Below are 72,089 nucleotides of genomic sequence, written 5' to 3' on the forward strand. Positions count from 1 at the left end.
TTTGGTGATATTTAGGTGGTTAGATGTCAAGGTGGAGGGAAGTTTCTAGTGGTGTGACATGGAATCCTGTTGTATCTGGCTTGCACTACAGATTTGCAATTACTTTGCAATTTAATTACTTGACTGAAGACCTATGAAAAGGTCATGTGCAAAAGAAGTATCAACAATTAAAACTAACTGATTACAAGGCAAGAACAAAAATTTTATTTTCAGGTGAGAAGTAAGTTTAGTTAAGTTTAACATAGGAAAAAAATGGAAATTTCTGTCTTTATATTTAACAAAATGAGTTTTAAAAAAATTCAAACTTGCAGAAACAGAGAGTAGAATGGTGGTTGCCAATGACTGGAGGATGGGGAAATGGGGAGATGTTGGTCAAAGGGTATAAATTTTCATACATAAGTTCTAAGGATCTAATATACAGCATAGTGACTATAGTTAGTAGTACTTTACTGTAGTTTTGAAATTTGCTGCAAGACTAGAACTTAAGCATTCTTACCAAACAAAAAAAATAATTATAAGAGGTAATGAATGTGTTAATTAACTTGATTATGGTAATCATTTCACAATGTATACATATGTCAAATCATCACATTGTACACCTTAAATATATACAATTTTATTTGTCAGTGTACCTCAATAAAGCTGGGGAAAAATTCAGGCGGATAATTTCCGTGGCTAGCAGTTCCAGTACAGTGTTGAATGGAAGTAGCAAAAGTGTATATCCTTGTCTTCTACCAGTCTTAGGGTAAAGAGTTCAGTCTTTTACTTTTAAGTATAATGTTAGCTTAAGGTTTTTTGGTAGGTGCTCTTTATCACGTTGAGGAAGATCTCCTCTATTCCTCTATTCTATTTTTTCCAAGGGTTTTTATCATGAGTATTAAATTTCTTCAAATTCTTTTTAGGTATCGAGTGGCATGATCATGTGAATTTTCTTTTTTAGCCTGTTAATATAGTGAATTACATTGATTTACAAATATTGAGTCAGTCTTGCATCCATGGGAATAAACCTACTTGGTCATGGAATAAAAAAGATGTGTAGGAAACTTAAATGCATGTTACTACGTGAAAGAAATCAATCTGAAAAACTACATACTGTATAATTCCAACTTTAGGACATTCTGGAAAAGGCAAAACTATGAAGACAGTAAAAATATTAGTGGTTGCCAGAGGTTAGGGGAGTGGGTAGGGTAGATAGGTAGCACACAGAGGATTTTTAGGTCAGTGAAACAATTTTGTACAATAATACAATGGTGGATACATGTTATTATACATCTGTCAAAAATTATAAAATGTACAGCATCAAGAATGAACCCTAATGTAAACTATGGACTTAGGGTGATAATGATGTGTCATCATTGCAACAAATGCGCCATTCTGGTGGGGGATGTCAATAATGGGGGAGGTTGTGTGTATGTTGAGAGAGAGGGTATGTGGGAACTCTCTGTACTTTCTGCTCAATTTTACTGTGAAACTAAAATTTCTATAAAAATCAAGTTTATTAATTAAAAAAAACAAAATGAAAAAGTACAGGAGAAGAAGATATGTTTTGACTTGATAGCAGTTCATATAAAATATCCTGAGGTTTTCCGTTGATCACAAATTCAATGTAAAAAAAGTATGGTGAAGTTACTAAGGGGGAAAAAAGAAACATTCCATTCTATTTTTTATTAAATAAAAATTGAGGAAATAATAGACACATTTTAATAAGCTTTGATTTAATTACATTTAGTATTAAGTACTAGATTGTGTATTTTTAAAAGAAACTTTTTTTTTTTTAAATGAGATTGTTGCCAAATTGTGGGAGGTTCTTGAGCCTTGTCATTTTAGAAACATTTGAGGGAATTGAAAATGTATGTCTTGGAGACTGATAACTGAACAAAGGTAATATCTGGACTCTTAGATTCAAACTCTCATGCGAAGCTGTATTCACTGTAGCGTCAAATGTCAGGATTTGCTTCAATTCACGGAAGTTGGAAGATTTTTTTAAACCTCTGTTTCTGGAGGATCTTTCAGAAAGAGTTGTTTTACAAAATATTGAGAAATCAGTCATAGAAAACACACAAATAGAGCTCAAATAATCCTGGGCCAGCATGGTTGTAGTGAGCATTACTGTTTGAGTAAGTTAGACTAGGTGATCTCCAAGGTAGTGGTTCCTAACTTTTACTACATCATGGCACCTTTGCTACATCAAGACAATGGTATTAGTGTCACACAGTGTGATGAACTGATTAGATGGCTTATGGCTGGAGGCAACTTGCTGGAACTCAGTTCACCATATCCTTGTTGGTGGGGAAACCCTATCTCCACCTTCCTCTAACCTGAACAGTATGCACCGTGGTGCTGTGAATTTAAAGAAGATTGCTCAAAAATCATATTCAACTGTAAGACTGAATGATTCTCCATAAGAGTATGGAAGCATCTGTGATAGCTTTTTGTTTCCCCAGCAAGAAATGGCTTCCATATTAGAAACTAAACAACAGAAAATAGAACAAATACAGATTAAGCGCTTCTTTATGCTTCCAGTTCTTATATCACGGTGACTCTACTGTGATCCTTAAATTTGGCATTGGCAAAGTATTCTGTATTCTGGTCATTCCGGGAACTTGTTTTCAAAATCAGGGTACTTCATAATGTCAACTGGTCTTTTAAATCAATGTAAAGAAGTAAAGAGAAGCAAATCAGAATATTTGGTCTATAGGAAAGATTTCAGGGCTTCTGCAGATGAAAACATCTTGAACACAATGCTAGAATAAAAAATGATAATGTTCTTTCCAGAGGGAATAAGCTGAGCTGTAAGATCTTGGACTCTGTCCATATTTACTTCTTTATTTCAGTTCTGAATTTTTAGCTGTTTAGATCTAAGTTTTATTTCAGCTGGAAGGATTATAACTGCTTATGTCACATTCAAGATATCAAATGTGGTAAACAATTTGTGGATATACATCAAGGGGAATTATATTACACATTCAACTGTGAGCTCAATATTAATCCACTAAGGAAGTCTTCCTTGCTAAAAGACCTCTCATCTTTTCCAAAAACATGGCTTCTTGGATTTCAACTATTTTGTGATATCTTTCACAGTGAGGGAAGGAGATGAAGAATCCTGTCATAAAGAGAAAACAGCTCTTCCATAACCAATGCATTTTGGTCTTTATTAAATTAAAATCCATTCACTCATTCATTCAGTCATCAGATGTTTATTTAGAACTTATTCTGTACCCCTTTGTGTAAGATGTTGGGAAGCAGAGATGAATAAGAAATAAGTCTTGTCCTGAGAGAAGCTATGGTCTAGTCGAGGAGATAGATACACATGCTGCCGTTTTCCATATAACGTAGCAAATATTCTGAGTCTGTGTCTTTGGGATTGTGAATATGGTGTTAAGAGACCATATTAGGGGGGAGGATGATTCTGAGGAACAATGTCACACACCATGTTGAGCCTGAGCTATGTCTTGAACTATGTGCTAAATTTTATTTAACTTATTGGACTATTCTTATACATCATACTTTCTGATTATTCCCCCAAATCAGGGCAAGTCTGATCCCTGTCTTCATTGTTTTATGTGTGTTTCTGTTTAAAGACACCTTATTTTATACATGTTGTTGATTCATTTAGATTGAATTCATGGCCAGTAGTACTATAACTCAAGCCTTAGTGAAACTCATCTAACACATGTGTTTTCTCTGCAATGCAAATCACAGCATTCTAGTGCTTATGAAAACTTTACAGAACAATCACACTACACTTAGGGGCCATCTTAAGACAGTGAAATCACCAATAAAAAGCACAGAAATGAGAAAAAAATGGCACTAAATAGGAGTGGAAAAAGATACTTTTTGCGGTACGCGGGCCTCTCACCGCTGTGGCCTCTCCCGCCGCGGAGCACAGACCCCAGACGCGCAGGCCCAGCGGCCATGGCTCACGGGCCCAGCCGCTCCGCGGCACGCGGGATCCTCCCGGACCGGGGCACGAACCCGTGTCCCCTGCATCGGCAGGCGGACTCTCAACCACTGCGCCACCAGGGAAGCCCAAAAGATACTTTTTTACAGTATGAAAACTGAAACAAAAAGGCAGAGCATCACCTTGTTCAATTTCTGCTGGGAAAGTGCACTTTGGGCTACTCAAATTTTTCTTCTGTGTATGTGTCTGTGGATGACCACAAAAGCACTGTGAGTGTTGCTTTGAAATTACAAATAGGTTTTAGCCAGTTGTCAATTTCTCAAATATAAACTCCATGAATGATGAGGATTGACTTTGAAACTATTTTTATGTTCATATGGGTTTAGAATTGTTATATCTTTCTAGTGAATTTAACTTTTTATAAATAAGGGGTGACTATTTCTTAAAGTTTATTTGCATTAGGGTTTGTTATATTTGATATTAATGATTCTATATCAGCTGTCTTTAATTGATGTAGGCCAATCTTTTTTATATTCACTTTTTCTATGTCCTTGTGTTTTAAATTTGTCTTCTATAAATAACTTTTTGTTGAATTTTCTAAAATAATCTGGAAAAAAAGTCTCAGTTCTTTAATTGGAAATTTTATTCCCTATATTGTAATTGCTAAATATTTGGATTCATTTCTACCCTCTTATTTTGTACTTTGTTTTCCCCACTTTATTTTTACTTATATTTTTCCTCTATATATTTTAAATTTCATTTTGTATCTTCATTTGTACTGATGAAAGTTTTTTCTTTGTATTCTCCTCATTCTATTATTTTTCTAATTGTAGAAATAACTTCAGCTATTTAGTCAAGTCATTTAATGTTTATAAGACTAATTAGATTTTCTGTTTCATCTTGGATCAATTTAGAGACTGCATCCATTTTTTTCTTGAAGTTGTTCCCAAGATAGTATGTTTGTTCTGTTTAGGGAAGATAAGATAAGATGGGACCAGGCATCAGCATTTGAACACTATCTATATTAGAATTCTTAGCTCCAGGAAAGATCACTTTTTTATTTTTGGAGTGGAGTCTAATAACAAAATTTTAAAAAAATATTTTTCTCTTTGGGATAAATGCTGAGCTGTTTTCTATGCTCCATGACTGGGGAAGTGGGTAGTGCTGACAAGTACAATTATTCTGTGCGCAGACTTTGGAGGAATTCCTCTTGTTTTCACCTGTTCCTTCATTGTTCCTACAGACTCTGAGCTCAGAGATTTTTTTTGGCTCTAATGGGTAGAATGGCTCCCTCTTCCATTTGCAGTTGCTTCATTCCACATTCTAAATTACAATTTCTCCAACCTGTTTCAGATGTCAATATATTTCTATCTCTTGATTTCTCTCCATTTTCTTTTCTTCACTATAATAGGTTGTCTTTTTTCTTTTTTTGTAATTCTGTGTTTTAACAAAGTTAATACACTTCCTTTGTCTGCAATCTTGAATTGAAGGCTGGATATTTATTGAAAATAAACTTTATTGTTTTTATCTGATTAAAAAATCAGTAAGGTACATTAAAGTAAACTTGGAATATAGAGAAAATTTTAAAATCTACCTATAATATTGTAATCTAGAGATAATCATGGTTAATATTTGTGTATTTGTCTTATATTTCTATACCATATATTTCAAGGCATCTGGGTTAAGCCAGAGGTCAGATTCTGAGGGTAGGTTGACATGTGGATTGACTGTTTTAAACCTTAGCTTTACCAATAACTTGATGTGTGGCCTTGGGCGAGTTTCTAAATAATTCTTGTCTCTGTGTCTTTCCTGTACAATGGAAATAATAATATCCCAATTGAATTATTGGGAGCAATAAGTGAATTAACACATGTAAAATACTTAGAAGACTGCCTGGCAGAAAATAAACACTGGATAAGTTAATTGTTTTTATCCCTTCTACCCATGTGATTTCAAATGGGAGCTACTATCTTTATATGGATCATAGTAATTGGTCTGGGCATGGGCACTTGTGCTAAGTGGGCATGCTCAAGTAGTTGCTGACATCGAAGGATAAACTGACTAGAAGAGGTGAAGAGGAAGCATTCTGTGGTGCTCAAAATCCTGGTTCCAACTGTTCTTTAGATTTGTTGCATTCTCTGTGCTTCTGTGACTCACATTCTTCTTTTTGGGGCTGTGTTAGGTGAAACAAATTCTCCTTTTGCCTGTGCTACTCTAATTGAGAGCTTTTTTTCAAAGAGTCAAACCAAAGAGTCTTGAGGAATCCATTTATTTCCTGGATATTAATGTAAAAGAGCCACACATTTTGTTTTTGTTTTTAAGTTGCCTGCTTTATTGTAATATTCACTTTATTGTGGTGGTCTGGAACCTAACCTGCAATATCTCCATGGTATGCCTGTGTAAAGATGAAATATTTGTTACTTATTGTCCTTAGGGTATATATATATAAGTTTTGGTTACTTGGGAATTGAAAAAAATGGGATAATTCCAAAAGACTACTTTAGGGACATCTAACACTAGTTGAAATTATTGGAAAAGAAACCTAGGGGAATCAAAAGAACAAAGCCAGACCTTTGTTATAATAAGATAGGTAGGGAGGATGAATTCTCTAAAAAGTAAATTATTAACAACTTATCACTATCTTTTGAATGATGGATGGAAGTATGAAATTTTATCAGCTAAGAGCTGAATTACAGTCATATGATATAAGTATGAAAGGAATTTTCTAATGTATTGATGTTCTCTCTTATCAGGAGCAGACAACTGAACACTTAAGGGAGCAGAGGGACAGAGATGAACAAGAGAAGCAAGAGGAAATTGATAACTACAATAAAAATCTTAAAGATTTGAAAGAAAAAGTCAGCCTATTGCAAGGCAACCTGTCAGAGAAAGAGGTTAAGATGATCAGAATTGAATTATTTGGTCTGCCTAGTCAGTGCACTGTGTGTATTTGTTGTTGGTTTTACACAATGCATAAAAAAGTATTTGATGAAATTTTTCTTAATATTCTCATAGCAGGCTTCTTGGGAAGATCTCAAGGGATATTTCAGGAAGCTTTGCAGAGACATAGTAGACTGGATTATTTAGTTCCTAAGTCTTATCTCTTTCACTGTGCTATGAGTTGGTTTCTTACTTGTTAATGACATTTTTATAGATCCTAAAATAACTGAAGCCCAGTTACATTTGGAGATATATTGTGTTAATGGTAAGAAAGGTGATAGACAAAAGAAATAAGCAAAAAGAGGACAATTGTTCACAATAGCTCTTAAAGTGCACCTCAGCATTGGCAGAGAAATCTTAAATGATAATTGACCAATAGAACCACACATTTAGCACTTTACACAAATGTATATAGACTTTTAATCATTTCCACAAACCTACATAATAGGTATTATTATTATCCTCATTTAATATATGAGGGTTCTGTGACACAGAGAAGTTAAGTTTTATTCCAAACCAGGCCGTCTGGCTCCAGAAACTATGTTCTTAAAGGTTATGTCAGGTTGACATGCCCTAGTCACTTGGACTCTACTCCAATTTGCAGTGTTCAAAAAGAAGGTAAATTGCTTTGATAGAATTTACACACTGAAGAAATCTCCCTGTCTCTGCCTCTCTCTCTCCCCGCCCAACCTCCCGCCACACACGCTGAATATAGATGAATAACTAAACTTAGTCTAATCTAGTAAAATCACTCTTATATTTTCATTAGTGTCTTTAAGATCTCAATGTCTTTTGGCTTGCTTAAAAGCTAGTGTTTTAGATTTTTTTCCCTGGCCCAACTCCTCCTCTAGGTGGCATCAGATTGTAAATGGGAGTTTTCCCCATGTGAGATTTTGTTTCAGAAGTATGTCTAGAAAGAAAGAAACTCTGTGTGGGATTTCCTTTTCTGCCCGTGTGGGTGATGGTAGGTTAATGGGAGGTAGTAGCAACTCTCCTCTCAGACCAGTTTTGTCATGTGGTTTCAAATCTGATCAGTGACTTCTCTGACCTATTTTTAACTTTCCTCTATTTGCATGAGGAAATAGGTTTGATATGCTAGAGGTGCTAGAGGACATGATTTACAAAGGAAAAGATAACATTTTGTAAAATATTATCATCCTTACTTTAATATGATCATTCCAGTTTTCTTTGTGTTATTCTTTTGCCTGAAGTGTATTGTTCCTTTAAATTTCCCAATTTACTGTCAGTTGTTTTAATAATTTTCTCATAAAACATATAGCTTTATTTTGTTCAAAATACAGGTTTAGACTTTTGCCTTTTAATTGGTGTGTTAAATTGCAAAGGAGTGTTAAGTGTTTATGTGTTCTCCATTATTTTTACCTTTGATTTGGTGAGATCTTTTGAAATGTAGTCTTAGGAATTTTTAAGACCAGAAAAATTATTTTATTATATCTTTGATTCTTCATTCTATTTCTATTTTTCTTACTTTTTCCTTGAGAACCTCTATATTTGTTAGACAAGCTCTCTTTATTAGTTCCTATTCTTATCATTTTAATATCTTCGTCCTTTGCCTTTACTTTTTCTTTCAAATTCAAGGACTTATTTTTTTTTTTTTTTTTTTTTTTTTGCGGTACGCGGGGCTCTCACTGCTGTGGTCCCTCCCGCTGTGGAGCACAGGCTCCGGACGCCAGCGGCCATGGCTCACGGGCCCAGCCGCTCCTGCGGCATGTGGGATCTTCCCGCACCGGGGCACGAACCTGGGTCCCCTGCATCAGCAGGCGGACTCTCAACCACTGCGCCACCAGGGAAGCCCTCAAGGACTTATTTTTTATTATTAACTTGGAAGTATTTTTGATACCAGTTTTTATTTATTTTTAAATATTTATTTATTTGGTTGCACCGGGTCTTCGTTACAGCTCGCCAGCTCCTTAGTTGCGGTATTCAAACTCTTAGTTGCAGCATGCATGTGGGATCTAGTTCCCTGACCAGGGATCGAACCTCGGCCCCCTGCCTTGGGAGCGTGGAGTCTTATCCACTGTACCACCAGGGAAGTCCCTGCCCTTACTTTCTGAGAGGGTTTCCCCAAATTTTCCTCCACAGGACTCACTTGACAATCTGTGACGACTCTTCTGCTTTCTTAGCCATCTCAGTGAACTTTAATTATGTACTGTGGTTGAGATTTTTTGAGGCATTTTTCTTTTTTTTTTTTCGGTACGCGGGCCTCTCACTGTTGTGGCCTCTCCCGTTGCGGAACACAGGCTCCGGACGCGCAGGCTCAGCGGCCATGGCTCACGGACCCAGCTGCTCCGCGGCACGTGGGATCTTCCTGGACCGGGGCACGAACCCATATCCCCGGTCTCGGCAGGCGGACTCTCAACCACTGCGCCACCAGGGAAGCCCTGAGGCATTTTTCTAATGCAGCCAGATCCTTTTGTATCTCTGCTATCATAGCAAATCATTCCCCTTTGTTATATATAGACTATGCACTCTTGAGCATCTTCCAAAATCATCTTCTCTTTTGAAGAGAACTATTTTCAGCAATATGTTTCTCTTCTAAGCCTTCAAAGCAATGGCTCCTTTTCTTTGATTGTATATATCTTTTCAGAAATCTCATGACCTTTGTCCACCCCATTTTCTCATCCTTGAATAGAAATCTTTTGTTTTTCAGCAGGTGGACAGGTGAAGGATGAGGTGCCCTAACCTCTTTCAGTGTCACTTACATGTGGGCATCTAGCCCTGAATGGCACTTTTGTGTTCTCAACCCTTAGACTCTGTTTGTTGAGCACCATGGAGACTCATCCACTGAGTCTGTACTGGAGAGCTCATTTTCGCTTCAGTGGTTGGTATCTTTGTCTTGGTACGTGGGTCATATTCCATTGGCAGTCCTTCACTGTAAGTGAGGGATGTAAAAGTCGCCCCTCAAGCTCAGTGCATCCCAGCCCATCCTCTCCTTGTCCCTCCATCTGGACGTGCACTTATTCCCCCCAACACACCTGAAGCCACCTGCTCTAGCTGTGGCCTGTTTGCCTTCCTGGGAAACTCCACATTCTATCCACCTGGACTAGGCCCCGATTACGGCCTCACAGGCGTCCCCCATGGTGTTCAAAAGAGGAGAACATTTCCTCGGGCTTCCCTGGTGGCACAGTGGTTGAGAGTCTGCCTGCTGATGCAGGGGACGCGGGTTCGTGCCCCGATCCAGGAAGATCCTACATGCTGCGGAGCTGCTAGGCCCGTGAGCCATGGCCGCTGAGCCTGTTCTCTGCAGCGGGAGAGGCCACAACAGTGAGAGGCCCCCGTACCGCAAAAAAAAAAAAAAAAAAAGAGGAGAACATTTCCTGACAGAGGGACTTGGAGAAGAGGCCAGCTCCCTCATCCGCAGGTGCTGGCAGTTGGGCCGGGTCAGAAATAGAAGAGCAACTCCCTGAAGCTGTTCTTCAGGGAAAAGTTTCCAGGAAAACGGCAATGAGTTACTCTGAAGGTGAATTCTAGGCACCACTACTGCCGGAAGGAACAACTTGGTCCTGAGGATATGGAAACAGTATATTTTGGCTTGGACCGAGGCAGAGGTCAGATTGGGGCCCTAGGAGCCTGCACGAGAATTCCGCGTCACTGCCCCGGGGCCTACTGCCTCCCTCCTGGAAGGCAATAGACTTGTGTGGTCCAGGCACGCGCAGTTCACAAGTGTGGGCATGGGGCCCCTGCACAGACTGTGGACAAGAGGCAGGTCCCTGGGGCAAAGTGCCACAGTACTGTGACTCTGACTAGGGCTTTGGGGAAGAATCGTGGAGGACTGGTGGTGCAAGCCAGACACCTTTCGGATTCACGTACCTAGAGCAGCCAGGTGTTTCTCATCCCAAAACTCTCGCGCGAACTCCCGCGCGAGCTCCCGAGGAAGTCCGGAGATCCCGGGAGATTGGGCTTCTTCTGGGAAGAGGGGTCGCGGTTTGCAAAGACTTCGGCCTGGCTCCAGTGGTCTGTGCGCTGCCCCAGGCTCGGATGTGTCCCAGCTCATCCTCTCCCCGCCCCTTCATCTGAACCTGCACTTCCCACCACGTACCTGAAGCCACAAAGCGCACCCTGTGGGCTCCAACTGTGCGCTATTATCTTCCTGGGGAACCCTGAACTCAATCCAGTAGACTAGGCCGTGGCTTGCCGCGTCCTCCTTAATAAAAAGGTAAGTTACCAGTTCTTCTCCCTCTGCTTCTGATACTTTTCCTTACATTGTTTCTTATGCAGTCCACGCAACTCTGCAGCTCTCCTTACTATCACAGTGTATATTGAGAGCTCTGTTTTGTGTGGCTTTGAAAACAAAGGATCTGATGGGGTTATAGCTGAGAGGAGGACAGGGTTCTGGATTGAGTGGCACATAATTCTAACGCAGTTGAGCCAGGTCCCTTTTTTATGTAAGTGAAGTCCCTGCATCCCAGAACTAGTGGTTCGTAGCTGGAGTCAGTCAAAATATTTTCTCTAATAGTGTTCAGGCCTTCTGTATCCCAGTGGGGTTTGTGGAATATGTTCAAGGCCTTTGGTTCCTAACCAATGTCCACTGAATGTTACCATTAGTAAAAATGTGGTTTGAGCAAAATATGGCTTTTTAAAGCATTGATTTATGATGCCATTACAAGCTTTTATCTTTTCATGTACCTTTGTGGACTGTGAGTGCAATGCCTTATTTCTAACCTGATAGATACCCTGTGAAAGTGGGACACCTGGCATCGCATTTCTGTTACCAGTTAGATTCTATATATGTATATTTGGATCACTTCCTTCCTAAAGGGTATTAGACACAAAGTGTGAGAGAATGTTTGGAGAACGGTTGGATGTATGTAGTTAACAAAACTGTTGTTCCATTTATCTATCATCTGTCCAACAATCTGTCACCTAATATCAGAAGTTTCAGTGACCTTTAAGTTGAGGAGGAGAATGTCTGCAAAGGACAGGAAAACCAACCATCACATTACCTTAGGAAAATGATTAGGTGCTTGATGTTATCAATACTTTAAGTGTGGACAGTGTTGGGAGCTAAGTTTGCTAAGGCAGGATGAAACTAGACTTGCTAAGCTAGTGTTTGAACTTCACCTATTGTCAGTGTAGAAACAGTGGGGGCCATTAAGCACCAGAATGACTTGGTTCAGATTTGTGTTTTAGGGATTCAGTAACTGAGGCATCCACAGATGAGCTGGGAAATAGAGGGACCACAGAATAGATATCAGCTTGGGAACATTTTGATACCTTAAGTGAGAGTTTCTAAGAGCCCACGTTAAGACAGTCTTGTCATGGAGGTTGGAGGACAGGGAAGGTGAGAGATTTGAGAAATACTAGGTGATAGATCAGATGATGGTTTTGCTATGGTAAGGGACAGAGAAAGAGAAAGAACAGAAGATTATACTGAGGTTATTGGCTACATGTTAATTTCTCACTGCATTAAGGCATGTGGAAAGAGCAGCAAGTATTTTGGGATTTGCCTTGTGACATTTTAAATTTGAGGTTTCTGAGGGACAACCAGAGGGAAGGGAATTAACATTTATTAACTACTTACTGTGCACTGGGCACTGTGCTGGAAGCTTTACATATTGTTTAATTTTATCCTCCCAATAACATCATGAAATTTAGTAATTTCGTTTTACAGAAAATTAACCTGCCTGTAGTCCAGCTTCATGAATTAAATTGCCAAATTCTTCTTGTGAATAAAAAAATTAATGATTAAGGTAGTGGGGCACAAATTTGACTCCAGATATCAGTGTCTATAATTCACACACTTCCAGTAATGAGAGACTGAGGAGGGGGTTGTCGGTGGACACACCCTGGAACCAAGGGGCCTTGATTCATATCACACCTCTGCTCGTTTTCAGTTGTGTGTCCTGAAACAAGATCCTTAAACATTCTGTACCTCATTTTCTCTTTGATCAAAAAAAGGAGAAACAATGGCACCTACCCCATAAAGTTGGTTTTTGAAATTTAACTGAATATGTATGTGTGTATCATATGTATATGTGTGAATATATGTATATATATACAGCATTCAAAAACAGTTTTTCTATGTATCCAGCCCTAGGTAACTGTCTGCTAATAATAATATTATTATTGCTATGCCATGTGCATTTAAAGTGAAATTATTTTTAGAGACCTAGAGATACAGACACTGAGGTCAGGAAAAAACGTTGAACACTATAATGTAGGTCATAATTAGTGTCACTGAACTCAAAGATACTATATTCTTTTGGGTTTTAAAAATTATTTTGAATATATAAAAGTCTGAATTTCTAGAAGAGAGCTTTATTTTCTACAATGTCTTATATTTCTAATACAATAATAATTCTTTCAAAGTATATACTTCAGAAATTTTCATTGTGCTTTTTTAAATATGTTAAAACCCCCTTTGGTGTCTTTGATAAATTAAGTTTATCTAGGTTTTTCTAGAAACACTTTTGGGACTTTAGTTAGGAGGAGGAAAAAAAGCAGTTTTCATATGTAAGTGTAAAGCACAAAGCAATCTTCTTCGGAGTAATATAAGAGATCCACTGAAGTCCTGATGGATTTAAGCTCCGCTTCTTGCACAGTATTTCAGAAGAAAATTACAATAAAGGGAAAGCATGAGTACTATAGATAAATGAAACTGGGATCTGCTTTCAAAATCATATAGGGTTGGAACTGGTAACCTTCTTATTTGCCTATTATGGGTTTCAGTGAAATTCTAACCTCTATTCAAGCTGTTATTATGGTAATTCTATAAACTCTTCATTTTGTTCATTTATTCTTTTAGTTGTTAAATATCTCTTGATCTCCTTTTATGCTCCAGTTACTGTGTGAAGGGCTCAGAAACAGGGTTGACCAAGGGACAGTTCTCTGTGACAAGCAATTCATAGTCATATGCGAGAGACAGGTATGAAATGGATTACTGAGCATATAGTATTATGGAATACAGCATAAGACCTGAAGATGTTGGGGGGTGAGAAAGTCTTCCTGGAGGAAATGACACTTTAGTGGATCTTTATGGATACGTGGGGTTAATCTATCCATAGGTGAGGGGGAGGAGGGAATGATGTTCTTCTTAAGGGGAGGCAGCAAGAGTAGAGTCATGCAGGTGAGGGCCCCTGGTAAAGGCAGGAAACGCTTAGCCTTTCGGTGTTGCTGGAATATAAAGGGCAAGCCCTGGCCGCATTCTTAGAGGCGTGGGGTGCTCACCTAGACTGCTAGTGAAGAAGATGGAGGCAATGAAGATGGACACATTTTAGGACTATTTACTATTTTAGTAAAGACTTTCTCAGCTAGATACAAAACCCTTAAGACAAAAAAAAAAAAAAAAAAGGAGAAAGAAGCTTAACCACATTTTTCTTTAAAATTTTTATTGGAGTATAATTGATTTACAATGTTGTGTTAGTTTCAGGTGTACAGCAAAGTGAATCTTTAAAATTTTTATTGGAGTATAATTGATTTACAATGTTGTGTTAGTTTCAGGTGTACAGCAAAGTGAATCATATACATATATATGCACTCTTTTTTAGATTCTTTTCCCATATAGGTCACTACAGAGTATTGAGTAGAGTTCCCTGTGCTATACAGCAGGTCCTTATTAGTTATCTATTTTACATACAGTAGTGTTATTGGGCTACACCCCACAGGCCTACAAGCCCTGTGCTTGCCCAGCTTCAAGACTGAAAAAAGAGCCCAGAGTCAGCAATGAGAGACATCAATGGTTTAATGGATGAGGGAGCTTATACATCTGAAGCAAGTTCTTGGAGCAACATCTCGCCATGTGTGGCCTATGGCATGGCAGGACATGGTGGCACTCTTTGCTCCCGTGGGGAAGGGGGGATTACCAGTTACAGGGAAATTGATGTCGGGTGGGCTTATTAGTGTCCAGGGAAACCAGTAGAGGGACACCCTGCTTACCACCCCTTTGATAAGCTATCATTAGCTGGGGCCTGGGGCAAGTATGTAGGAAGGTCATTCATGTGCATAGGGTGTAGGTGAAACAGGCCCATCGGGCAGGGGATGTGCAGAGAGCAAGGGAACAGCCATCTGGAGTGGCCTGACCACACACTCCACCGCTACACACCCTGCATGACCCTTACCACCTTGGTCCACCCCTCTTCCTCGATATCCCTGGGGTCACGTATATAGCAGGCAGTGCAACCAGACACTACAGATACAGTACAAACAGGCCACACCTGTTTTTCATAAACCCAGAGCCACCCCCGTGGGGAGAGGTGGACCCTGGCTCTAAAAGAAACATTCTGTTGGCCTAGTCAGGAGTCAGCAGTCACAGTACAGGTCTGCCACCCCATGTTATGTTGAGTGCCATTAGGGGTGGACCCATTAGGTCTTTGCAAACAAAAAACATTTAATCCCACTAGTTGGACTTGTGTGTCCAGAAGCCAGCCTATTCCACTCCACACAGCATAGCCCAGAGGGGCTCATGAGCAGTCAGTTGTACAGTAATGTTTACTGATGGGGGTCCTTCTGATGTACTGGTATATGGGACCAGAAGATGGTGAGTCTTTTCTCCCCACATAGTCACAGTAGCCAGGTCGATTTTTCATGGAAGTCCCAGGAGGATGACAGTGGCATCTCACTGCAGACCCAGCAGTTAGACTCATTTCACAGTGAGGCCAGTGTTGGTGCTCAGTACTTAAATACATTTCCTTCCTCAGAAATGTAAGAGGCCAGTGTTGGTGAGGCCAGTGTTGGTGCTCAGTACTTAAATACATTTCCTTCCTCAGAAATGTAAGACATCTAACAGGCACAACGGGGAGGGGGAGTGTCCTGACCATTAAGCAAAATACAAGCAGTATCCGCATTCTGAGATAATACCACACCCACCGTGGTTTAGGTCCTGGTCTGCAATAGAGTTCAGAGAACTCAAGTTTTCAGTAATGTAAGCACATGTCTAAAATCATGTATATAATGACCACCTAATTTTGCCTTGGATATCTGAACCACAGCTATACCATTTTGACTTTCAAATGCATCCCCTTCCTCAGTGGCCAAAGCAGATGTACAATGTGTGTCAGAAAGGCCACAAAACAGACAGCTCTGGTCAGTAAAATTTAAATTCAACCATGTATAAGCCTTCTGACTTCCCATACCTCAATATTGTGCAGATTTTTCCATCATTTGCCCTTTTGATTGCAAATCTTTCCGTAGAAAGCATTGATGATCAAAATATCCATCCCTCGATGCTGGGGTGCTGTCTCCTACCCCAGGTTCAGATCATGTCCCTCGGTCCTAATCATTCACATTGGGGGAAAACTAGTCAGATCTCATGAACAGGCTCAGAGGTATATTAATGGGGAAACACTTTATTGTCTATATATTTTATCACTTACACCCACTTGTCACACAAGCATTGTACATGTGCTTTTAGTAGCAGACCTAAAACAAGCGGTGTCACACTTCATGAGTAGTTATACTCTGTGACAGTTTCACTAGATAATTCTCTTTCCATCCAGAGCATCAGGGCAAAAGTATAGCTAACACAGTAACTTTCATAAATATAAACCTCAATTAACAGAACTAGAATTTAGCATCCACTGAAACATAATATTGTTCTCTCTAAAATTACCCTCATCTCCACCAAATACAGCCAAATCAAGACTAATTTGTTTGTAAAACAAGTCTGGTCAATTCATCAAATAGGCTCCTCCAAACTGGCTGAAGGTGAACTCCTCAGGAGTCTCAGACTGAATTCTCAAAAGGCTTCTCAAGGCCAGGAAAGCCATGCCAGATCCCTGCCATCAGGCTCTGTCTTGGTGGATTTTTCTCTTCTAGAAGTCCCCAAAATATTGCGATTCTTGCACATGCCAGGAGACAGTCTTTTTCCATTCCCCTGGTAAGGCTTCTTGGAACCCAAGAGTCTCTGATTTCTGGGGGGACCAGGCAAAGAGAAAAATGAAAATGCTTCAATTCTACCCACAGATGTAGTTTACCAAATTGCTATAAATCATAACCAACTTGAGGGGAAGGGCTTCCCTATATCTAGAAAACATAGATCAGACAAAACCCATAAAAATTATAACCATATTCACCAGTTCACTCAGTTTTGTTAACTTTTTACGAAGCCATCAGGTCTTCCATTAGGATTCTTTAAGTTCTTACCCATTTCAGCAGTATAATCTGAAATTTATCAGAGACCTGTTACTGTCAAAAGGTCCTTCCTATGAATTTCTTGAAGATGAAGCACTTTTTCAGAAGTATCAGAGTAAAACAGTAACTCTGTATAAAAGACAAAAGACTTAAAAAGACATGATTAAGCACCTGATTACTTGGTTACAGTAACTAGAATTATGACTGATTATAATCTTAACCCTTAAAATCCTTAGTCTCTGGCAAAACCAAGAAGCAAGTGACTGTGTGTTTCCTGATTGGAAAACTCAGTGCTTTAGTCTTTCTCTGGTAAGCAGGCAAGGGTAGATAAACTAAGACCCCCTAAGCGATTAATGTTCCAAACCCATGAATTCTCTTCTTTCAACTTTAGTTTCAGTTTACCAAAATCTGGAGAGACTATTTTAGATTGACATTCCCCAAACATAATTATTTCTATAGAGTTTACCTAAACTTTCTTCTCCTTTACTCTTAGAGATTACATAAGATTAAAGTTACAGAGAGGCCAGGTAGATCATTTACATCTCAAAGGCGCAAGAGAAATACCACTTCCTTCTAGAAAGCTAGCTTAACCAATTACAAAGGCTCATTTTGATACAATAACAGAACCATTAGACTCCATTGTTCTTCAGATCTCTTGGCAGCCCCCATTAACCAAGGAGAGCCACCCCAAGGCCCCATATACTAGTAGATAGCCAACCTGAGATTTCCCACCCGCAACTTTTGGGATCACCCCTGGAACTTTTGGACCCCACGTGTTAGTGGATGGCCACCCTGGGATTACACCTGTGACTTTCAGGCCTCACACGTTAGTGGATGCCCCGGCAACTTTCCATTCCCCGTCCTGTATGTCCCGACATCGTGCTTACAGGAGTTTCCTCGGTCTCCTGGCTGCACCTCCAGTTGTTGGACTGCAGCCCCCAGGCCTAGAAGGCCTGTGCTTGCCCAGCTTCAAGACTGAAGAAAGAGCCCGGAGTCAGCAACAGAGGCATCAATGGTTTAATGGATGGGGGAGCTTACAAGTCTAAAGCAGGATCCTGGAGCAACACCCCACTGTGTGTGTGGCACACGGTGGGTAGGACATAGTGGCAGTCTTCGCTCAACTACATGTTTTTTAATAAAATCTTTTTCAGCAAAAAACATAAAGCCACATCCAAATAGCAGATAAAGATCTAAACTTCTTGGAATGTATAGTGTTTTTAAAGTACCCATGTACACGGCAGGAAGGGGTTTTGTCCTTCTGAAGACTCAGATGCTGAAGAAGGCTTCTCTGCTTGGCCTGAATCTTCTCTCTCTTAACTGCCAGCACCTACACTATGTCAGCTGTTTAAGATCATAACTTTTATAATGAGTCCCCAAACCCATAACAGAAAGCAGCAAAGAAATAATGGGAGACTATTTATCTAAGACTACTTAGCTAAGTGGTATGTGTAGGATGATGTGCAGGGTGACTATACATTTTAATAATATCAACTATGGAGTGTATGAACTAAGAAATATATATCAGGTGATAAAGAATGTAAGTACACATTAATTAGAGGAACTGTTAACTACATCTCTAACCTAGAAAGACTTCTTACACAAGAACAGTATTGTTCTTCTCATAAGACCAGAGTTTTTCTTTTTTTAGCAAATATGTCTATATTGAAACAGGAGGGAGAAAACAAACTTATGGCTGATAGAGGGGATAGCAGGGGGTGGGGGGAGATAAATTAGGAGTTTGGGATTAACATATACACACTACTATGTATAAAACAGATCAACAAGGACCTACTGTATAGCACAGGGAACTATATTCAATGCCTTATAATAACCTATAATGGAAAAGAATCTGAAAAAGAATATGTATATATACATATATATATATATGAATCACTTTACACCTGAAGCTAACACAACATTGTAAATTAACTATACTTCAATTTAAAAAATGGATTAAAAAAACCAGGAGGGTAGTGTCCTTTACAGATTCAGTACACCTTATGAACTGATATCAACTGACTTTTGAAATTTCCAAAATAAAAGTTTAAACTTTCTTTTGCAGAGGTGTTTTTGCAGAGCTATTTTTTTTTTTTTTTGCGGTACGTGGGCCTCTCACTGTTGCGGCCTCTCCCGTTGCGGAGCACAGGCTCCGTACGTGCAGGCTCAGCGGCCATGGCTCACGGGCCCAGCCGCTCTGTGGCATGTGGGATCTTCCCAGACCGGGGCACAAACCTATGTCCCCTGCATCGGCAGGCAGACTTTCAACCACTGTACCACTAGGGAAGCCCTGCAGAGCTATTTTTATTCTACCTCATCTGATGCCTAGACAAGCTCACTCATTCATATGTGTAACTCAGAAGGGAGTGAGGTGTGCACTCTCTACTTAAACCTTACACCATGGTTCAGAAGAAATGTGCAGCTCCCTCTTCCGGGTTCTCTAAAATACTGAGATTAATTTGTTCTGTATAGAAAAATGTACTGAATTTTCATGGCAAGTATAATTTGTCAGAACTTTATATCTACTTATTTACTTTGGTTTCCTTTTGTAAGATATTAGATGCACTTTAATAAAGGAGATGAATTAGAATGGGATATAAAAGGAAATGAAACGTCATTTCCTATTGTACATGTTGTATAAATTTTCAATATCTTCTTGTTCCCAATAGGGATTGAGTCCCCAGATCCTATTAGAGCAGGGGTCCCCAACCCCCGGGCCACGGACTGATACCGGTCCGAGGCCTGTTAGGAACTGGGCCACACAGCAGGACGTGAGCGGCAGGCGAGCAAGTGAAGCTTCACCTGCCGCTCCCCATTGCTTGCATTACCACCTGAACCACCCCCCACCCACACCCTGTCTGTGGAAAAATTGTCTTCCATGAAACGGGTCCCTGGTGCCAAAAAGGTTGGGGACCATTGTATTAGAGAATATATTGGGTTGGCCAAAAAATGCCTTCGGTTTTTAAGTAAAAATAAAAGGCACATTTTTCATTTTCACCAAGAACTTTCTTGAACAACATATTCACCCTTTTGTTCCACTACCTTCTGCCATTTTTCAGGCAACTTCATAATTCCATCTTCCTAAAACTTTTTATCTTTTTTGAGCAAAAAACTGTTCTAGGTGCCTTTTACAGTCTTCCAGGGAATTGAAATTTTTTCCATTAAGAGAATTTTGTAAAGACGGAAATAGATGGAAATCTGAAGGTGCGATGTCTGGTGAATATGGCAGATGAATCAGAACTTCCCAGCCCACCTGTAACAGTTTTTGCCGGGTCATCAAAGAAACATGCGGTCTTGCATTATCCTGATGGAAGATTATGCGTTTTCTGTTGACTAATTCCGGACACATTTCGTCGAGTGTTGCTTTCAGTTGGTCTAACTGGGAGCAGTACTTGTTGGAATTAATTGTTTGGTTTCCCAGAAGGAGGTCATACTAGAGGACTCCCTTCCAATCCCACCATATACACAATGTCACCTTCTTTGGATGAAGACTGGCCTTTGGTGTGGTTCATTTTGCTTGCCCCACGATCTCTTCCATTCCACATTGTTGTGCAGTATCCACTTTTCATTGCCAGTCACAATTTGTGTTTTAAAAATAGAATATTTTCATTACGTTTACGTAGAGAATCACATTTGGGAATACGGTCAAGAAGATTTTTTTCACTTAACTTATGTGGAACCCAAACACCAAAGTGATTAACATAACCAAGCTGATGCAAATGATTTTCAACACTTGATTTGGATATTTTTGAGTATGTCGGTATCTCCCACGTGGTATAATGTTGATTGGTCTAAGTTCATGTCTCAGTTTGATCACTATCAACTTCAACTGGCCTACGTGACCGTGAAGCATCATCCAGCGAGAAATCTCCAGCACGAAACTTCGCAAACCTCTTTGGACACCTTCGATCAGTCACAGCACGTTCTCTATACACTGCATAAATGGTTTTTTTTTTGCATTTCGGTTGCATTTTTACCTTTCTTAAAATATTAAAGCATAATATGCCAAAAATGTTGCTTTTTCTTCCATCTTCAATATTAAAATGGCTGCCCAGAAATTCACCAATTTTGATAAGTGTTTTTTAAATGCACTCTGATATGACAGCTGTCAAATACAATCTAACAAAATTGTTTCAAATGAAGTTAAAGACAACTAAGTGCTACTAGAGTCATCTTACAGGAAGAAACGAATGAACCTTTTGGCCAACCGAATAGATTGGGTTTTTAAACTGAAAGATCTGTGGAAGTAAGTTTGGTTGTAGTTTGTGAGTTTAAGTTAGTTATGAATTTTCTAAACTAGAATCAATTCCATTCTTATTTTTAACAAGAACAGCAACGTAAACATGTATTTGAAGTTTTATTTGCTTGCCATACTTTAGATAGGCTTGATTGAAGTGGTCAAATTCCTATATAAAAAAGTAGGGTTTGTAATTAAAAAAGAGAAAAGAAACACCAAAAAACAAAACATACATCCTTAGTAACTGTTTCTCAGCCGGATGTTGCTTGAAAATTCAGGAGACTGTCTTCAGAATAGTTTTATACATTGCTGAAGGAAAGTACTGCAACTAGTATAGCTACAAAGGAGAAACAGTTATTCTTAAATGTCATCTATTTGCTGGACCTGAACTGGGTAATGATTCAGACTTGATTCATTCAATTACTGTTCCCAGCAGTGTTCTCACCAGCATATTGCTTTTTTGGCTGCTCAAGAAAGCTGAAATGGGGACTTCCTGGTAGCACAGTGGTTAAGAATCCGCCTGCCAGTGCAGGGAACACGGGTTCAAGCCCTGGTCCGGGAAGATCCCACATGCCATGGAGCAACTAAGCCCGTGCACCACAACTACTAAGCCTGTGCTCTATAGCTTGAGAGCCACAGCTACTGAGCCCGCCTGCCACAGCTACTGAAGCTCGTGGACCTAGAACTCGTGCTGTGCAACAAAGAGGAGCCACCACAATGAGAAGCCCACACACTGCAATGAAGGGTAGCCCCTCTCGCCGCAACTAGAGGAAGCCCGTGTGCAGCAAGGAAGACCCAATGCAGCCAAAAATAAATAAATTAATTAGAAAAAAAGGAAGCTGAAATAAGATTGGGCTGTATGCACAAAAAAACTCAAAAAAAGAAAGAGAAGGTTATTGGCTATAAAAACTACTGACAGTCCATTTTATATATTGTGTTGTTTGAATGAATTGAAATATAAAGTGGCTTTTTTCAAACTCAGAAAACAAAGCTCATAGAAAGAATCATAAAATTGACATTAAATCCAAAATGAGTCTAAAATATTGTCTTTTGTGGATTTTAAAACACAGCACTAGTTTGGGCTTCCCTGGTGGCACAGTGGTTGAGAGTCCGCCTGCCGATGCAGGGGACATGGGTTCGTGCCCTGGTCCGGGAGGATCCCACATGCTGCGGAGCGGCTGGGCCCGTGAGCCATGGCCGCTGAGCCTGCGCATCCGGAGCCTGTGCTCCACAACGGGGGAGGCCACAACAGCGAGAGGCCCGCATACCGCAAAAAAAAAGCCAAAAACAAAACACTAGTTTTATGATAAGTTTCTATGTTCTATATTATGCAGTATAGAAAAATGTATCAGTTAAAAGCTAGTAGAGTTAGGTAAGTATATTTCTCATCATTATTATGCCTGTTTTCTCTTTATTAACCAAATATTTGTAAAGATGCCTCATGCATTAAAGGTATTTTACTGTATTTAAAATAGTATGCTGTGTTACTAGAAAGTACTCTCCTAAGGGCTCTTGTTTTTTAATTCTTGTAGTAAGCCTTGTCTAGTATGGTTCTAACAATGTAGTAAGTTCTCAATAATTTGTACTGAACTGGAAAAATTTGAAAGCTTTCTGACTTTAAACATATAGTCATACATTAAATTTAAAATTAGCACCACAGTAAAATTTTTTGAACATTATTTGCAAATTAAAAAAATTACCTATGACATGCAAAAGGCTCTGCTAATATTCCACATTCAAACTGAAGAGGAAAATTAAAATCTCTAATGAAGCTGCTGTGTGTATTTATGAATAGTAATGAATAAAAACTGCTTGGATAGTTTACCTTAAAAAATTATCCATTAGGAAATGATTGGCTGTGGATTTGTTTAGATCACACAAATAATTATTTGGCACATTTTTCCCTAATGCACTGAAATACTTATTTTAAAACAGTTATTTATCAGCAACCCTAGAACTGTAATTAGAATATATGTCATCAAGTGGATCTTACTGATAGTGCAGTGTTATAGCTGTTCGATTGAATCACATCGGAGTTACCGCAGTGGTCTCTTTCAAGACTGTGCCAGTGTACACAGAAAGTATATTTTGAAGGAAGCTGGATCACTATTTTTTTTAACATCTTTATTGGAGTATAATTGGTTTATAGTGTTGTGTTAGGTTCTGCTGTATAACAAAGTTAATCAGCAATTCATATACATATATCCCCATATCCCCTCCCTCTTGTGTCTCCCTCCCACCCTCCCTATCCCAGCCCTCTAGGTGGTCACAAAGCACCAAGCTGATCTCCCTGTGCCATATGGCTACTTCCCACTAGCTATCTGTTTTACATTTGGTAGTGTATATATGTCCATGCCACTCTCTCACTTTGTCCCAACTTACTCTTCCCCCTCCCCGTGTCCTCAAGTCCATTCTCTACGTCTGCGTCTTTATTCCTGTCCTGCCCCTAGGTTCATCAGAACCTTTGTTTTTCCCATATATATGTGTTAGCCTACAGTATTTGTTTTTCTCTTTCTGACTGACTTTACTCTGTATGACAGTCTCTAGGTCCATCCACCTCACTACAAATAAATCAATTTCTTTTTATGGCTGAGTAATATTTCATTGTATATATGTGCCACATCTTCTTTATCCGTTCATCTGTCGATGGACACTTAGGTTGCTGCTGTGTCCTGGCTATTGTAAATAGAGTTGCAATGAACATTGTGGTACATGACTCTTTTTGAATTATGGTTTTCTTGGGGTATATGCCCAGTAGTGGGATTGCTGGGCCATATGGTAGTTCTATTTTTAGTTTTTTTAAGGAACCTCCATACTGTTCTCTATAGTGGCTATATCAATTTACATTCCCACCAACAGTGCAAGAGGGTTCCCTTTCCTCCACACCCTCTCCAGTATTTATTGTTTGTAGATTTGTTGATGATGGCCATTCTGACGGGTGTGAGCTGATACCTCACTGTAGTTTTGATTTGCATTTCTCTGATTAGTGATGTTGAGCATCCTTTCATGTGTTTGTTGGCAATCTGTATATCTTCTTTAGAGAAATGTCTGTTTAGATCTTCTGCCCATTTTTGGATTGGGTTGTTTGTTTATTTGAAATTGAGCTTCATGAGCTGCTTGTATATTTTGGAGATTAATCCTTTGTCAGTTGCTTCATTTGCAAATATTTTCTCCCATTCTGAGGGTTGTCATTTCATCTTGTTTATGGTTTCCTTTGCTGTGCAAAAGTAAAGTCTTGATTAATTTTACAGCTTTCCAAGGACACCTAACACACTCGTAGAGTGGACATAAACCTAATATTAATAAACATAATGACTCTACATTTGTGATTTTACAAGACAAGCATGCTTGCAAATATTTGATCCTTATATTTTCTAAATGTGCTGCCAAGTAATGTTAAAAAGGATTCTGAAGTCAAATAATTTTGTTGTTGTTGGATATTTGAATATTTCATCAGGAATCTCAGAGCTTGATTATGCTTATATGCATTGTGATTTTCCAAACCTTATTTGACTATAGCCTTCTATTTTCAATTTTATTTATTTTTAAATTAAGATCATCCATTTACTTGGGAAGTTCATCTGTAAATATTCTTTTCTACTTTTTGATGTGGGCAAGAGGGTGGCTGTATACATAGCACATTTTCTCAACTACGGATTTCCAGGGCATTGAAAATGAAGAATTCATGGTCCCACATATTGACAAAAGCAAAGTTTGTGCAACTGTGGTTAAGCACTATAAACTACAGTGTTAGCAGTAGATTTTCCATATTGAAGAATGTTCTTGTAATGAATTGTGTGGTACAAAATATTGGTACAAAGCTGTCTTTGTAATTCCCTCTTACAGCTGGCTTCATTCATTTCTTAAGGCCAAATATTCAGCTTGAGTTTTGGAAAATGTCCTCATTACGCTAGGATATAACTGTTCCTTTCAGTTATACAAAGAGACAGTAAACATTGCCAAGGATCAAGATAGCTATAGTATTTTGTCAGCCCAGCAGAGATCATGTGAAGTTTATAAATATTCAGTAGCTCCTATAGGAACAGAGACCTTTGACTTAAACAATGAAAATAACTATAATTTCTCTAGAGAATTGACCGACTGAGTAAAGTTGTTTTAAAATAAAAACATATTTTTCTTGTTGGAATAACCTTTCCTACCAAATACTGCCTTAAAATTTTAAATGAGCTTAGACCAGAAACCTCACGAAACAAATGAATTTGTAATACTTTTGACCCACTGGCTTATAGTTCACCTTTGCAGAAACTGCTGAAAAAGCTCATTTGTTGCATCTGCAACAAGGGTGGGGCTGGCTCTCTGCCTACTGCAAGGGCAACTGCTTCTCTCCCACCTCCCAGAGTTCCTGTACCTTGTCCTAGATCATCCTGTTAAAACCCCAACTAATGGTAGTGTTTCAGGCACATTATAAGGCAGGGATGGAGATACTTGGGAGCTGAAGGCCTGACCAGTATTCCAAATAACACATTGCATAAGCCAGTATCTCTTCAGTCTATCAGGAGGTGGGCCTGAACAAGGGGCTGTCTAGCTCACTTTAAATGGACGGTCAGACCACTGTCTATAAGCATCATTTTAGCAGCAACTTTCACATTCAGATAATTCTAGTCCTAATGATAGCTAGTTCACTTTAGTATATTAAAGCACTAATGAAACATTTAAGGTCTTCCAAATGCATTCTGTTAGTCAAATAAGCAGGTGTGCCAGGTGAATGTGAATGGTAAAAGGAGGTAAGGAGAACCAAGGAATACAAAGATATCTTTTTTTTTTAATTGGAGTATAATTGCTTTACAATGTTTTGTTAGTTTCTGCTGTACAATGAAGTGAATCAGCTATACGTATACATATATTCCCTCCCTCTTGGACCTCCCTCCCCGTGCCATCCCACCCATCTAGGTCATGACAGAGCACTAAGCTGAGCTGCCTGTGCTATACAGCACGTTCCCGCTAGCTATTTTTTTGCACATGGGTATTTGTGTCAAACCTAATCTCCCAATTCATCCCACCCTCCCCTTCTCCCCACGTGTCCACACGTCTCTTCTCTACATCTGTGTCTCTATTCCTGCCCTGCAAATAGGTTCATCTGTACCATTTTTCTAGATACCACATATATGCATTAATATACGATATTTGTTTTTCTCTTTCTGACTTCACTCTGTATGACAGACTCTAGGTCCATCCACATCTCTATAAATGACCCAGTTACATTCCTTTTTATGGCTGAGTAACATTCCAGTATATATATGTAGCACATCTCTTTATCCATTCTTCTGTCAGTGAACATTTAGGTTGCTTCCATGACCTGGCTGTTGTAAATAGTGCTGCAGTGAACATTGGGGTTCATGTGACTTTTTGAATTATGGTTTTCTCAGGGTATATGCACAGTAGTGGGATTGCTGGGTCATATGGTAGTTCTATTTTTAGTTTTTTAAGGAACCTCCACACTGTTCTCCACAGTGGCTGTATCAATTTACATTCCCACCAACAGTGCAAGAGGGTTTCCTTTTCACCACACCCTCTCCAGCATTTACTTTTTGGAGATTTTTTGATGATGGCCATTCTGACCGGTGTGAGGTGATACCTCATTGAAGTTCTGATTTGCATTTCTCTAATAATTAGTGATGTTGAGAATCTTTTCATGTGCCTCTTGGCCATCTGTATGTCTTCTTTGAAGACATGTCTATTTAGGTCTTCCACCAATATTTTTATTAGGTTTTTTGCTTTTTGATACTGAGCTGCATGAGCTGTTTGCATATTTTGGAGATTAATCCTTTGTCCATTGCTTTGTTTGCAAATATTTTCTCCCATTCTGAGGGTTGTCTTTTTGTCTTGTTTATGGTTTCCTTTATTATGTTATATTGGCCTTTATTATATTTAGGTAGGTTTCCTTTTTGCCCACTTTCTGGAGAGTTTTTATCATAAATTGGTGTTGAATTTGTCAAAAGCTTTTCTGCATCTATTGAGAGGATCTTATGGTTTTTATTCTTCAGTTTGTTAATATGGTGTATCACATTGTTTGATTTGCATATATTGAAGAATCCTTGTGTCCCTGGGATAAATCCCACTTGATCATGGTGTATGATTCTTTTAATGTGTTGTTGGATTCTGTTTGCTAGTATTTGGGTGAGGATTTTTGCGTTTTTGATCATCAGTGGTATTGGTATGTAATTTTCTTTTTTTGTGGTATCTTTGTCTGGTTTTGGTATCAGGGTGATGGTGGCCTCATAGAACGAGTTTGGGAGTGTTCCTCCCTCTGCAGTTTTTTTGGAAGAGTTTGAGAAGGATAGGTATTAGCTTTTCTCTAAATGTTTGATAGAATTCGCCTGTGAAGCCATCTGGTCCTGGACTTTTATTTGTTGGAAGATTTTTAATTACAGTTTCAATTTCTTTACTTGTGATTGGTCTGTTTATATTTTCTAATTCTTCCTGGTTCAGTCTTGGAAAGTTGTACCTTTCCAAGAATTTGTCCATTTCTTCCAGGCTGTCCATTTTATTGGCATAGAGTTGCTTGTGGTAGTCTCTTAGGATCGTTTCTATTTCTGCAGTGTCAGTTGTAATTTCTCCTTTTTCATTTCTAATTTTATTGATTTAAGTCCTCTCCCTTTTTTTCTTGATGAGTCTGGCTAAAGGTTTATCAATTTTATCTTCTCAAAGAACCAACTTTTAGTTTTATTGATCCTTGCTATTGTTTTCTTTGTTTCTGTTTCATTTATTTCTGCTCTGCTCTTTATGATTTCTTTCCTTCTACTAACTGGGTTTTCTTTGTTCTTCTTTCTCTGGTTCCTTTAGGTGTACGTTTAGATTGTTTATTTGAGATTTTTCTTGTTTGTTGAGGTGGGATTGAATTGCTATAAACTTCCCTCTTAGAACTACTTTTTCTGCTTCCCATGAGTTTTGGGTCATTGTGTTTTCATTGTCATCTGTTTCTAGGCGATTTTTATTTCCTCTTTGATTTCTTCAGTGATCTCTTGGTTATTTAGCAGCATACTGTTTAGCCTCCATGTGTTTGTGTTTTTTGCAGTTTTTCCCCTGTAATTTATTTCTAATCTCATAGCATTGTGGTCGGAAAAGATGCTTGGTATGATTTCAATTTTCTTAAGTTTTCCAAGGTTTGATTTGTGACCCGAGATGTTATCTATCCTGGAGAACGTTCTGTGTGCACTTGAGAAGCAAATGTATTCTACTGTTTTCAGGTAGAATGTCCTATAAATATCAATTAAATCTATCTGTTCTGTTGTGTCATTTAAAGCTTGTGTTTCCTTATTTATTTTCTGTCTGGATGATCTGTCCATTAGTGTAAGTGGGGTGTTAAAGTCCCCTACTATTATTGTGTTACTGTCAAGTTCCCCTTTTATGGCTGTTAGCATTTGCCTTATGTATTGAGGTGCTTCTATGTTGGGTGCATAATTATTTATAATTTTTATATTTTCTTCTTGGATTGATCCCTTGATCATTATGTAGTATCCTTCCTTATCTCTTGTAACATTCTTTATTTTAAAGTCTATTTTATCTTATATGAGTATTGCTACTCCAGCTTTCTTGTGATTTCTATTTGCATAGAATATCTTTTTCCATCCCCTCACTTTCAGTCTGTATGTGGCCTTAGGTCTGAAGTGGGTCTCTTGTAGACAGCATATATGCAGGTCTTGTTTTTGTATCCATTCAGCCAGTCTGTGTCTTTTGGTTGGGGCATTTAATCCATTTACATTCAAGGTAATTATCGATATGTGTGTTCCTATTACCATTTTCTTAATTGTTTTTGTGGGTCTTTTTCTTCTCTTGTGTTTCCTGCCTAGAGAAGTTTCTTTAGCATTTGTTGTAAAGCTGGTTTGGTGGTGCTGAATTCTCTTAGCTTTTGCTTGTCTGTAAAGCTTTTGATTATTCTGTCAAATCTGAATAAGATCCTTGCTGGGTAGAGTAATCTTGGTTGTAGGTTTTTCCCTTTCATCACTTTAAATATATCTTGCTACTCCCTTCTGGCCTGCAGAGTTTCTGCTGAAAAATCAGCTGATAACCTTATGGGGAGTCCCTAGTATGTTATTTGTTGCTTTTCCCTTGCTGCTTTTAATATCTTTTTTTTTGAATTTAATTTTTTTTAATTTGATTAATATGTGTCCTGGTGTTTTTCTCCTAGGGTTTATCCTGTATGGGACTCTGCGTTTCCTGGACTTGGGTGGCTATTTCCTTTCCCACTTTAGGGAAGTTTTCAACTATAATCTCTTCACATATTTTCTCAGACTCTTTCTCTTTCTTTTCTTCTACTGGGATCCCTATAATTCGAATGTTGGTGCATTTAATGTTGTCCCAGAGGTGTCTGAAACTGTCCTCAATTCTTTTCATTCTTTTTTCTTCATTCTGTTCCATGGCAGTTATTTCCACCATTCTGCCTTCCAGTTCACTTATCTGTTCTTCTGCCTTAGTTATTCTGCTATTGATTCCTTCCACTGTATTTTTAATTTCATTTATTATGTTGTTCATCACTGTTTGTTTGTTCTTTAGTTCTTCTACTTCCTTGTTAAACATTTCTTGTATTTTCTCGATCCATGTCTCCATTCTGTTTCCGAGATTTTGGATCATCTTTACTATCATTACTCTGAATTCTTTTTCAGGTAGGTTGCCTATTAGCTCTTCATTTATTTGGTCTTGTAGGTTCTTTACCTCGCTTCTTCATCTGTAACATATTTTTTTGTCGCCTCTTTTTTTTTGATGTTTTGGGCTGTGTTCCTGTCTTACTGGTTGTTTGGCCTGAGGCTTCCAGCACTGGAGTTTGCAGGCAGTTGGGTAGAGCTGGGTCTTGGTGCTGAGATGAGGACCTCCAGGAGACCTCACTCCAGTTAATATTCCCTGGGGTCTGAGGTTTTCTGTTAGTCCAGCAGTTTGGACTTGGTGCTCTCACCACAGGAGCTCAGGCCCAACTCCCAACCTGGGAACCAAGATCACAGAAGCCGTGCGGTGCAGCAAAAGAAAAGAAAAACAAAAAGGGTAGTACAATAACAATAAAAAATAAAATAAAATATATATTAGGAAAAATCAAAATATAAGTGAAACAACAACAACAAGGTAAAACAGAACCATTACAGCAAAAAATAAATAAGTAAATAAAAGGGGGGGAACAGGGCTTCCCTGGTGGTGCAGTGGTTGAGGATCCACCTGCCGATGCAGGGGACACGGGTTCATGCCCTGGTCCGGGAAGATCCCACATGCAGCGGAGCGGCTGGGCCAGTGAGCCATGGCCGCTGAGCCTGCGCGTCTGGAACCTGTGCTCCGCAACAGGAGAGGCCACAGCCGTGAGAGGCCCGCGTACTGCAAAAAAAAAAAAAAAAGTGGGGGGGGGGAACAAACCAAAAGGAGCACAACAATAACAAAGAATAAAAAATAAAATAAAATTAGAAAAATACAAAATTTATTAGAAGAAATAAAAATGTAAATGAAACAATAACAAGGTAAAACAGAACCACAACTTCAAAAAAAAAAAAGGAAAAAGGGCCAGAAAAGGCCTTGGCTGTTGGGGCAGAGCTTAGTCAGCGGGCGGGGCCTAGACTCAGGATCTGCCTGACTGGAAAAGGCAACAGGGCTGGAGGGGACCTCAGAGTACAGAGTGCAGAAGTAAGGCCCTGGGTGGGAGTGCAGGGGCAGGGTTTAGGCCCAGCTCGGCCATAGCGGGTCTCAGAGGGTGAAGGATTAGGCCTGGCACATCAGCAGGCCTGAGTGGGCAGGGGAAACGTTGGCCGAGTTCCCTTCCCATCCTCTGATCCCCTGAGGGTCTCTCCCTGTCCCTGCTGATCCCCTTACTTTGGTGGGCCCCTCCCAAGCATGGGAACCTCTCCCCTCTCCCAGCCTCCCTCATGGGCACTGGTCCCATCTGGCCTGTACTTTTCCTCCTCTGCCCCCATGCCCTCAGGACCCATGTAGCTGGAGGAGGCCTCAGAGGGCAGAGGATCAGGCCCGTGACCTCAGAAGGCTCCCTGGGACCCAAGTGAGCAGGGGAAATGCTGTCCGCGATTCTCCAATCTCCCGTGGGTCTCTCCCCATCCCCTGTTGCTCCCCTCACCATGGGTGGGCCCCTCCAGGAGTGGGAACCCCTTCCCTCCCCAAGCCGCCCCTCAGGGGCACCAGTCCCATCCCGCCTCCACTCCTCCTCTCCCTTTCCTCCCCCCAACATCCTACCCGGTTGCTTGGGGATGTATTCTTCCCATCCCCTTAGGTGTTCCGTGGTCCCCCCTCCCCACCAGCCCAGTGCCTGGTAGGTGCCCTAGTTGTGAGGAGATGCAAACTCTGCATCCTCCTACTCCCTGCAAAGATATCTTTATGTCAGAAAAAGACCCAGGAGAAAAAGCAACTATAGTTCCCAATAAATCTCCCCCTCATGTCTTTGGCACCCATTTATACCGCTTGTACTTAAAGGGGCTCTTGACTTCTCTGTGCCTCTTCTCTGTACGTAAATCAACATGAATTTCAGAGAATAGCTTGCTAAGGTGACCCACTGTCTCAGTTTGTCCAGTACTGAGGAATTTCCTGGGATGCAGGAAACTTGGGTGCTAAACCAGAACAGTCTAGGCAAGCTGGGATAGTTGGCTACTCTAGTTAGTAAGCAGCTAAATTTTCTTTGGGCCCAACCCCCATTTCCTTCCAGCTTAGAGCAATGGTAGCTATCGTAGCTCAGTGGAATGGAGGGAGCATGGCTTTTAAAATCAAAAGGTCATCAATTACCATGTTTATGACTAGCCAATGTAGAAAACATTTCTGATCCTCAGTTTTTGCATTTGTAAAACAAGGATGATAAGTTTATTTCACAGGATTAAAGGAGTTGACACTTAGAAAAAGCTTGAAAAAGAGAGTACTAAATAAATGTCAGCATCTTTTCATTTTCACAGGTGTTTTGAACCTTGAAGCTGTAAGGCACTACTGTTTTACAAAAAACATATAAGTCCAAATTTCCACTGTAATGCTGACTTCTCCTAACTCTTAACATTTGGAACAAGAAATGGAGTCTTGTATTTAGGGCTTATTTTGCAGTCCTTGAATATACACTAACAGTGGCCTTTGAGATGTTACATTAGGTGAACATTTTTTATCTCCAGTGAAGTTGTATACATAGCATCAGCTAACTTTGGTTTGGTTAGCTCAGTAGGATAAGTCCACTGTTGCTTAAACTGACCTACTGCTTTCCTGATTTAACTTGAAATTTTCATCAAAGTGGTAAATCTGGTAACTCTAGGTCAAATCCCTATGACGTGTATAGAGCAGCTCTGGATTAGATATGGCACATTTCAGCCAAGCCACACCATTTTATCTCATTTCCATCCTCCTCTTATTTCCAGGAATGGACTAGACTCACTAAGTCTGAAAATATAGCACCTTTCTGGTATGGAAAACAGAAACATATCTCTGTGACTCTTTGGTATTTGGTCACATATTTATATCTCTGAGATTTGTGGATTTTCCCCCCATACTTTTATTGATCATGGGCTTTGAGGCAACTTTTGCACATAATTGAAATCTTAAGCTAAGAAAAGAAAACAGTTTGAACTAATATTACTACAATGGAGTTAGTCATTTTTTAAACATCTCTCTCTTTTTTTTTCTTTTTGCTTCTCATATACTTTAAAAATGTCAACAGAAATCTTACTATTCTTCAAAGGCCAGAGATAGGAAAAACTTTGCATAAATCTATGCAATGTGAGGAGCCATCAGTGGGGACCCCTCATGTACTCCACTGACTCCATTGCCCTGTGTTCCACGCACTCTTAAACTCAGCTACTCTCATGCTCGTCACTGCCTCTGTGCTTTTGCATGTGCTGTCCTTCCTTCCTTCCTGGAATGCCCATACTACACTCTCTTAATTACTTGACAGATGGTTTAACAGGCATCCTAAGCTTGCAGCAGTGCTTTTGGTCCATTCCACTGTCTCAAGGTTGGAGTGTTCCAAATCAGTGCTTGTCTGGGTACTGTCACAAAAGCACATGGAGCAGAGCTAGAGCCTGAATTAGAGCCATAGCTGACCTGCAACCTACGTGTATTATGAATGCTTACTAAACACTTGTTATTGTAAACCATTTGATTCACGCCTTAAGTTTTACTTTTTGCTCTATTTTTTCATAATATTACTAGGATTCACTAAAATCTCTCTACCACTACTTATTACCACTCAGGTATTTTCAATATATTTAGACAAGATGAACTTAAGACCTCTGTGAGGCAACCTCAATTCATAAAGTATGTCTTCCAGCCAGTTTGTCACTGAGCTTTTAGGATAGCCTGAGCCACCCACAAACATGTACTTGATGACCAGTAGAAACTCATCATAGATGTTCCAGCACAACTCTTGTTATGGTAGGCCGACTCTAAGTTAATCTCCAATAATCCCCACCTCCTGGTATTCATGGCCTTCTGTAATTTCCTTCCCTTCAGTAATTTGCTTCTAACCAACACTATACCTCAGTGTTGAGGGGACGCCACTTCTGTCACTAGATTTCAAAAGATTGCCACTTTTGTCTTGGTAGCAGACTCTCTCCTTTATAGCCTTTGATGAAGCAAGCTATATGGAGAGCTTCCAGTCAGCAAAGAACTGAGGCTGTCAATCCAACAACCTGTAAGGAATGGAATCTTGCCAACAACCATGTGATCATAGAAGCAGATACTTCCCAGTCAAGCTTTTAGATGAGATGGCAGCCCTGGCTGCCACCTTGATTGTAGGTATGTGAGAGAGGGAGATCTTGAAGAAGCAGATCTAGTGAAGCCATGCCTTCTTGACCAACAGAAGCTATGAGATAAGAATAGGTCTGAAGAATTAGAAATTTATCAAATGAAAGATGAGGGGAATGCTCTAGGGAAGAAGACATGTTTGATGACCCAGAGATGAGAGAGAGTTTGAGGAAAGGGTAGAAATTCTCTACCTGTGGTTCTGGGAGAGATAAGCTATTTAAACAGGTTGAGGTCAGATCATGAGGGCCTGGTAAAGTCCACTTTTGAAAATTAGGACTTTTACTCTGAAGGAAATGGGGACCTCATTGACAGCTTTAAACAGAAAAAGAATATGATCAAACCTTGTCCTTGGAAAAAACATTTCGACTGCACTGTGAGAAATGGTTTGTATATTGGTCATAGTTCAGTTGAGGAAGCAGAGCTATGATAATTTTATGGGGTTAGAGATTTACTATAGGAAATGAGCCTTACACAAATATGGGATAACCAGGGACAGAAAGATCTGGAAAGGGAGCTTAAATCTGAGAAGCTAAGCACACCCAGCCACTGGAGAGAATCTGAAGGGTTGTTCATCGAAAGGTCTATGGAAAGTGTTGGCTTCTATGTGGCTACTTCCTCTGGGGTCCATAGGTAAGGATATGATGGTGAGCCTGGAGTTGGGAAAATGAGCTGGACGTTCTCCTACTCTGTTCTACATTTTCTTTTGTCCATAGTACTCATCACCTCTAATATACTATGTGATTTCTTTCTTTATTGATTTTTATTGTCTGTCTCCCAGTTAGAAACATAAGCTCCATGAGCTTTGGGATATTTGACTGTTTTGTTCATTCATATGTTCTCAGTAGCCTAGATCTAGCTTAAAGCAGTGCCTGGCTCGTAAGAGACACATAGCAAACAGTAAATTTATATAATTTGTTATAAAAGCATATGTGGGAGTTTTGGGGTGATAGTTCTCCAAATTTATTAATTGACTCTATTTTGCTTATGTTGAGATGATTAAAAGTTATCTCAAACGTAAATACACAGTTTTAAATGTTTAGATAAAAGGGGCTTCCCTGGTGGCGCAGTGATTGAGAGTCTGCCTGCTAATGCAGGGGACGTGGGTTCGTGCCCCGGTCTGGGAAGATCCCACATGCCGCGGAGCGGCTGGGCCCGTGAGCCATGGCTGCTGAGCCTGTGCGTCTGGAGAGACCACAGAAGTAAGAGGCCCACGTACCGCTAAAAAAAAAAAAAAAAAAAAAAAAAAAAATGTTTAGATAAAGAATTTGAGGCACTTTATTTTAATTCACCCTTTACCTGTCTTATTGCAGGGTTGAATCAACCTAATTTGTCAAAATAGAAATTTTTTTTTTAACTTCACAAATTTAGATGATGTATGCTTCAGAGTTAATAGTCACATGGGAACATAGATAATTTCTCTTTTTCTTTAATACTTATCTTCAGTTCATATCTGATCAGTTTATTTTCGATGATTCACTTTCCAAAATAGGAAGTTCTCCCTATGGTTCTGCATTTCCACATTATTAGGCTGTTCTAGCAATTTTAATTTTCCTAATCTCTAATCCTTTTAAAATTCTTATGCTTGTTCTGTATATTGGGACCTTAGATCAGGAAGTAGAAGATTTCAATAACTTGTTCCCTTGAGATAAAGCCACTTTGAAGTTTCTTTTTTTTTTTTAATGTTTATTTTCTTATTAGTCATCCATTTTATACACATCAGGTGAAGTTTCTTGAATAACTTTCCATTGCATTTCTCATTATTGGTACTCAACAATTTCTTCTGCCTTGGAAGTCTTTATGCATGTTAATATTGCAAAGATATGCCTGGTTTTGATTCATAGATTCGAGTGTGGTGGTTCATTCTTTGCCCCCTGGGAAACCCAATGAAAAGATCATTTTAAACATGAGCCTGTTTTCACACATATACAGTGACTTCCTGGGGCTGCGTTTGTGAAAATTCTGCTGGAAATGAATGCAGGCATCATGAAGTGGGAGTGGGGTATCACATAAAGAATGTCGATTCTATTTATATTTCATGTCTTTTTTGTTTTGCTGTTCCTCCTTTACCTCTTACCTCCATCCTACTTCATCTAGTTCTGTACCACAACCCAGAGCACTAGACTCGTACTGTAGGAAGAGGCTTTAAGATGAGACAGAGTTTGGGTCAAGTTATAGCTCTGCTAGCTTTGCCATTTACAAACTACATTTCTTTGAGAGTTTTTCTGTTTTGTTGACCTCAGGTTTTCTTATTTGTAATAGAAATAATTTCTATATTTCAGTGTTGTATGAGAATTTAAATTATGTGTGTGTGTACCTATTGTGTCTGGTATACTGTAGGTAAACAAAAAAATGGTAGTTACTAGTATTAAAATAGGATTAAAACTTAAAACAGTAAAAACTTATAAGTACACTGAAACCAGCTTATTTAATAACTGTAGAAAACAAATCCACAAGGATGCCATTTAAAGGTGTGGGCCACACGATCTCAATCAAGAATCATTTGCCTAATTAACCCTGCTTTAGTCCTCTTTTTCTTTCTCTTTTTAGTTATAACTTTTGAGGAAGCGTCTCTTGTTGGTTTATGTGGTACCCTTGAGTAAGCCAAACCACAGCTTGTTTTATTTTTTTAAAGCTGTTATAAAGCAATATTAAATTCTCCCAATTGTGCTGTATTGCAAAGGGGGGGTGGAGGGAGAAAGATACAGTCCCGTTCCCAGCAGTCTCTTAGTTACTAAGCATTTAATTATCATTTACAGTGTCCCCAGAATTAATCATACATAAAAAGTTACTACTGACTTCTTATCAGATAGACAACTTTACATGCTGATAAACATTGAACTAAGAGAGAATTAGGAAGGCAGATGAACTCCAATGTCTAGTTTAATTAGTGATGTAGAACCTATAACATACGTATGATGTTGATACACATTCACTTTTTAAAAACATGCCTTCTTCTTCATCCCCTTTGTATCCAATTTTCCAAAAGTATTGCCTCTACAGTTGTGTTGAACTCTATGTAAATTCAAAATATTAAAATGTTAAATGGTATGGTATGACTCATGACTAATATACCTATGTGCGTAGAATTTGAAGTAATACAAATCACTATAAATGAAATATTGATCAAGAATTGCTTTAATCCAAATTTGGTGGGCAGAGCAAGTTGTAAACTCTTCTGTTGTTATGAGGGTAAATCTTAAAAGTTCTCATCACAAGAAAAAATGTAACTTATGTGAGTTTATGGATGTTAACTAGACTTAATGTGAAAGTCATTTTGCAATATATGCATTAATCATTATATTGTACACCTTAAACTAATATGTTTTATGTCAATTATATCTCAGTGAAACTGGGAAAAAACTCTCTTCCTATGCTATAGTTTCACCTTAGTACCACTTTTGCTGTATATATACATATCCACCCTATTTTGTCAGAATTTATATTGAGTTACAGCTGTCTTGAATTATGCATGTTTTTCAAGAAAGTTTTCTTCCCATGATGATCAACTGTGCTGTCCTCTTTGTCTCCACATCTTCACCACCTCTCATCACATTCTTTCCACATCACATCACTGAATGAGCTCTTCCTGTGAATTCTGTACCATTAAATCTAATGGACATTTGGCATTGTTAAATGTCTTCTCCTATTTAACACTATTTCTGGGTCTAGAGTTCTTTCTACTTCTCTGGATATTTTCTGTCTTCTTTGCAAGCTCATCCTTCTCTAGCCAACTGTGAAATATTACAGTTCTTCTAGATTACATCCTAGGTCTCTCTTCTCTTTTCACACTAAATCTTGCCCTGGGCAATCTCATTCATATATATGACTTTAGTTATTATAGGTAGGCAGAAGAATTACAAATATGAATCTCTTATTCCTCAGCTGATATGACATGTTCCTATCTTCACCAATGAATTTGTCCACTTCTTTTCAATTGCAGCCCCACCAAGTTACCATGAACTCTTACATGGCTCGTGTAGTAGGTTTTGGATTGGTCTCTCTATGCTTATTCTTGCCCTTTTTCTTATTCAAAACATGGAAGCCAGAGGAATATTTGTGGAATGCACATCTGATTTCTTTTCACTCCTGTCCCATTAAATCACTTTATTAGCTTTCCATAGCTGTGAGAATGAAGAACAAAAGAACTAACATTTTTTACACAGCCTTGCATGGTATATCATGTAAGTAACTTCTCCAGACCATTCTGTACCACACCCTCCCATTCTAATTGGAACAGCTACACTGGCCTTCAAAAATCTTTTAAATGTTTTTAAATGCAAAATTTTCCATAGGTTGTTCCTTCCAGCATACTTCCCTTTCCCTACTCTGCCTTAGCCTAGCTAACTTCTTTTCTTCAATTTTTCCTTAGAGAAGCAGTCCCTGACCTCCTTGGCCAGGTCAATTGTTCCTATTAAAAATTCTTACAGTACCATGTACATCTTTGTTGTAGCACTGATGGCTGTTGCAAACCATCATCACCGACACTTATGCAGTTTGTGTCCTTGAGTAACGATTTCTCTCTGCTAGTTTGTAAGGCCCAGAAGAACAGGAACCTTGTTTGTTTGTTCATTCACCGAACAACTTCTGCACCTAGCACAGGGTCTAGCACAAAGTAGACAGCAAAAATTATTTTTTGAATGAGTGACAGTGCATTAAATGAGCACCTTTCAGATTCTACTCTTCAGTTTCTAGAATAGTAAGTGACACCTCCAAGTCTCCATTTATGTCCAAAGCACATGAAAGAATGAAAGTGTGGGAAGAAAGTGTTAAAAGGAAAATAATGACTGGGCTAGATGTTAAGTGATACAAGTTTGGGCACTGAATCTTCAGTTTAATACTTGTGCTACTTTAAGCAAGACTCTGCCTCTGTGTCGTCTTTAAATTGGAAATAATAATAATGGCAGTAGCAAAGCTAACCTTTATAAAGAATTTATTATATGTGCCAGACACCTGACTAAATGATGTAAAGGCATTATCTGAATTCATCCTCAAAATCCCTGTGAGATTCATATCAATATAAAAATAAAACAAAACTGTTTAATGTTAGTATAGTACCATGTGCTCAGTACTCTTTTAAGCATTGTACATATATTATTTCATTTAATCTTACTTAACAATGCTTTTCTTTCATGCCCTCTTTTACAATAATCCATTGCTACTCAGTTTTCACTTGTGAGAATTTTGACATATTTGACATTGCATATTTAGTATTCAGTACTTTTTAATGCAGCATGGCCGGAGGAAAATACTGTTTTACATTCTTATAGTGTGATATAACTGCAGAGAATCAATAAATTATTTTTATACCCTTGAGACCTGTAAAATTATATTTTAAATATGTTAATAGGATTAAAAATCAGAGCTACTGGTGTATCATAAACAGGTTTCTCTTATATGTATTCTCGAGATATTAAATTAAAAATAATTATTCATATCACAAAACTTTGTGACAAAAGGGACAAATGATCTATGGTCCTTTCCAACTATTGCAGAAAGTAATTTGAATAGAAGCATCTTTTCTTAGATTACATAAAATACAGTTAAATTGAATATATTTTTCTATTGTGAACTAAATAGAATTCTGTATGAAACCATGTGGGAAATAAGAAGAATGGAGGAAGAATATTAAAATCTTAAATTATTTATTGCACAAAGACTGCTTTTCTACTTTTCGTTAAGTTAGAGGTGTATAGAGCTTTTTTCAAAACACAGGTTCTTTATTTACTGCATTTGTGTTGAGCCAATCAGTTCTTTAAAAGTTAACTCCAAGTATTTCTCCACCATTGTTAAAATTTATTGTCCTAGCAAATTTTTCATACTCCCAAATAGTCAGCAGTAGTAATAACAGTGTGTAAATTTACACTGAAGTTACTTTCCAAATAAGAACAATCTGTGAATAGAGAGACATAGGTTTTAGTTCAGCTGTACACAGTTAGGATTTTTATGTTTCATCATGTGTAAAGCAAGGAATTTGCGCTAGAATTTCATTTGTTCATCTTTTAAACAAATAATTAGTGAGTGCTACTAAGTGCCAGATACTGTTCTAGATGCTGGAGAAAGACAAAATTCCTCTTGAAGCTTACATTCTCATAGAACGATGATGATGATGGTAAGTTGTAGTGATAATAGTAATAATAATGTCTATGATAGAATAGCATTCTATTATCTCCTGACTTTTGTAGAAATATTTTCATCTTAATTTATAGTACTTTGCATTTACATTTATAATTTCACTTAATTTGTACCATAGTCACTTGTTTATAAGGAGAGTTTCTCTTTGTGACTTCCTCAAAAATTGGAATTATATTTTAGCCTTTTTTATAAATTGTACTAATTTAGTAGAATTCATGGACCATAATACCTACTTAATGAAAGTTTGTTAATTGGATGAATACGTGGATGAATAAATTGATTAATAGAAGAAGGAGTGAATGAGTAAAATTTTCTTGAATAATCTCTGTTTGGGTCATAATCTCTGAGTCTGGAGTCTTCCCTGGTTTCTGAAATCAAAAATACATTCCCTCACCTTATTCTGTTAAGTGGAATAGTGCATCCCAAAGATATTATCCTCCACCTAATATGTTACTGACATACTCAAAGAGGTTAAAGTATTTTGGTAAGCAATGAAGATTTTTATATACATATATGTATATATATATGTATGTGTGTATATATATATTATATATAATTATAAATATATAAAATTTAGACAGTTTCCAAAAAAATTTGAAAGAGGATCTCAAAGTCCTTATCCATCAAATTTCTTAATTCCAGGTGCTTCTTGAACTTTCTCCTCATTGTAAAATAATTCATCTCTAAATGCTGTGTGTTTCCTCAAAATCTTTTTCACAAACCACCATTTTTCACATGACTGTATTACTTATGACTCTACTTTCCCATATTCATTGATCATTAATCACTTTTTGGCAATATATGAATTTAAATGAATAAGATATTCTGTAACCATAAGTACAAAGAAGGGATATTTGAAAGTATATGAGTTAGAATTGGGCTCATTTGTAAAAAAATCAACAAGTATTACCAACATTATGAATAGCCATTCTCTATCTGGTGCAACAGGAATTGAAAACCAGCAGCATGCATCAACAAGGCAAGAGGGCAAGCTCATGTTGGTGTTCCTTTGGAAAGAGAAAGGACTGTAATAGGCAAACATTAAATGAGGTGCCAAAGGCCTGGTAACCTCCTCCAAAGGGCAGTGAGTCCTAAATATTTCGATGAATTCTGTTAGACAGTTTCCTCCCTCTAGACAGTAGAGGGATACTATTTCAATACTTCTCTCTTAATTCACACAGCGGTCAATGCTGCCTGAGGGCAAATAGGTTAGTGTCTCCATAGTTTCAAATGTAAGAGGGAAAGAAATTTAAGGAGTAATTGTCACTAATTATATTGGTCTTATAAGTATATATTTCATTGTTTTTAAAATTGGCATTACTTATTTCTCATCTGTTAAGTGTATCTGGATTAATAATTTTATAAGACATCTATTTCGCTATGAAATATTTTACTCCAGTTACCTTTTATATGTGGTGTGAATGTATTTGTTTTCTCATATATATATATATAAAACATGTTTATAGTGTATATATTTACTTCAAAGCATATATAGCAAGATATACAATAGATGATGTATTCCTAAATATTCTAAATTAATTAGTTCCTCAGGCAGAGCATTTTAATTTGGAATATGTTTTATATTAATCTGTTGATATAAAAATCTGTTAATTTTTCAGACTGTTGTGATAATCATTTTTTAGAAGCATCTTATAACATAACATTAAATTCTTATAGAAAAATATAACTATGTACCTAAAAGTGGGTTCCTTTTAGTTAAACTTTCGCTTTTCTGTATTTACAAATCATCTTTAAAGGAGAATAAAAAGAAAATCTTTCATGTTCTAGAATTATTTAAATTTTGGCCTGAATACCTTCCCTGAAATCTAGATTTTGTTTACATCTAAAAATGAAATTAGTAAAAGAACTGAGCTTTGGTAGACTCATTCTCCCACAACTAAGCTCAGGTGTCACACTTGAATGACATTATTTATGAGGCATGATGGGATATTTGTGTTTTGTTGATGCCAGCAAAACGGGGTTTTATCTGAAGGATATATAACAGATCTTAATACAAAAGATTAATGGCAAAATCTGAAGTCCTTTTATAGTGAACTTGGGCTTGATTCAAGCCATGAGGGACAATTTAAGGGATTTATCTAGCTGAAGGGTATGGCAGCAAGAGATTCTAAGCAAAGATGACACTCATTTGGCAAACTTCTGTTTTTCATACTGCTTTGGCATGTACTTTTGTAGGTGGTTAGGATATTGTAGATAATTGTCCATTATCTCTGTAATGAGAGCCGTCAACAACTATTCAGACATCTTGGGCTTCAATCATGTGAACTGCATGTCTTTCTTAAATTACTAATTTTTATTGTCAATATTAATTTATATTTATTGTCACCCATTCTGTCACTCTTTATTCCTTCTGATGTCTCCAGGTTTACATCTTGGATTATTTCAATACTTTTCTGGTAAATTCCTCTTTAATAATCTTTTCTGTGCAGGTCTACTGGTGATATTCTCTCAGTTTTTCTTGATTATTTTATTGTTCTTGAAAATATCTTTATTTCATCTTCAGTTGTTTTTTTGAGGGGGTAAATAGAATATTTTTTTCTTCTGATAAATTCTTTTTTCTTTCTTGAGAAAACATTGAGTTTTATTGAGATATAATTGACATACAGCACTGTATAAGTTTAAGGTATACAGCATAATGATTTGACTTTATATCGTGAAATGATTACCACAATAAGTTTGCCATCCATCATCTCATATAGATACAAAATTAAAGAAATGGAAAATTTTTTTCCTTGTGTTGAGACCTCTTAGGATTTACTCTCTTAATATCTTTCATATAACATACAGCTGTGGTAATATATTAACCCTGTTGTGCATTACACCCCTCATATTTATCTTATAAATGAAAGCTTGTACCTTTTGACTGTCTTCATCCAATTCCTCCACCTCCCCATCCCCTGCCTCTGGTAACCACAAATCTGATCTCTTTTTCTATCAATTTGTTTGTTTGCTTGTTTTTGAAGTATAATTGATACAACACTGTGTCAGTTCTTGGTACACAACATAGTGATTTGATATTTCCATACATTTTGAAATGCTCACCATGATAAGTCTAGTTACCAACTGTCACCATACAAAGATATTACATAATTATTGACAACACACTGTATATTTCACACCTGTGACTCATTTATTTTGTAACTCAAAGTTTGTAGCTCTTAACCTCCTTCACCTATATTTCTCCACTGTCTGCCCCCTCTGTGCTGGCAGCCACCTGTTTCTTCTCTGTATCTATGACTCTGTTTCTGTTTAGTTATGTTTGTTCATTTGTTTATTTATTTATTTTTTTTGCGGTACGCGGGCCTCTCACTGTTGGGGCCCCTCCCGTTGCGGAGCACAGGCTCCGATTGCGCAGGCTCAGCAGCCATGGCTCACGGGCCCAGCCGCTCTGCGGCATGTGGATCTTCCCGGACCGGGGCACGAACCTGTGTCCCCTGCATCGGCAGGCGGACTCTCAACCACTGCGCCACCAGGGAAGCCCTGTTTTATATTTTAGATTCCACATATAAGTGAAGTCAAACAGTATTTCTTTTTCTCTGTCTGACTTATTTCACTTAATATAATACCCTCGAGGTATGTATACACACACACACACACACACACACACACACACATCTTCTTTATCCATTCATCTGTTACTGGACACTGAGGTTGCTTCCATATCCTGACTATTGTAAATAATACTGCAACGTACATAGGGGTGCATATATCTTTTCAAATTAGTGTTTTCATTTCATTTGGGTAAATACCCAGAAGTCGAATTGCTGGATTATATGGTAGTTCTAGTTTTAAATTTTTGAGGACTCTCCATGGTGTTTTCCATAGTGGCTGACACCAATTTACATTCCCACTGATAGTGCACGATAGCTCCTTTTCTACACATCTTCACCAGTACTTATTATGTTATTTTTTTGAGAATAGCCATTCTGAAATGTGTGAGCTGATATCTCATGGCTTTGATTTGCATTTCCCTGATGATTAGTGATTTTTTAAAAAAATTTTTTGATGTGGACCATTTTTTAAAGTCTTTATTGAATTTGTTATAATCTTGCTTCTGTTTTATGTTTTGGCCCTTTGACCACGAGGAATGTGGGGTCCCAGCTCCCTGATCAGGGGTCAAACCCTTACCCCCCCCTCATTGGAAGGCAGAGTGTTAACCACTGGACCACCAGGGAAGTCCCACATGAAGTCCCTTTTCATGTGTCTGTTGTCCATCTGTGTGTCTTCTTTTGAAAAATGTCTATTCAGGTCCTCTGCTCATTTTTAAATCAGGTTGGTTTTTTTTTTTTTATTGAGTTTTATGTATATTTTGACTATTCACCCCTTATTGAATATATCATTTGCAAATATCTTCTCCCATTCAGAGGGGGCTTTTTCTTTTTTGTTGATAGTTTCCTTTGCTCTGCAAAAGCTTTTAAGTTTGATGCTCTTACAGATGTAGTATGTTTTATTGACTTCCCAGACTGACCCAGTAAAACAAGTGTAGTTTTAAGCATGGTAAGTTTAGGCCAGTTATAAAATATAACATTTTTGCTTCTTGTTGTATTACCCTTATAATGGCATTTCACTGCTTTGCTTGAAAATATGAGAATAAGGAGTATGGGTTCTGTTTTATTTCTATGCTTCTGGCATAGTTTTCAAACCCTCATAAAATAATCAGTGAAATTGTCTCCATGAACAATTATGAAAAAAGCTATTCAAGCTAAATGCCTCTAAGTGAAGCTTCAAGAATGATGTTAATTTGTGGTAAGATACATTTCTGAAGAGAATTATTATAAAGGAAGAAAAAAAGGCATATGAGAATTCTAGAAACCCTAAAGATCTAGAAGAGCACACTTTCAACAACTTCTTTCTCCTTTTTCTTCCTCCTTAAAAATTTTGAATGGAAAATACATAAGGAGTCTCATTTTCACTTATTGTGTTTGAGATGGGCATTCTCAGATGAAGCCTGACTCTTTTAAACTGCAGGCTCTCCTTTAACCATCCCAGCACAGATGAAGCCTGCCACTTTTCCTCTAATTCCAGTACATGGAGAATCTAAGTTTTCAGTTCAGTACTTCAAAATTTCTATTTCCTGGTACAACATTTTAATTTTTCCAGGACTAGTAACACTATTGGTGGGGTTTAAAGAGATTTTTTTTTCCCTACAAGTAGTATATTGCTAGTAGCAACCATTTTCTTCTTGAGAAATCACATTATCTTTGATCCACGAATGGTTTTAAAATCTTTAATTTTGAAACTACAGTCCTGTATAGCCAATGACCTATCTTCATTTGGAAGGTCCACAGATGACGGGTCTAAATTTGAACTCCTTATTTTCTCCCAAACTCTGCTCTTTTCATACTGAATGAATATTTTAAAACTGGATATACTCCTCTCAGCCTCACCTACTAGTCCTCTCTGCTCTCTACCTCCAACAAAGATCTTACCTTCTCTCCATGCTGACCTACTTGCATTGCCTTCTACAGGACATACAGCTTCATACCTCACCACTCTACTCCTTTTGCCTGAAATACAAGTCACCTTCTGGGCCCCTTTATGTCTCCTAATCATCATTTTGGATACCTAACTCTCTTAGAAAATGATAATAACTTAAGAAACTCTCAGTCCAGGAGGAGAGACAGGTAGATAAAAGAATATTTTAATACAGAGAAAGATGATAGAAATTCTGCTACAGTAATCTGTTTATATGTCTCTTTACCCTTGGAATTGTGAACTTTCTGAGGTCATGGACTGTGTCTAATTAATATTTGTATCTTTAGCATTTAGCCTAATAATAAATATCATTGTGCCTTTATTGCTGTATAGATACTCAGGAAGTGTTTACTGGATGAATATAGTTCTCATGACCTACAAATACAAAAATTTTACTTATACAAGTATTGTTAATGTTTCTTTCCTTCTCAGATAAGCTCTAGTCAACAGCTCACTGGCAAGATTTAGATTTATATGAGATCATAAATTCTGAAACAGAATATCATGTGCTTTCCAAACTTAACATAATATATTTCACAAATTCCACCACAGACTGTGCTTTTGAAATGCAAAAGCATACTATTAAACTAAGAGAAAGATGAGTCCTTGAAAGGAATTTTTGTCTGAGAGAGTAATTTCCTCCCCACACAAAGCAACTTTCTTCCCTCAGCAGACCCTATGTAGGGTTCTATTTTGCTGTTTGTTCAAAAAATCATAAGACCTGGTTTGTAGTTCTGGCTTCTCTATTTGCTAGCTATATAATGTATGAAATTTGCTTCTGAGGGTTATTTTTCTTATTTACAAATATGGATGATAATACCTGCCATGATTATCTCACATAGATATGGTGAGGCTCAAATGAACCAAGGTACATGAAAGTATTTTGAAATATATAAGTTGCTGTGAAGGTGTGAAGTATTATGATTAGGCAAAATGTATTAGTTTCATTATGAAGATCAGAAGGGATGAAATTAAATATCTTACTGTAAAATAGATAACATTTCTAATTTATTTGATAAAGCTTTATCAATACCTATAAATACTTATCAATACTACTATTACAATAATATTAGTTGATTTATTGAATATTTACAATGTGCTGGGACTCATGTGGATTACCTTATTTAATTCTAATCACAGATCCATATAGTAGAAATGATTATAACCATCCTCTTACAGATAAGGAAGCTGAAGATTACAGATACTAAGTGATAAAGTTATTCTATACTGTTGTCAAATTGTAGCATCCAAACTAATTTTACTGTGATTTTTAAAGTAGTCATTGTAAAGAAGAAAAGAGCTCCAAAATACAGGAGTATGTTCCTGCTAGTCAGTGAGTTATTTACTTTTCCCATACTTTTCCAAGTATTATTCTAAGCTGAATAGTACGTAAGATTACTCTGAACGTGTTTACATGTTATCTGATTTTAAAAAAGTATTCAGACTACTTAAGAATAGCACATAGCGGGCTTCCAAGGTGGCGCAGTGGTTGAGAGTCCGCCTGCCAATGCAGGGGACGCAGGTTCGTGCCCTGGTCTGGGAAGATCCCACATGCCGCGGAGCGGCTAGGCCCGTGAGCCATGGCCGCTGGGCCTGCGCATCCGGAGCCTATGCTCCGCAACAGGGGAGGCCACAACAGTGAGAGGCACGCGTACTGCAAAAAAAAAAAAAGAAAAAAAGAATAGCACATAGCATTATACTAGGAGAGAAAAAAAAAAACTTTTAGAAGGAATCTGTAAGAGATGTTATACTTTTCCTCTAAGCATTCATCTTCCCCTGAGGCTTTTCTTTCTATATATGTTTCCTAAATCAGGATGTACTGTCAGTTGCCTACCATGTTATTCAAACTAGAACCATTGAGATTATTCTATAATCTTTCTCTCTCTCATCCCTACTTCCTGTCGTTGTTGCGTGCAATCAATTATCATATCCTATTTCTTCCTTGCACCTATTTCTTGATTCAGTTTTCATCTCTCCATCTCCTTTCCACCCCAATAGGCCAAACTGGAATGGTCTTTTGCCTATAATACAGCAAACATCTCTGAACTGGTCCCATTGAATCTATGTTTTATTCCTTTTAATTAATTCTCTAACAGTTAGATTAATCTTTTATGCTGGAAATTAGATCATGCTAGCTACATCTTTGCTTAAAATAGTTTGTGGATTCCAACTGTTCTTCAAATAAAGTTAAAAAGGCTTGACATAGACTTTGAATCTCTCTGTTATCTGGTTTACCTTATCTCATATCATACTATTCTTCTCTTATTTTATAGCTTCTAGTCATACTAGCCTTATTGTTTCACTTTAGCCAGTGCCCATGCTTCTTACAGTGTTGGGAACCTGTGCATGAAAAGTCTTCTGGTTGGAATGCTCTGTCACTCCCACCCTGTCATTTGGAGAACACCTGCTTGTTCTTCAGGCTGCACATTACTTGTCACTTTGTAAAAGGGGCATTCCTTGATTTCCCCTACATTAGGTCAGATCCCACTGTTAATTGCTCTCACAGCATACTGTGTTTTTCTTTTTTATTAGCCTGTATCACAGTCATTTTCAGTTATTGGAGAAATTATCTGTGTAACTCAAATAAAATACAGACATTTTGGTTTGCTTATATCCTGTCCTCATAGCTGAGTGTAAAAAAATAATTGATTCCCTTCAAAAGATGAAATGGCCAAAGATCATAAATAACTATGCTCTAAAATTTCCCCCATCAACCTGTTTAATATCTGTTTGAAGGCAGGATTTCTATTTTGTTCATTGCTGTGTTGTGTAACTATAGCACAGTGCCTGGCACAGAGTGGGTGCACAATGAGATTTGGTAATTGAGTACATAAAGTTTCTTTATGAATCATCTAGAACTCTAGAATTCTACCCCAGAAGATAGAATAAAATATAATACAGGCCACCCTACTTAGATGAATGGAAACTCTTATAAATATCTTCTAGGATCAAGGGTTCTCCTAGATATGCTAGCTAAATTTTTACATTTAAAATTTTCTGTTATCCTTGATAACTAATATATTTGTTGATTTTTATCATTTAATTCTAGAGAATTATTAATTCTGTAATTATTAATATTAATAATAAATAATAATATTAATTATGTAATTCTTATTTTTACAAATGAAGAAGATAAGTGTGGCAGAGACTTCTAACCACCCTCCATATCCTTCCTCTCCTTACGTAAAAATAAGATTCTAACTTGCCCACGGCTAGACAACATTTCTTTGACTCTCTTGCATTGAGGGGTGGCTGTGTAGATAATTCTCCTTAGTGTCTTGTAAGAGAGGCAGTGTGTACCACTGTGACCTGGAGCTTTTCAGAGAATGGGTGTGCCTCCTGCACATGCTTTTTCTCTTCCTCTAATTGACCCTGGATATGATAAGGCAGCCTCCACCACCCTGATAGCAATATTCAAGGGGATAGGGGAAACACAAGTTGCATCCCTGATAGGAATGTTCATGTAAGCAGGAAACAAACTTCCAATATGTCTGAGCTATTGCAATTCTGGATCCAGTAATTTTTTTAACATCTTTATTGGAGTATAATTGCTTTATAATGGTGTGTTAGTTTCTGCTGTATAACAAAGTGAATCAGCTATACATAAACATATATTCCCATATCTCCTCCCTCTTGCATCTCCTTCCCAACCTCCCTATCCCACCCCTCTAGGTGGTCACAAAGTACTGAGCTGATCTCCCTGTGCTACATGGCTGCTTCCCACTAGCTATCTATTTTACATTTGGTAGTGTATATATGTCCATGCTACTTTCTCATTTCGTCCCAGCTTACCCTTACCCCTTCCTGTGTCCTCAAGTCCATTCTCTACGTCTGCGTCTGGATCCAGTAATTTTCAACAGTTTACTGGATAATCGAGGTGGACTTAGAAGCTTGAGTTACTCCCTAAGGCCACCAGGTGGCAACCAAACTCAAGGCTGCTTGGCTCAAAGACCATCCATCTTCTCCAAGGACCTCTCTTCACAGACACAATTTGGAAATGTCTCTTTAATTTGTGTACTTATTTAACCTTGGTCATCTATCCTAGTTCTTATTTTTTTCTCCATTGTACTTTTTGTGCGTTAGCATGTTTCAATTATTCATTCAGTCATTCCTTCAATTAACTTTTAATGAATGCCTACACTTTTGGAGTAGACGCAAAGACTAGTGAAATAAAGTTACTACTCACAAGGAACTCATTGCCTGTTGGTGGCCAGGAGGAGAGGTAGGTATTGTTAAATGAGAATACGATTTAAAAAGTGGTGCCTATAGTAGAATGTGAATACAAGGTTTAAATGCTGCAAGGAGGAAGTGCCTGTCATGTTTCTAATAATATTAGCTGATGATTAATTAGCTAGTATCCTGTTTAATTTATTTCCTGCTTTACAACTCAGTAATGTCAGAGCACTTCTAACATCTCTATTTGGACTATAGCAAGCTTAAGCTTGAAAGAGGAGGTCTCAAATGTGATTCTAGCCCTTCATCTCCTTGTAACAGCCCTTATACATTGAGCTCTACAATCTGCTAATGAGATCTAAATTGTGTCATTAGGCTGGTAGTTTGGTTTCATTATCACCAATTCTTTCAGTATGGCACCGTTAATCTTTCCAATTAGCCAAGGAAAATCACTGCCAACCAATCAGATAACTGGACTGATGAAAATGGTTACTCAAAAATAGTTACTCAAAATACGATAATTTGTTCAAAAAAGAAACAAAAAAGACATTAGGAAGGAATAACAATTCCAAGGGGCATGCATGGACATGGACATCGTTTTAAAAATAGGTCTGAATGTTGGGTTGGTTTGTCTTTGAAAATTCACAAAATAAAATATTTTCAGATGTTGGTAAGCTATCTTACTCTTTGAACACTTTCATCTTCTCTCTGATTAAGAAGGTATTCTGTACCATAGACTGTTACCTCCCCGCACACATGTATTTCACATGCTCATAATACACTTTCATTTTATAATGTTGTCTGCATCATCAAAGGAATATTAGTCCAGGCAAACCAAGTTTCAAACATGTTAGTTTTCTTTTATTGACGTAATATTTAAAATTGAAACAAAGTTTTATTTCCTTAAAAAAAATAGAAGCAAGAGCTTCTTATCAATTGCCTGTGGTGCAATTCCCAGTTTCCCAGTTGTTCTTCACAGGAGAACATATCAATTTTGAATCAACAGAAATCTTTATAGGTTTCTAAATTTAACTCCAGATTAAATTTAACTCCAGATAAAAAATATGGGCATGGCCTTTCATGCATCAGGTTGCAATCATGTTGTAGAACCTTCTAAGGACAATGGCTCGTGGAAGAGCTCTTACTTATTTCATGGTTCTAACCTCCCTAAGACCAACAGTTAATCATGTAAGTGACTGAAGTACAGTTCTTAAACTATGTTAGATAACCACTTTCTCTTGCTATGAAAAGAAATACCTTGTATTGCTTCAGCATTTACATATGGCAGGAGACTATTGAATAGTGAAAAGAATTTATTACTTTAGCATTAGTTTTTCACTTTACTGGATATTTTATAAATACAAAATAGTTTTAGATCTTGATTCCTTTGTACATGGAATTTGAGAGAAACACACTTTCCTACTTAATGCCCTCTGTTTCTTTTGTTTGTTTGTTTATATATGTAAGGAGAAAATGATGACAAATTCTATCACCTATCCTCTGTCATCTCTTTTCTGCTTTATTTGGTTTACTTAATTCCTTAAATCTTAACGTTCCACTACTATTTCTTAAGATACTTGTTCCATAACTCTCATTTATTACATGTTCTATTGAAGTTACAAGATATTACAATAATAGTAGTACACTAAATCTCATATGCCTATATAGTGTTAAAATTATTTTCTCTAGAAAGAGATATTTTAAAGTAAGTTCTTTAATACTACCTTAAACTCATCTGGAACTAACTTCTGGAGAGTCAAAAGTTATTGTTTTGGAGCAGAACAAACCAAAGGGCATGGATTACTTACCTTGTATTATTTAAATACAGTCCCTTTGGTCTTACCTATCTGTTTATGCAAAGAATCTATCTGTCCAATATGTCTATGCAGAGAGTTAGAGAGGATTGAGAGAAAAGAGGATTTAATGGTATCGAGTGTCAATTTCAATGAGAAGTCTGAAGTCAGACCAAGAGATCTGGTGGGAGTTCCTTCCAAGAGATATATTTAGTTGGGATTTGAACATGTTTTAAAAGCTGTGATGAATAATTCTCCCAGGGAAAATGCATCTAATAAATAAAATTACTAATTGAACTGTAATGCTGACCTTTAAAATAATACACATGATTAAGTGCATATCATCAGAGTGGCCTTCCTGTCTAGATGTTAAGGCTTTTAAGTGTTTTATTCATCTCTGCTTATTGACTTTGGTTAATATATTCTGTGGATTTATGCTTGATGTATTCAGGAAAGTAGAAAAGAATTAACCGCTCCTTAGTTTACTGTCAAGAATGATGAAATAACAGAGATCCACAAGCCTTTCATGGACTGCTGGTCTCACAGTGTTTTAACTATTGGGGATCTCTTCAGCAGTACCTCCAGTACAGCATCTTTGAGAATGAGTCATATTTCTATTTTCTGAAAGGGACGCATGATGTCTTATAAATTTTACCCAAGAGGAACAAAATGCAACAAAATAGGATTTGATTGGCAGGTACCAGCTAAGTACTTGGGAGTTGAAATACAAGTGACTGAACTCTAAGAAGTGAATGATTGGTAAGATGCTACAGTTGTGGAAAACCAGTGGGTGCAGGAAAGGAGAAGGAGCGTCTCTTTACTTCTCTGTGGAAAATGGATTGACTGATGATGTTTGTAAGGATGTACTGTATACCAGGGATATACCTTTGCCAAATAGAATTCTCCCAACAACCTATGAAATAGCAACTATTATTTTTCAAATTTGAACTGTAGAATCCTTGGCTTGCTTGGTGAAGTTAAATAACTTCCCCAAAGTCACAATGCTGGAAATCAAATACAGGTCTGAGAAGCTCCAAATTGATGCTCAGCTCAAGACTTTTTGGAAAACAAGGCAATACATTTTAATGAGTGAAAAAGAATAGGGATTGTCACTTAATGTATTGGGTGGGCCAAAAAGTGCCTTCGGTTTTTTAAGTAAAAATAAAAGACACATTTTTCATTTTCACCGGGAACTTTACTGAACAATGTATTCACCCTTCTGTTCCACTACTTTCTGCCATTTTTCAGGCAACTTCATAATACCATCTTCCCAAAACTTTTTATCTTCTTGAGGAAGAAACTGTTTGTTCCAGGTGCCTTTTACAGTCTTCCAGGGAATTGAAATTTTTTCCATTAAGAGAATTTTGTAAAGACCGAAATAAATGGAAATCTGAAGGCACAGTGTCTGGTGAATACAGTGGATGAATCAGAACTTCCCAGCCCAGCTGTAACAGTTTTTGCCTGGTCATCAAAGAAACATGCAGTCTTACGTTATCCTGATGGAAGATTATGTATTTTCTGTTGACTAATTCTGTACAATTTTCGTCAAGTGCCGCTTTCAGTTGGTCTAATTGGGAGCAGTACTTGTTGGAATTAGTTGTTTGGTTTTCTAGAAGGAGCTCATACTAGAGGACTCCCTTCCAATCCCACCATATACACAACATCACCTTCTTTGGATGAAGACCGACCTTTGGTGTGGTTGGTGGTGGTTCATTTCACTTGCCCCACCATCTCTTCCATTCCACATTATTGTACAGTATCCACTTTTCATCTCCTGTCACTATTTGTTTTAGAAATGGACTGTTTTCATTACATTTCAGTAGAGAATCACATGAGGAAATATGGTCAAGAAGGGTTTTTTTTGCTTAATTTATGTGGAACCCAAATATCAAAGCGATTCGCATGACCAAGCTGGTGCAAATGATTTTCAGCACTTGATTGGGATGTTTTGAGTATGTCAGCTATCTCCCGCGTGGTATAACATTGATTGTTCTCAATTATTGTTTCAATTTGATCTCTATCAACTTCAACTGGTCTACTGGACCATGGAGCATTGTCCAGCGAGAAATCTCCAGCATGAAACTTTGCAAGCCACTTTTGACATGTTGTGTCAGTCATAGCACCTTCCCCATATATTGTACAAGTCTTTTTGTGCATTTCAGTTGCGTTTTTGCCTTTCTTGAAATAATAAAGCAGAATATGCTGAAAATATTGCTTTTTGTCTTCCATCTTCAGTGTTAAAATGGCTACACAAAAATTCACCAATTTTGGGGCATCTCTGGTGGCGCAGTGGTTGAGAGTCCGCCTGCCAATGCAGGGGACGCGGGTTCGTGCCCCAGTCCGGGAAGATCCCACATGCTGTGGAGCGGCTGGGTCCGTGAGCCATGGCCGCTGAGCCTGCGCGTCCGGAGCCTGTGCTCTGCAACGGGAGAGGCCCGCGTACCGCAAAAAAAAAAAAAAAAAAAATTCACCAATTTTGATAAGTCTTTTTTAAATGCACGCTGATATGACAGCTGTCACATACAATCTAACAAAATTGTGGAAAGTGTCTGTAAGATGGCTACCAGAGCCATCTTATGAAAAAAAGCGAACAAACCTTTTGGCCCACCCAATACAAAAGGGATGGAGATCAAAGTGAAGACAACAAAGAACAACTTCCACAAGGGTAGCATGAAGCAGGAAGCTTTTGCCACTTGAGATGCTTTCAGTCTCAGATTGAGGATTATTCTGTAAAGAACCAAAGACGTACATTGTACATTTCAGCTATGCACCATTTTAAAACTGCAAATAATTTGGATAGCTACTTTTATTTTCTACTTAATGTTCTAAGAAGAGATACACTTAAAGTCAATTGTCAAGTCAGATAGGAATCAGCCTCTAATTGTTTTATATCTATTGCCTAGCTAACATTCTTTAAGTCATTTCCTACTCATTGCATAACTTAGCCTTGCCCCTTTTGATATACTTAAATTAGGATTCACTACAGAGCTTATACAACTACCACCTTCAGCTATTAAGAAGTCATTCAAGTGAGAATGGGGAGATTTTGATGCTGAATCATTTCTCATTTTGTAAAGCCTATCAGAATGACCCATAAAGCAAATGGTGACATATTTCAAGTGAGTTGTACAATAAAATTATTTGAATACAGTGACGGTTTGGTATTTCAATTCAAACTATGCCCACACAAGTCCTGAGAACTGGTCTGGGTGTGACAATAGCATTTCACATGGTACTTTCTGTTGGTTTGAATATCAGAATGATTTGCCACAAACTTGTCATTTGTTTGCTCTTTGGGGGGGGAGGAAATTTCTCCCTCTAGTCCTCTTGAGTTCTTGTGACGGCCTCATAAGAAAATTGACACAATACAAGTTAACTGGAGGAAAAAAATTTAATTCTTGTGCACAGAGATCTCATAGAAACAGGACCTAAGAAATGGCCAGAGCAGGCAGGTTTTATACTTTTATAGACAAAGAAACTAATTCAAGAGGAATTGACAAGACAAACTTAGGTTTGAGTGCTTAATTAGTAAGGAATTTAACCAGAATTTGGGCTTGGGTAGTAAATTAGTAGCAAAGTAACAAGGTTTGTTTATATAGGCTTATCAGTCCTGAATTCCCTGTCTCTGGTGATAAGGGTGTCCCACCTTTGGATGCAGGCATTGCACTCTTCACATGGGAGATTTGTTTCCTGCTCTCGGGGACAGAGAGGAGGGTCAAAGTGTTCCTCTTGCTTTGACCATTTCTTAAGTAGCTTTAACTCAAAATAATAAATATGCCATTGAGGCATATTTTGAGGCAGCCAGCCTTGGATCCCAACAGGTCTGTTACTTATTGTTTAAGTGTAGAACAAATAATTGTGAACAGTGCCTCAGCCATAACTTATTAAATTGAGCCATAACTCAATTTACTCATATTTGGAGACACTATTAGCATAAGAAATAGAGGAGAAAATAAAAATTTGTCTAGTTTCATTTAGATCAGGAAATAGCAAACCTTTTCTTGTAAAGGGCCAGTTAGTAAATACTTTCAACTTTCCCAAGGTTGGCCTTTGTCACAACCACTGGACTATGCCATTGGGGGATGGCAGCCATAGACAAAATATATAGGAATGGTTATAGCTATGTTTCAATAAAACTTTATTTACAGAAACAGGTGGTAGAAGCATTTTGCCTCTGAACTATAATTTGTCAGTCCTTAACACAGAACAGCATGCTACCTATGGAAAAGATATGGTTAAGAATCTAAAAAAAAATGATACAAATGAATATATGAAATAGATCCACAGACATAGAAAACAAATTTAGGTTTACCAAAGGGGAAAGGGGAAAGGATAATTAGGATTTGGGATTAATATATACACACTACTATATATAAAATAGGTAACCAACAAAGACCTACTGTATAGCACAGGAAGCTCTACTCATTATTTTGTAATAACCTGTAAGGGAAAAGAATCTGGAGAAAAGATATATATGTATGTATATCTGAATCACTTTGCTGTACACCTGAAACTAACACGACAGTGTAAATCAACTATACTTCAATAAAAAAAAAAGAAAAAGAAATTGGAATTTTAGAAACATAAGAAATTTTAGAGGTTTTCTGTCATTCCTTCATTCATTTTAAGGCCTGCAAAGAAGGAATGACTTGCCTAGAGCACACAGGTACTCAGTCATAGAAAAAGGAGAATTCTGGTCTCTTAAGTCACTGTTCATGCACCATGCATGCCTTGGTTGCCTTGGCAGCCACAGAGGAAAATGACATACCTGAGAGTGTGGAGGTACACCCTTTGGTAGCCTGGTAGTGCATTTTTCTGTATGTCAGTATATGCAAAGATATACTAATTCAAAGGAGATACTTGGCAGGCCTTAGGGAGCCTCATTTTTTGTGGTCTGCATAGAGCTGCCTGCTCATTTATTCAGTTCCCTGAGCTGGGTCTCCTCTGTGATAGTCTCTTCATTTTTGCAAAAGATCACACAGCAGACATGCTCAGACTCACCCCTTTCATTCAAGTATGTAGCCACACGGCTCACTCAGGCTTTGTGGTCTGTGGTGCAGAGGCAGATATTTGAGCGCCTTTCAAGCTGAAACTTTTCATGTTTGGTGATAGACTGGAGTTGAGCTATTTTTAACTTGCAGTGAGTTCTGGAGATTAAAGCAGACAGTTGACTTTGGAACTAGACTTATTTTAGAGTAGGAGACTAAAAGTGGGAGCAACTTTCTTGCAATCTGTTTTTGCAAAGAAAATGCCTTGAAAATACTAAAAGCAAACTCAATATTTTGGACATGTGAATATGAAAATAAATAAATCAGTATAACATGGAAGTAGAAATTCTTAAGGAAAGAACAGTGAGCATGGCTCTGATAAGCATGGTGCTGATTAACAGTTATTGAGGACTTACTATATGGCAGATATAGTTCTAAGTGCTTTCATATGTATTAAATCATTTATATTGTGTTCTGTACAAAACCCCTCAAAGCTCTCTATTATGTGCAAAACAAGTCCAAAATTCTTAACGTGTAGATCAGTATTCCCCCACATATATTTTTAGTACTTTTATTATTCTCCTGCATATGCCATATGCCCTAGACATTTGGTTTACTTGCTATTTTTAAAAAGCTTTTTATTATCTCCTCTGGGCTAGACACTGCATAGGTGCTGCAAATACAAAAAACAGGAACTATTTTTTACTTTTTAAGAGCTTATTGTCTAGCTGGGGAAATGTCTCTCAGCTATTTCTAGACCTTGTAAACTCAATTGGAAGGAATGGATGATGCTAAGGCCTATATTGAACTCTCACGTAGTTAACTAGTATTGACCTGAAACGAATATATTGCCAGATATTTTTTTCCAGCAAAGATGGGTTTATTTGGGATCAGCAGAGGATTGCAATTTGGGGTCTGCAACTGTGGCAAGCCAACTATGCCAATCCCTATGGGGCAAGGGAAGGGGAATGCTTTTATGGAGAGGAAAGGGAAGTTGGGAGGGCTACAGTAAACAAAGAGTCCATGGCTTTTCATTAGCTGAGTCCTTGCCAAGAAAGAAGAGGCATCTTTCTTCTTCCTCTTGGGCTCTGCTACTATTCCAGGGCATGAGAACTGCCCCTTTCTGCTCTCCTAACTCTACTCTATTTAATTGAGATTTCTCTTTATTAATTTTTTACATTTTTCCCTTTTGATCACGATCTTTCTCTGAAAACATTGCTGATCAAGAGTCAGGTTTTCTAATTCATCGGCCTTTTTCCTTCAATGTCAGGAAAAGCCTTTCCTGGATGGATTGCCTCACATTGGAGGGAAAGTGCATAGACTGGAAACCTATTAAGGTCACACTTGAGTAACAAAGACGGGTAGGAGGGAGAACTCTCAGGCACTTTTTATCTGAAGTCCATATGTTATCAAGATCATAAACATTGGAGGTAATCTGAAGTGTTATGTCATTATCAAAAGTTTGGCAACAAACTTTTTAACAGGCCTAGTTTGGGTATCTTGGGAAAGCAATATCATCAGAGGTTGTTTGCTTCAATTCTGGGAGATCTTTACTTTCAGGTCACCAGATGATGTGCCGGTCCAGTCAGGATTTGGTACTTTCTTTAGGTGTGTCATGTGAATCCAAGAGTCTGTTCCTTGGAATTTGGCTACACAGGGTTGGTTAGCAGTACTTGATAGGGGCCTTTCCAGTGAGATTGAACAGTCCTTCCAGAGCTATCTTTTCCGGTTGTCAGCATCTCCAGGTTGCAGGGTGTGATGCTTAAGGTCTTCGTCTTTTGAGGGCATACTGTGAAAAGATTCCTCTACCAAAACATGATTATTTTTAATAGAAGCAATTAGGCCTTTGCAACATTGAAGTATTTTCCCTTTTATTAGTAGTGGGTCAAAAGAAACAAGAGCCAAGTGCATTGGGCGTCCAGTGACTATCTTCAGGAGTGAGAGTTTATTAGTTCCAAAAGGGTGGATCTGAGATTTAGAAGGATGAGTGACAATACTTTTGGCCCAGGTATTTGGACGTCCTCTACAAATTTTGCCAATTCAGTCTTAATAACGCATTAGTGTGTTTGACTAAACCACAGGATTGAGTGTGGTAGGCACAGTGAAACTGGCCAAGCACCACAAACTTGTCAAAGCACATGGCTAGTAAAATGGATTCTTTGATCACTATGAAGTTTGAGAGGAGTTCCCCAGGTAGGGATACTCTTTTCCAAAAGACTTTAGCCACAGAAGAGGCAGTAGCCTATCTGTAAGGGAAGGCTTCAGTCCAGTGTGAAAACAGACCATGACTAAAACATATTTACATCCATTACGTGGAAGAAGCTGTATGAAATTCATCTGCCAGACCTTGAATGGTCCATTAAGCAGTTTAAAATGTCCAAGAGCAGTACAAACAGGCTTCCCTGGTTTGTACCTTGGACAAGTGGGACAAGTGAGATAGGTGCTTTTTGCGGCCTTATTAATGTTTTCCCACCAATATTGATTCATGAAGGCTCTCATTTTGTTGAGTAGACCAGTGGTTTAATGCATGTTCAGTGGTGAAGAGTGGGAATTTTAGAGTCTTTGGTAAAACTGGCTTGATTTGATCCAAACCAGAGCTTTCTCTTTTTATCAAACCAACAATTATTGAATTTCTAATCCTGTTTTTCTTTTTCTGAGGCCAGTTGTGGATCCTCTTTATCCAGTTTTCCTCAATTATAATTTGGGGAAGTATCCCTTTGAACCATGAAATAGGTTTGACTGTTTTTCGTCCCTTTAAGAATAGCATTCCTTGCAGAAGTATCAGCAAGGTGATTTCCCTTAGCTTCCAAAGAGTCAAGTTTAGAATGCACCAATCTTAATTATAGCTAGAGTTGCAGGTAAAAGTATTGCATTTAATAATTCCTGAACATAGGGGCCATTTTAAATTTTATTTCCACTGGAAGTAAGGAAGCCATATTGTTTCCACAACATTCCAAAATCATGAGCTACTCCAAAAGTATATCTGCTATCATTATAAATATTGGCAGTTTTGTCCTTGGCTAAGGTACAAGCCCCGGTAAGAGTGAATAATCCAGCCTGCTGGGCTGAAGTAGCCATAGGTAATGCTACTGCCTCAACAACACCAGAAGGAGCTGTAATAGCATACTTAGCACGATACTTACCATTGTCACGTTTTAAATAAAAACCATCAGTGAACCATGAGAAATCAATATTACCCAATGGAATTTTCTATAGATCATTGAGAGGAGTCAGGAGGTGGTGGTGCATCAGTGTTAAGCAGTCATGAAGGACTTTCATCGGTTGGAGGGAAGAAGAGTAGCCAGGTTAAGGTTATTACAGTGCAAAAGAATTATGTGAGGAGCACTTAACAAAAGGATTCCATAGGAGGTGAGGTGGATGGCTGAGAAATGTTGAGTGTGATGAGAATTCCAGAGAGCTTCTACTGCGTGAGGTATAAAAATGGTTAAAGGCATTCCCACAATGATTTTCTCCATGGCCTTAACCGAAAGGGCAGTGGTCATAGTGGCTCTAAGGTGAGTTCACGTCATCGGCTAGAGTTCAGGTGCTGGCTATAATAACCTATGGGTCGGTGGTGGTCTCCATGTTTTTGGGTGAGTACCCCAAGTCCATTCTCTTCCTTTTTATATATGTAAAGGAAAAAGAAAATCTGACAGTTGGGATGCCCAAGGGCAGTGGGTTCATCAAGCTCTTCTTTAAGACCTTGAAGGCTATGTTGTCCGGTTCTGCCCATAAAATTGGATTAGGGTTGGTATTGTTGAGTAAAACATAGAGGTTTGGCAATAAGAGAGAATTTTACAAGCCAAGTTCAGCAGAGAAAAACCTTTCAGTTGGCACTTACTTTTGGGTTTTGGGAAACTTAGAACACCATGAAGTCTGTCTGAATCTAAGTGTAGCCCTTGTTCTGATATCAGATGCCCTAAATTTTCAACTTGGGTTTTGCCAAACTGCAATTTTTCTTTGGATACCTTATGTCCTTTTAAGGCTAAAAGCTTTAGCAAGTGGATGCTATCTTCCTGTTAGGAGGTTTGAGAGGGAGAACAAAGAAGCAAATCATCCACATATTGCAACAGAGTAGAACCCCTAGGGAACTTTATGTCATCCAGATCAGCTTTCATGATTTGCAAGAAATAAGGACTCTCAGTTTAACTCTGACGCATTACTGTCTAGGTAAATGGTTTTACTTCTCAAATGAAGGCAAAAAGGTATTGGCTAGCTTCCTCAACTGGAACACTAAAGAATGCAGTGCATAAATCAATTCTAGTAAAGAATTTGCTTCCAGTGAGAATGAATGTTAGTAGCATATGAGGGTTAGAAATAATGGTGTTGAGGGATAACAATGTTGTTTATTGCCCAGAGGTCCTAGACAAACCTCTACCCTTGGTCCTAAGGTTTCTCACTGGTAAAATGGGAGTGTCGCAGGGGCTCATACAAGGGATAATGAAGCCTTGCTTCTTGTCATCTTCAATTATGGACTTTATGCCTTGAAGGCCTTCTTTACTTATAAGGTACTTATTGATTAATTCTGGGAGGAGGTTTTGAGGGGTTTATTTGAATTTTGATAGGAGGTGCACTGTGAATTTTGCTAACATCAGTTGGAGATTTTGCCCATAAGAAAAGTGGTAGCTGATTCAGTAGGGCAAATGATCAGTGTTTCCAGAATCAGTGTTGCCAGAAAATAACCTGGTGGTTTCCCAAGCCTGATCTTGGGCTGGTCTACTGGTTGTAATTCTAGAGACCTTTTAGGACTTTCCCAATTAGTGGTTTTCATCCAGTGTCGGGTCTGGCCTTGACTGACAAGCGTATGAACTAGTTGGTATAAGTCAGAGAAACGAGGTTGTTAAGTTTGAATGACTGTATTAAATTTGTCAACAAATCTGTGAGGATCTTTGGTTACTTTAGGATAATCTTTGTCTATGGCTTGTAGTTCAATTTTAGTCCAGGGAGTATAAAAAATTGAGAGCTGAGCCTCTGGAACCTCAGAAGGCTTAATTTTAAAGGGACTGTTATTGACAAGTTCAGAGGAAAAGGAGAAGTTTGGCGACAGACTTAGTATGGGGGATTTGAGAGAACAGTGGAGGTGTAGGTGGCATAGAAAGGAAGGAAAAAGATGGTGTCAGAAGTAGAGTCTGGCCTTGAGGAGCCCGGGAAGAGACAAAATGGTGCCAGAGGTGGAGTCTGAGACAAAGAAGCCAAAGAAGAAGAACCTGAGGCTTCAGGAGCCACTTTATCTTTCTTTGATCACTTGTTTGACTTAGTTAAAATCTTATTTTTCAGAGAGGCAATTTTAGACTCTTGATAATCTTGGGGAACCTCAAAATACCAATCGAAGTAAGCATTCCATTCAGTTCTGGAAATTTTTGAGCTATTGCAGTCCAGTTCATTTTTAAGGAAATTAAATTTGGAGACTTCAGAAGTAACCCATAATGGCCATTGATATTCTTAATTGCCTTTGATCAGTTCAGTCCATTTAGTTAGAAATGTGCATAGGAAGGACTATGTTATTTCAACATAAAATTTTCTGGAGTAAGTAAGGGGGACATCCTCATAATACTTAGATAACTAGGTTTCCATTTCCTAGTTTTTCCTCTAGAGCAAAGAACAATTTTCAAACAGCTTACAGCACTAAAGGCTTAATTCAAGCAGCTTGTAAGCCAATCCCAGCAAGTCTTAAGGAGGCAGCTTGGTCCAGGAGGAGCCAGAACAAAGGCTTTTTTTGTGTTTTTTTTAAGCCATTCTCCAGAAGATAGCACTTCCAGAGGAATAGGCTAAAGACTGAAAAACCCAGTACTGTTTCAGAGGAGCAGCCTCTGTTCCCAAAGGAATGGGTGAAAGACTTAGCCAGCTTCAGAAGAGGCAGCCCCTGTTCTGAAGGAAATAGACTGAAGGCTAGCCAGTTTCAATGAAACAGTCTGATCTAAAAATCAAACCGAAGTGTCAAAAGAGTACTTGCATAAATATATCCTGCATAAAGCCTGGAGAGCTTCAAATGGAAAGAGGGTGCGAGCTTGGATTCAGAGAAAGTTGTGCCTTCAAACTCCAGGGTCAATAAGAAAAGCAGTGAGGGACAATGGGCTCAATTGTGGGTTTTGCACCTGTTTTCTCACTAACCCCTGAGCCACTGGGAGTCTTCTTTAGTCCCTGTACAGGCCACCAAAATATTGACCTGAAACAAATAGACTGCCAGATATTTCTTCAGGAAAGGTGAATTTATTCAGGATCAGCAGAGAATTGCAATTTGGGGTCTTCAACCATGGTGAGTTTCAGGCAAGTCCCTGCACAGCAAGGGGAGGAGAATTCTTTTATAGAGGGAAAAGGAAGCTGGGAGGGCTACAGTAAACAAAGAGTCCTTTGGCTTTTCTTTGGCTGAGTTCTTGCCAGGAGAGAAGAAGAGTCTTTCGTCTTATTGTTGAGCTCTGCTGTTGTCACAAGGTGTGAGAGCTCCCTTTCTGGTCTCCCAACTCGATTTAATTAGGTTTCTGTTTATTATTTTTTTAGAATAATAATTATAAAATAATTGTTAATCAATTACTATGTTTTTATCACTTATGAGTTAATCATCAACTATATTTATTCCACATTTTCATTCCCCCGTTCAAATATTAGATCCCATTTATGACTTGAACATTTTAAAAAGTACTGTTGAATAGAAGAATACATGTTAGAAAGATATAAGCTTTTTTAAGCTTATTCACATTTAGGGAAAGGGAAAAAGAAGTACATATGGAGAAGCCATTCTAAATGTAGGAGGAAACTAGGATTGAGTATTTGCATAAAAGAAAGGAGAACTATCAGAATAAAAATGTAGTAAAAAAATAGAATATTGCAAAGTATCAAGAAGAATGAGGAATGAGAAAAGGACCTTTTTGTCTTTTCTCTGCAGATTAGTAGATTGGTAGTAATCAAAGCCAAATTTCTAGTGACTACCGAGGAAATGAGTGATCAGGGTCTAGGAAGTAGTCATTTAAACAGCTTGCACTGAATGGAATTAGCTCAATATTAGCTTTAGGAGCAATAGAGGGTTTCAGTGTCCAGACTTTCAGCGTCTCCATCAGTTTATGTTATCCACAGGAAGATTAGTAGGCTCTGTTTATATTAGATATTCTTTCTACATGAAACATTTGTATTTTAAAATGTTCTTGCCTTGATATTGTGAAGACACTATGGTCAATAGATCGAGTATATTTTGAAGAAAATAAACCCTACTGGACCTTTCAAAAGATTTTGAAATTTTGGTTAATGATCCAAAGCCAGCTATCTTTAGGAATATGCAAGAGCTTGAAGCAGTCTATAGAAAACATAGAAGAAATAATGGTATTACTTGAAAGATAAACCTGACTTCTTTTTCAAGAGTTAATATACCAATAAATTCTTTGGACTAAATTTCAGTTATGAACATAGTTTTTTTAAAAAAGAGTATTCTTGCTCCATTCTCAAAGAGCATCATAACTCTGACACTTTTCTTTTTCTTTTCTTTTTTTTTCTTTTTTCAACTTCCCAAACACAGAGAACATACAGGTTTCAAAGCATACCAGGTCTCTAATTGGAGTCTCTTTGTTCACCTTAAGCAGAGTATGACTTAGGAGCAGAGCTGGCAGATGGCTGAATATTCCTCTCTTCTTTATTCTCTCATTTTTGGTAGGAGTAAATTAAAATTTAGCTCATAGACAACAATGTTTTTGATAGCTGGGTTGTCTTTGTATTTCAGAATTTGGGGAGGGGAAGTTTAATTGACATGTTTGGCTATTAGTGAAGAAAAGTTGAATTTTGAGATGTCTAAACAGCTGATTAAAAAAGCAGGGAACATCGAACTATTTGCTTAGTTTCCAAAGATTCTTTGTGACTACATGGTAGGCATCATAAAAGTTTGCTTAGGGCTTCCCTGGTGGCGCAGTGGTTGAGAGTCCGCCTGCCGATGCAGGGGACATGGGTTTGTGCCCCAGTCTGGGAAGATCCCACATGCCGCGGAGTGGCTGGGCCTGTGAGCCATGGCCGCTGAGCCTGCGTGTCCGGAGCCTGTGCTCCGCAACGGGAGAGGCCACAACAGTGAGAGGCCTGCGTACCACAAAAAAAAAAAGTTTGCTTATTATTACGGCATGTAGTCTAACATGACAGTATCTAGCCTTTAAATTTTGAGGGAGTTATAACTTTTCTTCAGAAGTTTGGAAACGTATTATCAAAGTATTATTTTGGCAGGACTAGTGAATAGCTGATGTTTTTGCTTAACTTGAAGTTATTCACTTTCTCTTTGGTAACAGCACCTTGATTTTCTTAGGGGATCACATCTTCTTCATGATTACTGCATGTTGTTCATAAGGATCTGACTCTATCTCTGGGTTTATGGATGGACAAATAGACTATTGCATCTTCTGGCGCAAATGATTGGTTCAGGGTTAGTCATGTGACTTAACCACACCCAATAAAACTTTTCTGGAACTAGTAGGAAGAGAGCATTTTTCTCTCCACTAGTAGTTAGCAGTCAGGATGATGTAAGCTTGAACCTTCTGAGGGCTTCTGATATCTGAGAATAAAGTCTTTAAAAAACAAAGCAGATTTTATGCTAAGTGAAATAAATCATATGGAAAAAGAAAAATATCATGATTTACACATATGTGGAGTATAAAAAATCCCAATAAATAAACAAACAAAACAGAAACAAGCAGATAGATACAGTGAACAGATTGGTGGGTGACCAGAGGGGAATGGGGGTGGGGGTGGATAAAATGGGTAAAAGGGGTCAATTGTATGATGGCAGATGGAGACTAGAGTTTTGGTGGTGAGCATGCTGTAGTATATAAAGAAGTTGAATTACAATGTTGTACACCTGAATTTTATATAATGTTATAAACCAAAGTTACCTCAATTAGAAAAAAATCTGTCACCGCACAGTGTAAATTAGAAAAAAAATTAAAGAGCTGGGCTTCCCTGGTGGCACAGTGGATGAGAGTCTGCCTGCCGATGCAGGGGACACGGGTTCGTGCCCTGGTCCGGGAGGATCCCACATGCCGCGGAGCGGCTGGGCCTGTGAGCCATGGCCGCTGAGCCTGTGCGTCTGGAGCCTGTGCTCTGCAACGGGAGAGACCACAGCAGTGAGAGGCCCATGTACCGCAAAAAAAAAAAAAAAAAAAAAAAAAAAATTAAAGAGCTAATTTTGTGCTTAAAACAAAAGCAAAAGCAAAACAAAGCAGAGCCAAGAGATAAAGAGAGACCAAGTCCTGAAAACATCATTTGAATCCTGGAATCAGCCATATCTGATTTTACAACCATGGATTTTTTTTTATCACATGAGCCAGAAAATTCTCTTTTTAGCTAAAACAATTTGAGTTAGGTTTTAGATATGTGCAGCAGAGGGAGTTCAGACTGATACCAGGAAAGACCTTTCAGAAATACAAACAGCTACCCTTTTTTATCACCATTATTTAATTAAAAAAACATTTTCACAAAAGATAGGAAGAATTTATTGTCTTTTAAGACAATTCTTTAAGATAGAAATAATTTACTTTAATAAAATGATTGCTCTTAATGTTCTCATTTCTTCGCAAGCAAGTTAAAAACATATCACAGGGCACCGAGGAGCAGTGGGTCTAATAGAATAGTAATGGAACGGAGACTCAAGAGTCAAGGATGTAAGTCTCACTTCTACCAGTTAGTATTGGTGATTCTCAAGGAGTTACTTAAGTTCTCTGCATCGGTGCCCCCTCAGGTTTTAACTGGAGTAAATGATTTCTGCATAGGTACCCCATATGCTCTTTATGAGGAGAAAGGTAGGCTAGTTTACATAAAAATGTTCAAAAGTTTCAAGTCACCATAATGCATATTTATTTCTTACCTATGATTATGACTTGAGGACTAGATAAATTTTAATTTAATCTCTAGTGACTTCAGCAAATTAAGCTGTGCCTCTTCTTTCAAAGATTAAAACATTTGTAACAGTTACTACACTATATGCTTTCAAGTTTTGGCTAACATTTTGGGCACAATTTTATTTTGATATTATAAAGTGCACTTCTACTGAGTATGTTAGAGTTAAATGCAATAAAGTGATGTTTTTAAAGAATGTTTACATTGTGTGAAAAAATGAACATATGTTTTATGGGCTAATTATGTGATGTGTAGAAAAGTTTTTTTGTTGTTCATAGCTATGTTTTGAAGGATTGGTCCGTGAGCCATATCATAAACATTGTTATAATGAGATTTTTGTGCATGAATAAATCAAGCTATTTTCTATACTCAGCAGTTTTTTTAAAGAGACAGACTTGTTTTAAATGAATTTGATGACTAGAGTAAAACAGTTGACTTTAAATAATTTCAACAGACAAAACATCTGATATAGTGAAGTCCAGTGTTTCTTTACCAGGAGGCTATTCTCTTCGACTTTGTTACTTTCAGAGTTCTAGACATTAGACTGAGCTCCTGTGCATTCTGGGCCAAAGGAGAGAAATGTGGGTGTGTTTCTGTGGAAGAGAACCTGCTTCATAGTGGAGGACTTGCATCACATCCAGTGGCATTTGGCAGAAGTAAGAGGGAAAACAGGAAAGCAGATGAAGCAATTGCTGAGATTGCTCTTGATGTCCCCAAGCCTGCACAGTGTGTCTGTTTACATTGTCTGCTTATTGACTGCTTGCCATTCGGATGAGTGTTTCTCCTTCTCTGTTTGCCTTTGAAGTTCCCGGGACCAGAGGTAATGGACCGTTTTGCACAATATATAGGAGCGAAGTGAAAGCAGTTTCTCCTTCAGAAATCTACTGAAATATCACCTGCAGTGAGCATATGTTTGGCAACAACAAGGTCATATACTTGGCCATTTAAACAGTTTGATCAAAACCAAGGGCCCCAGTTTTTTAAGGGCTACAACTTCAATTATGACTTGGCCCAAATACTTCAGCACCTTTTTAATGCGGGCAACTGTCAATCAGGTGGACACTATTTCATTTTAATATTTTCCTGAATTGAGCTGATTTACTAATTCTACCGGTGCTGAATGTCTTCCATAGCTGTGTTTTGCTATATGGATTTAGCTGCTTCTAGGCTCCAGTGATAAATAGTGTGGTAGATAAAGCACGTGGACTCTGGAGCCATATTGTCTTGAGGTTCAAATCCCAGTTCTAACACTAATTAGCTATATGACTTCGGGAAACTTACCTAATCACTCGGTGCCTCAGTTTCCTTACATGTAAAATGGGGGCAAAGGTTGGTTGTGAAGATCAAATAAATATAAGTGACTGGTGTATTGTAAGGAGTCCATCAGTGTAAATTATTATTAAGATTTTCATTATTGATTATGATTAAACTTTGATACATCATTCAATCCTTTTTTGCTGATCCAGAAAAATTAATTATATCATTACATAATGATTCTGGAATGTTTATTGACTACATATGTTATGTCCATATCATTGTGATAAGTGCTGTTGAAGATAGCAGTGTGTCTTATGCAGTGTGTCTTATGCAGTGTCCTCTGTCTAGTGACTGGTAGAACTAATACTTGAATTTGGCAGGGCTTTTGACTGAATCCTATGCCCTCTGACTTACATGACCATATGTGGCATAAAGGTAAATGTGATAGAAGTGGGCAGGATTGACATAGCTCAGTAGTGTGCAAGGGCAGCCTGGCTGATTCAGCTGGGCTTGCTGGAGTCATGACCACACAGCAACTCCTCAGCTATGGGGTTATCTTTGAAAAGAATTTTTAAAAATTTCCACAGTGATAGTTTCTGGGGATATTCCCAAAGGGAACATGCTGTCTACTTTATTTACATTATGGGGCAACAAAGTGTCTATCTTACTTACAGAGATGGAAAGAGAAGCTTGCTTCAGTTTTCCTGGTGATGGACACAGCTTCCTAATATGGAAGGACATTCTGATTTTGTTTATATTTGTGATAGTCTAAGTTAATTTCCTTTTCTTTCTCTTAGAAAGCAAAATATTCAAATCTTTCCTGGGGGAAAATGGTGAGGAAAAGAGTGCCTGTTGTCTTAGAGTCTGGTCTAAATCTTTCGTGCAGACTAGCCTGTGAACTACAATTGCTGCTGCTTCCAGGTGGTTTTGCAGGCATAGGAGATCTAAATTTTACATATCTGAGAAGATAAATTAGGGCATTCTCCAGATGATGCTCCCCGAACTATAAATCTCCTTTGCAGTTTCAAATTCTATCTATATACCTTGGCATTAAAATTCATTCACTAAGGTAAGTTGGGCTAGAACAGGTGTAAGCAGTGATCACGGTTAGTATAAAGAGGACAGAGAAAAAGAGATAAAATGGAAACAACAGAAACAGAATGAGGAAGCTGGAGAGAGTTAGGGGACAATATGAAAATAAACACATGAGAATGATTTATATGAAGAATTTGGTTGAAGAAAGATGAGAACTCACGATTTTAAATCAGATCTCTTTATATGAATCGCAGTGAACAAAAATGTGTTCAAGTTAGATTTTAGCTAAGAAAGTAGATGCTGAGGTTTAGCATTATTTCCTGAAGTTATTATTAACACCAACAGTAAGCCTTCATTTATTGCATCAAGGCCAAAATCAAGGTATTGTACTTGAAGCAAAGATGGGACTAAAGCATTGAAATCAAGGCTTTACCATCAGCGAAAGTTATGAGCTCAGACCAGTGGTTCTCAGGTTTAAGCCTAAACTGAGTCATATGGGGGACTTCTAAAAACACAAATTACTAGGCTTCAACCCAGAATTTCTGATTCAGTAGGTCTAGAGAGAGGGCGCAAGAATTTACCTTTATGACAAGTGCCCATGTGATGCTGATTGATGGGAGGCCATACTTTGTGAACCAGGGGCTTAGCTCATCATTGGGACCTACATGAGCCTCCTTTTCCTCAGGCAGAGAATGTGACAGAAGACTGTCTAGCACTATAGTATTTATGTGTGCGAAGTCTTTTAAATGTATGTATTTTCTTAAAAAATTTCTTTCATCTACATGTAAGACTATTTCATTGATTTGGCCTACTTTATTGGGAATATAATCAGATTATTCTAGTACACCAAGACTGTCAGTGGTAAATTCCAGTGTCCTCTTGGACATTTTGTATTATCAATAATGGACATAAATTTTATTATTTTGTTTTTTTGAGGAGGCAGAATATTGGCTCTCACGTCTTTTAAGATGATCTGTCTATGGCTATCCTTTCCTCTAGCTTTCTGATAGCTTTTGACAGGAAAATACTCTTGCATTAGGTGAATTCTGAAAATAATACTTCCACAGATCATTGATAATCCATTTTTCAACTTCTCAGAATTCCAGATCACCAAAAGTTACTACCCCTCCAAATAGTGTTATGTTTTTTACTCGTACACAAATTTATAAGCCTAAACACTTTACAAATGACTTATGGAGACTCCTGATTTAGAGATTATATGGAGTTCTAAACGACAAAAATGTTATTAATTAAAAAGTAGTGGGAATTTGAATATATTATAATCTAATCCTCAATTCTCTATATAGATATATATATTCAAGAATAAACACTTTAGACATCTGGGGAAATCAAATTATTATTTGAAGTATTGGAGGAATATTCTACATGATTAAACACGTTTTGAGTCACACTATGTTTTAGGCACTATGCCAATTGCTGAGGAAACACATTTAAATGAAAGATTGATCCGAGTTTTTAAGAAGCTTAAAATAGATGAAGGAGACACAAATAACTAATTATGTATGATACAATGTGAAATCCTCAATGGGAGTATGTGCAAAATGCATGAGAACAGATAAATGGGTATAAAAATAGAGTATAAATGTGAAATCATTTCTAGAAAGAAATACCTCATAAGTTACCAAATAAGCATTTTAAATTATGTAGGCTATTCACATTCATGCAGACTATTAGCTTTGGTGGGGCTAAGCAGCAGAAATAAGAAACTGCCAGAAATTTCTAAGGGATTTTTGTTTTGCATATTATTGAGGCTTAAATAAGGATACTTATATTTTGAGTACCATGTCTTTCCATCTATCCTTCCCTCCTTCTGAGTGGGTCTAAATGGTTCAATATATTTGAAATATATGACCATTATAACTTACCATTATTCCTTAAATACATAAAGTGCTCACAATCTCTTAAACATAGATTTTTTGAATCTGGATTTAATAGTAAAAGTTGAAGCTGGAGGGCAAAGATGTTAAATTTAGTTCTTGAGACTATATAGTGTTGAATATTAGAGCTAAAACTAAATTTAAGATCTTTTGATTTATAATATGAATGGAATTTCTGCCATGTGATATTGCTTCCTTTTGAAGACTGAAATGGAGTTGTGTTTTGAACATACTCAAAGAGGAGTAGGCTTCAGATGAGGAGTTTCCTAGGCCTGGAGTAGCAGTTGTGTTGGTGAATGGATCTGGGTTGGAGAGTAAATTGTTTGAAAAGTGGAATTTGAATTAAAGTTTAGCAGTGAACCATGGAATTAGCTTCCTTTTAAGGAAATAAAGACTTTTAAAATTTTAAATATATTTTTGGAATGTTAAATTATGTCCTTTTGATGAGGGTTATCCCTGTTTGTGTGGTTTCCTGAACATAGCAATGGGTCTTTCCTTTTCATTGACTAAGATGGAAGTTACTTGTTATAGACTGAATTGTATCCCCTCAAAATTCATATGCTCAAGTCTTAACCTCCAATGTGACTGTACTTGGAAATGGGGTCTTAAAAGTTAAATGAGGTTATAAGGATAGGACCCTAATCTGATAAGACTGTTGTCTTTATTAGAAGAAGAAGAGGCACCAGAGATCTCTCTCCCTCTGTGTGTGCACAGAGAAAAGGCCAGGTGGGGACAAGCCAAGGAGAGAGGCATCACCAGAATCCAGCCCTCTGGCATCTTGATCTTGGACTTCTAGCCTCTAGAACTGAGAGAAAGTAAATTTCTGTTATTTAAGCTGTCTAGTTTGTGATATTCTATTATGGCAGCCTGGGCTGATTAATGTATTATTTAATAGTAAGAAATAACATATCTTAATTCTATCCATTTGACTTTATTGGTCTCTTTATCGGTCTCAACATCTATATATTATGTGACTAGATGAGATTTTTTCTAAATGGATTTTTCTAAAAACATTTTTGAAAAGGGCTCATAGGCTCCTTGGTTGAAAGGTTAGAAAGCAATTGTAAGAAACTGCCTTGTGAAAAAGATGGGATGATTCTCTATAATAATTAAACAAGATGATGGACTTTTTGCCCTTGAAAATATCTAAATATTTATTCCCTGGATAATAAGTGCTTCCTAGTGTATTTTAACTTTGTTTGCTCAATACACTTCTTAAATTCGTATACAGCACGTGCTGTGACTAATGCAAACAGAGCAGCTATCAAATCCATTTCATTAAGAGATTAGATGGAGGGCTTCCCTGGTGGCGCAGTGGTTGAGAGTCCGCCTGCCGATGCAGGGGACACGGGTTCGTGCCCCGGTCTGGGAGGATCCCACATGCCGCGGAGCGGCTGGGCCCGTGAGCCATGGCCGCTGAGCCTGCGCGTCCGGAGCCTGTCCTCCGCAACGGGAGAGGCCACAACAGTGAGAGGCCCGCGTAACGCATAAAAAAAAAAAAAAAAAAAAAAAAAAAAGAGATTAGATGGAGATGCTGTAGATTCCCCATGAAATTTTGATGTACAATTCATTCCT

Source organism: Phocoena sinus, chromosome 1 (genome assembly GCF_008692025.1).
Source record: "Phocoena sinus isolate mPhoSin1 chromosome 1, mPhoSin1.pri, whole genome shotgun sequence".
NCBI classification, from domain to species: Eukaryota; Metazoa; Chordata; class Mammalia; order Artiodactyla; family Phocoenidae; genus Phocoena; species Phocoena sinus.